Below are 72,089 nucleotides of genomic sequence, written 5' to 3'. Positions count from 1 at the left end.
TCTATGTAGTGATCACTGTCTCTGCTGTGTAGAGATCATATGGAATTGTGTCAATCTCTGTGGAGAATGCCATCAGTGGAGAATGGCAGTGGTGCCAATCTCATACCATGACCTGATAACATGCACAAGGAATCCTAAACTCACATGTGCATTGGCACATTTACCATTATCCTATTGCAGCCAATAAAATTAGCGGAATGTCAATCTATAGGTTCAGTTTGTCTAGATTACCACTAGCGGAGAATGGCAGTGATGCCAATCTCATGATGGCAACTACATAATGACACGGAGTTCATCAAACTCATATGTGGAATGGAATAGGACACCACTCTCCTATGACCATTGGAATACCCCTTCTAGAATGGTAGGGTAAACATTTGTACAAGTGGAGAATGGCAGTGGTGCCAATCTCTTATTAGGCCCTAAGAAATGGCATTGAGAAGCCTAAACTCACATGTGGAGAGATCGTATGGAATTGTTTCAATCTCTATGGAGAATGCCACCAGTGGAGAATGGCAGTGGTGCCAATCTCATACCATGACCTGAAAACATGTACAAGGAATCCTAAACTCACATGTGCATTCTTCTATGTAGTGATCACTTTCTGCGCTGTGTAGAGATCATATGGAATCCTTAACTCACATGTAGAAGAAGGGGAATTGTGTCAATCTCCGAGATCATCAAACTCACATGTGGATTGCAATCGGACACCACTCTCCTATGATCACTGGAATACCCCTCCTAGAATAGTAGGATAAACATTTGTACAAGTGGAGAATGGCAGTGGTGCCAATCTCTTATTAAGCCCTAAGAAATGGCATTGAGAAGCATAAACTCACATGTGCAGTGATCATATGGAATTGTGTCAATCTCTATGGAGAATGCCACCAATGGAGAATGGCAGTGGTGCCAATCTCATACCATGGCCTGAAAACATGCACAAGGGATCCTAAACTCACATGTCCATTGGCACTTTTGCCATTATCCTACTGTAGCCAATAAAATTAGTGGAATGTCAATCTATAGGTTCAGTTTGTCTTAATTACCACTAGCGGAGAATGGCAGTGATGCCAATCTCATGATGGCAACTACGTTATGACACTGAGATCATCAAACTCACATGTGGAATGGAATAGGACACCACTCTCCAATGATCACTGGAATACCCCTCCTAGAATAGTAGGGTAAACATTTGTACAAGTGGAGAATGGTAGTGGTGCCAATCTCTTATTAGGCCCTAAGAGATGGCATTGAGAAGCCTAAACTCACATGCGCAGAGATCATATGGAATTGTGTCAATCTCTGTGGAGAATGCCACCAGTGGAGAATGGCAGTGGTGCCAATCTCATACCATGACCTGAAAACATGCACAAGGAATCCTAACCTCACATGTGCATTCTTCTATGTAGTGATCACTGTCTCCACTGTGTAGAGATCATATGGAATCCTAAACTCACATGTAGAAGAAGGGGAATTGTGTCAATCTCTGAGATCATCAAACTCACATGTGGATTGGAATCGGACACCACTCTCCTATGAACACTGGAATACCCCTCCTACAATAGTAGGGTAAACATTTGTACAAGTGGAGAATGACAGTGGTGCCAAGCTCTTATTAGGCCCTAAGAAATGGCATTGAGAAGCCTAGACTCACATGTGCATTCTTCTATGTAGTGATCACTATCTCCGCTGTGTAGAGATCATATGGAATTGTGTCAATCTCTGTGGAGAATGGCACCAGTGGAGAATGGCAGTGGTGCCAATCTCATACCATGACCAAAAAACATGCACAAGGAATCCTAAACTCACATGTGGATTGGCACATTTGCCATTATAGAATGCCACCAGTGGAGAATGGCAGTGGCGCACAAGGAATCCTAAACTCACTATCTCTGCTGTGTAGAGATCATATGGAATTTTGTCAATCTCTGAGATCATCAAAGTTACATTTGGACTGGAATCAGACACCACTCTCCTATGATCACTGGAACCCCTCCGAGAATAGTAGGGTAAACATTTGTACAAGTGGAGAATGGCAATGGTGCCAATCTCTTATTAGGCCCTAAGAAATGGCAATGAGAAGCCTAAACTCACATGTGCAGAGATCATATGGATTTGTGTCAATCTCTGTGGAGGAGACTGGCAGTGGTGCCAATCTCATACCATGACCTGAAAACATGCACAAGGAATCCTAAACTCAAATGTGCATTCGTTGTACATGTTCACTGTCTCCGCTGTATGGAAATCATATTGGAATTGTGTAAATCTCTGTGGAGAATGCCACCAGTGGAGAATGGTAGTGGTGCCAATCTGATACCATGACCTCAAAACATGCACAAGGAATCCTAAACTCACATGTCCATTTGCACTTTTGCCATTATCCTACTGCAACCTATAAAATTAGTGGAATGTCAATCTATAGGTTTAGTTTGTCTAGATTACCACTAGCGGAGAATGGCAGTGATGCCAATCTCATGCTCGCAACTACATAATGTCACTAAGATCATTAAACTCACATGTGGAATAGTACACGACTCTCCTATGATCACTGGAATACCCCTCCTAGAATAGTAGGGTAAACATTTGTACAAGTGGAGAATGGCAGTGGTGCCAATCTCTTATTAGGCCCTAAGAAATGTCATTGAGAAGCCTAAACTCACATGTGCATTCTTTTATGTAGTGATCACTGTCTTTGCTATGTAGAGATCATATGGAATTGTGTCAATGTCTGTGGAGAATGCCACCAGTGGAGAATGGTAGTGGTGCCAATCTCATACCATGACCTGAAAACATGCACAAGGAATCCTAAACTCACATGTGCATTCTTCTATGTAGTGATCACTGTCTCCGCTGTGTAGACATCATATGGAATTGTGTCAATCTCTGAGATCATCAAAATCACATGTGGATTGGAATCAGACACCACTCTCCTATGATCAGTGGAATACCCCTCCTAGAATAGTAGGGTAAACATTTGTACAAGTGGAGAATGGCAGTGGTGCCAATCTCTTATTAGGCCCTAAGAAATGGCATTGAGAAGCCTAAACTCACATGTGCAGAGATCATATGGAATTGTGTCAATCTCTGTGGAGAATGCCACCAGTGGAGAATGGCATTGGTGCCAATCTCATACCATGACCTGAAAACATGCACAAGGAATCCTAAACTCACATGTGCATTCTTCTATGTAGAGATCACTGTCTACGCTATGTAGAGATCATATGGAATTGTGTCAATCTCTGAGTTCATCAAACTCACATGTGGATTGGAATCGGACACCACTCTCCTATGATCACTGGAATACCCCTCCTAGAATAGTAGGCTAAGCATTTGTACAAGTGGAGAATGGCAGTGGTGCATATCTCTTATTAGGCCCTAACAAATGGCATTGAGAAGCCCAAACTCACATGTGCATTCTTCTATGTAGTGATCACTGTCTCCGCTATGTAGAGATCATATGAAATTGTGTCAATCTCTATGGAGAATGGCACCAGTGGAGAATGGCAGTGGTGCCAATCTCATACCATGACCTGAAAACATGCACAAGGGATCCTAAACTCACATGTGCATTGGCACTTTTGCCATTATCCTACTACAGCCAATAAAATTAGTGGAATGTCAATCTTTAGGTTCAGTTTGTCTAGATTACCACTACCGGAGAATGGCAGTGATGCCAATCTCATGATGGCAACTACATAATGACACTGAGATCATCAAACTCACATGTGGAATGGAATAGCACACCACTCTCCTATGATCATTGGAATACCCCTCCTAGAATAGTAGGGTAACTATTTGTACAAGTGGAGAATGGCAGTGGTGCCAATCTCTTGTTAGGCCCTAAGAGATGGCATTGAGAATCCTAAACTCACATGTGTAGAGATCATATGGAATTGTGTCAACCTCTGTGGAGAATGCCACCAGTGGAGAATGGCAGTGGTGCCAATCTCATACCATGACCTGAAAACATGCACAAGGAATCCTAAACTCACATGTGCATTCTATTATGTAGTGATCACTTTCTCCGCTGTGTAGAGATCATATGGAATCCTAAACTCACATGTAGAAGAAGGGGACTTGTGTCAATCTCTGAGATCATCAAACTCACATGTGGATTGGAATCAGACACCACTCTCCTATGATCACTGGAAAACCCCTCCTAGAATAGTAGGGTAAACATTTGTACAAGTGGAGAATGGCAGTGGTGCCAATCCCTTATTAGGCCCTAAGAAATGGCATTGAGAAGCCTAAACTCACATGTGCATTGTTCTATGTAGTGATCAATGTCTCCGTTGTGTAGAGATCATATGGAATTGTGTCAATCTCTATGGAGAATGCCACCAGTGGAGAATGGCAGTGGTGTCAATCTCATACCATAACCTAAAAACATGCACAAGGAATCCTATTCTCACATGTGGATCGGCACTTTTGCCATTATAGAATGCCACCAGTGGAGAATGGTAGTGGTGCACAAGGAATCCTGAACTCACTATCTCCACTGTGTAGAGATCATATGGAATTGTGTCAATCTCTAAGATCATCAAACTCACATGTGGATTGGAATCAGACACCACTCTCCTATGATCACTAGAATACCCCTCCTAGAATAGTAGGGTAAACATTTGTACAAGTGGAGAATGGCAGTGGTGCGAATCTCTTATTAGGCCCTAAGAAATGTCATTGAGAAGCCTAAACTCACATGTGCATTCTTCTATGAAGTGATCACTGTCTCTGCTATGTAAAGATCATATGGAATTATGCCAATCTCTTTGGAGAATGCCACCAGTGGAGAATGGTAGTGGTGCCAATCTCATACCATGACCTAAAAACATGCACAAGGTATCCTAAACTCACATGTGCATTCTTCTATGTAGTGATCACTGTCTCCGCTGTGTAAAGATCATATGGAATCCTAAACTCACATGTAGAAGAAGGGGACTTGTGTCAATCTCCAAGATCATCAAACTCACATGTGGATTGGAATCGGACACCACTATCCTATGATCACTATAATACCCCTCCTAGAATAGTAGGGTAAACATTTGTACAAGCGGAGAATGGCAGTGGTTCCAATCTCTTATTAGGCCCTAAGAAATAGCATTGACAAGCCTAAACTCACATGTGCATTCTTCTATGTAGTGATCACTGTCTCCGCTGTGTAGAGATCATATGGAATTGTGTCAATCTCTTTGGAGATTGCCACCAGTGGAGAATGGAAGTGGTGCCAATCTCATACCATGACCTGAAAACATGCACAAGGAGTCATAAACTCACATGTGGATTGGCACTTTTGCCATTATAGAATGCCACCAGTGGAGAATGGTAGTAATGCACAAGGAATCCTAAACTCTTTGTCTCCGCGGTGTAGAGATCATATGGAATTGTGTCAATCTCTCAGATCATCAAACTCACATGTGGATTGGAATCGGACACCACTCTCCTATGATCATTGGAATACCCCTCCTAGAATAGTAGGGTAAACATTTGTCCAAGTGGAGAATGGCAGTGGTGCCAATCTCTTATTAGGCCCTAAGAAATGTCATTGAGAAGCCTAAACTCACATGTGCATTCTTCTATGTAGTGATCACTGTCTCCGCTATGTAGAGATCATATGGAATTGTGTCAATCTCTTTGGAGAATACCACCAGTGGAGAATGGTAGTGGTGCCAATCTCATACCATGACCTAAAAACATGCACAAGGAATCCTAAACTCACATGTGCATTCTTCTATGTAGAGATAACTGTCTCCACTATGTAGAGAGCATATGGAATTGTGTCAATCTCTGAGTTCATCAAACTCACATGTGGATTGGAATCGGACACCACTCTCCTATGATCACTGGAATACCCCTCCTAGAATAGTAGGGTAAATATTTGTACAAGCGGAGAATGGCAGTGGTGCCAATCTCTTATTAGGCCCTAAGAAATGGCATTGAGAAGCCTAAACTCACATGTGCATTCTTCTATGTAGTAATCACTGTCTCGGTTGTGTAGAGATCATATGGAATTGTGTCAATCCCTTATTAGGCCCTAGAATGTGAATCTATAGGTTTAGTTTGTCTAGACTACCACTAGTGGAGAATGGAAGTGATGCCAAACTCATGTTGGCACCTACATAATGACACTGCGATCATCAAACTCACATGTGGATTGAAATCGGACACCACTCTCCTATGATCACTGGAATACTCCTCCTAGAATAGTAGGGTAAACATTTGTACAAGTGGAGAATGGCAGTGGTGCCAATCTCTTATTAGGCCCTAAGAAATGGCATTGAGAAGCCTAAACTCACACGTGCATTCATCTATGTAGTGATCACTGTCTCCGCTATGTAGAGATCATATGGAATTGTGTCCATCTCTGTGGAGAATGCCACCAGTGGAGAATGGCAAAGGTGCCAACCTCATACCATGACGTGAGAACATGCACAAGGAATCCTAAACTCACATGTGCATTCTTCTATGTAGTGATCACTGTCTCCGCTGTGTAGAGATCATATGGAATCCTAAACTGACATGTAGAAGAAGGGGAATTGTGTCAATCTCTGAGATCATCAAACTTACATGTGGATTGGCACTTTTGCCATTATACAATGCCACCTGTGGAGAATGGTAGTGGTGCACAAGGAATCCTAAACTCACATGTGCATTCTTCTATGTAGTGATCACTGTCTCCGCTATGTAGAGATCATATGGAATTGTGTCAATCTCTAAGATCATCAAACTCACATGTGGATTGGAATCGGACACCACTCTCCTATGATCACTAGAATACCCCTCCTAGAATAGTAGAGTAAACATTTGTACCAGTGGAGAATGGCAGTGGTGCCAATCTCTTATTAGGCCCTAAGAAATGTCGTTGAGAAGCCTAAACTCACATGTGCATTCTTCTATGTAGTGATCACTGTCTCCGCTGTGTAGAGATCATATGGAATTGTGTCAATCTCTGTGGAGAATGCCACCAGTGGAGAATGGTAGTGGTGCTAATCTCATACCATGACCTGAAAACATGCACAAGGAATCCTAAACTCACACATGGATTCTTCTATGTAGTGATCACTGTCTCCACTATGTAGAGATCATATGGAATTGTATCAATCTTTGAGATCATCAAACTCACATGTGGATCGGAATCAGACACCACTCTCCTATGATCACTGGAATACCCCTCCTAGAATCATTGGGTAAGCATTTGTACAAGTGGAGAATGGCAGTGGTGCCAATCTCTTATTAGGCCCTAAGAAATGGCATTGAGAAGCCTAAACTCACATGTGCAGAGATCATATGGAATTGTGTCAATCTCTGTGGAGAATGCCACTAGTGGAGAATGGCAGTGGTGCCAATGTCATACCATGACCTCGAAACATGCACAAGGAATCCTAAATTCACATGTGCATTCTTCTATGTATTGATCACTGTCTCTATTGTGTAGAGATCATATGGAATCCTAAACTCACATGTAGAAGGAGGGGAATTGTGTCAATCTCTGAGACCATCAAACTCACATGTGGATTGCAATCGGACACAACTCTCCTATGATCACTGGAATACCCCTCCTGGAATAGTAGGGTAAACATTTGTACAAGTGGAGAATAGCAATGGTGCCAATCTCTTATTAGGCCCTAAGAAATGGCATTGAGAAGCCTAAACTCACATGTGCAGAGATCATATGGAATTGTGTCAATCTCTATGGAGAATGCCATCAGTGGAGACTGGCAGTGGTGCCAATCTCATACCATGGCCTAAAAACATGCACAAGGGATCCTAAACTCACATGTGCATTGGCACTTTTGCAATCATCCTACTGCAGCCAATAAAATTAGTGGAATGTCAATCCATAGGTTCAGTTTGTCTAGATTACCACTAGCGAAGAATGGCAGTGATGCCAATCTCATGATGGTAACTACATAATGACATTGAGATCATCAAACTCACATGTGGAATGGAATAGGACACCACTCTCCTATGATCACTGGAATACCCCACCTAGAATAGTGGGGTAAACATTTGTACATGTGGAGAATGGCAGTGGTCCCAATATCTTATTAGGCTCTAAGAAATGACATTGAGAAGCCTAAACTCACATGTGCAGAGATCATATGGAATTGTGTCAATCTCTGTGGAGAATGCCACCAGTGGAGAATGGCAGTGGTGCCAATCTCATACCATGACGTGAAAACATGCACAAGGAATCCTAAACTCACATGTGCATTCTTCTTTGTTATGATCACTGTCTCCGCTATGTAGAGATCATATGGAATCCTAAACTCACATGTAGAAGAAGGGGAATTGTGTCAATCTCTGAGATCATCAAACTCACATGTAGATTGGAATCGGACACCACTCTCCTATGATCATTGGAATACCCCTCCTAGAATAGTAGGGTAAACATTTGTACAAGTGGAGAATGGCAGTGGTGCCAATCTCTTATTAGGCCCTAAGAAATGGCATTGAGAAGCCTAAACTCACATGTGCATTCTTCTATGTAGTGATCACTATCTCCCCTCTGTAGAGATCATATGGATTTTTGTGAATCTCTGTGGAGAAGGCCACCAGTGGAGAATGGAAGTGGTGCCAATCTCATACCATGACCTGAAAACATGCACAAAGAATCCTAAACTCACATGTGGATTGGCACTTTTGCCATTATAGAATGCCACCAGCGGAGAATGGCAGTGGTGCACAAGGAATCCTAAACTCACATGTGCATTCTTTTATGTAGTGATCACTATCTCCGCTGTGTAGAGATCATATGGAATTGTGTCAATCTCTGAGATGATCAAACTCACATGTGGATTGGAATCCGACACCACTCTCCTATGATCACTGGAATACCCCTCCTAGAATAGTAGGGTAAACATTTGTACAAGTGGAGAATGGCAGTGGTGCCAATCTCTTATTAGGCCCTACGAAATGTCATTGAGAAGCCTAAACTCACTTGTGTATTCTTCTATGTAGTGATCACTGTCTCCGCTGTGTAGAGATCATATGGAATTTTGTTAATCTTTGTGGAGAATTCCACTAGTAGAGAATGGTAGTGGTGCTTATCTTATACCATGACCTGAAAACATGCACAAGGAATCCTAAACTCAGATGTGCATTCTTCTATGTAGTGATCGCTGTCTCCATTGTGTAGAGATCATATGGAATTGTGTCAATCTCTAAGATCATCAAACTCACATGTGGATTGAAATCGGGCACCACTCTCCTATGATCACTGGAATACCCCTCCTAGAATAGTAGGGTAAACATTTGTACAAGTGGAGAATGGCAGTGGTGCCAATCTCTTATTAGGCCCTAATAAATGGCATTGAGAAGCCTAAACTCACATGTGCATTCTTCTATGTAGTGATCACTATCTCCGCTATGTAGAGATCATATGGAATTGTGTCAATCTCTGAGATCATCAAACTCACATGTGCAATGGAATAGGACACCACTATCCTATGATCATCACCAATCTCATACCATGACCTGAAAACATGCACAAGGAATCCTAAACTCACATGTGCATTGGCACTTTTGCCATTATCCTCATGCCATTCTCCGCTAGTGGTAATGTGCATTCTTCTATGTAGTGATCACAGTCTCTGATGTGTAGAGATCATATGGAATTGTGTCAATCTCTGTGGAGAATGCCACCAGTGGAGAATGGCAGTGGTGCCAATCTCATACCATGACCTGAAAACATGCACAAGGAATCCTAAACTCACATGTGCATTCTTCTTTGTTATGATCACTGTCTCCGCTGTGTAGAGATCATATGGAATCCTAAACTCACATGTAGAAGAAGGGGAATTGTGTCAATCTCTGGGATCATCAAACTTACATGTAGATTGGAATCGGACACCACTCTCCTATGATCATTGGAATACCCCTCCTAGAATAGTAGGGTAAACATTTGTACAAGTGGAGAATGGTAGTGGTGCCAATCTCTTATTAGGCCCTAAGAAATGGCATTGAGAAGCCTAAACTCACATGTGCATTCTTCTATGTAGTGATCACTATCTCCGCTGTGTAGAGATCATATGGATTTTTGTAAATCTCTGTGGAGAAGGCCACCAGTGGAGAATGGAAGTGGTGCCAATCTCATACCATGACCTGAAAACATGCACAAAGAATCCTAAACTCACATGTGGATTGGCACTTTTGCCATTATAGAATGCCACCAGCGGAGAATGGCAGTGGTGCACAAGGAATCCTAAACTCACATGTGCATTCTTCTATGTAGTGATCACTATCTCCCCTGTGTAGAGATCATATGGAATTGTGTCAATCTCTGAGATGATCAAACTCACATGTGGATTGGAATTCGACACCACTCTCCTATGATCACTGGAATACCCCTCCTAGAATAGTAGGGTAAACATTTGTACAAGTGGAGAATGGCAGTGGTGCCAATCTCTTATTAGGCCCTACGAAATGTCATTGAGAAGCCTAAACTCACTTGTGTATTCTTCTATGTAGTGATCACTGTCTCCGCTGTGTAGAGATCATATGGAATTGTGTCAATCCTTGTGGAGAATTCCACCAGTACAGAATGGTAGTGGTGCTTATCTTATACCATGACCTAAAATCATGCACAAGGAATCCTAAACTCAGATGTGCATTCTTCTATGTAGTGATCGCTGTCTCCATTGTGTAGAGATCATATGGAATTGTGTCAATCTCTAAGATCATCAAACTCACATGTGGATTGAAATCGGACACCACTCTCCTATGATCACTGGAATACCCCTCCTAGAATAGTAGGGTAAACATTTGTACAAGTGGAGAATGGCAGTGGTGCCAATCTCTTATTAGGCCCTAATAAATGGCATTGAGAAGCCTAAACTCACATGTGCATTCTTCTATGTAGTGATCACTATCTCCGCTGTGTAGAGATCATATGGAATTGTGTCAATCTCTGAGATCATCAAACTCACATGTGCAATGGAATAGGACACCACTATCCTATGATCATCACCAATCTCATACCATGACCTGAAAACATGCACAAGGAATCCTAAACTCACATGTGCATTGGCACTTTTGCCATTATCCTCCTGCCATTCTCCGCTAGTGGTAATGTGCATTCTTCTATATAGTGATCACAGTCTCTGATGTGTAGAGATCATATGGAATTGTGTCAATCTCTGTGGAGAATGCCACCAGTGGAGAATGGCAGTGGTGCCAATCTCATACCATGACCTGAAAACATGCACAAGGAATCCTAAACTCACATGTGCATTCTTCTTTGTTATGATCACTGTCTCTGCTGTGTAGAGATCATATGGAATCCTAAACTCACATGTAGAAGAAGGGGAATTGTGTCAATCTCTGAGATCATCAAACTCACATGTAGATTGGAATCGGACACCACTCTCCTATGATCATTGGAATACCCCTCCTAGAATAGTAGGGTAAACATTTGTACAAGTGGAGAATGGCAGTGGTGCCAATCTCTTATTAGGCCCTAAGAAATGGCGTTGAGAAGCCTAAACTCACATGTGCATTCTTATATGTAGTGATCACTATCTCCGCTGTGTAGAGATCATATGGATTTTTGTGAATCTCTGTGGAGAAGGCCACCAGTGAAGAATGGAAGTGGTGCCAATCTCATACCATGACCTGAAAACATGCACAAAGAATCCTAAACTCACATGTGGATTGGCAATTTTGCCATTATAGAATGCCACCAGCGGAGAATGGCAGTGGTGCACAAGGAATCCTAAACTCACATGTGCATTCTTCTATGTAGTGATCACTATCTCCGCTGTGTAGAGATCATATGGAATTGTGTCAATCTCTGAGATGATCAAACTCACATGTGGATTGGAATCCGACACCACTCTCCTATGATCACTGGAATACCCCTCCTAGAATAGTAGGGTAAACATTTGTACAAGTGGAGAATGGCAGTGGTGCCAATCTATTATTAGGCCCTACGAAATGTCATTGAGAAGCCTAAACTCACTTGTGTATTCTTCTATGTAGTGATCACTGTCTCCGCTGTGTAGAGATCATATGGAATTGTGTCAATCTTTGTGGAGAATTCCACCAGTAGAGAATGGTAGTGGTGCTTATCTTATACCATGACCTGAAAACATGCACAAGGAATCCTAAACTCAGATGTGCATTCTTCTATGTAGTGATCGCTGTCTCCATTGTGTAGAGATCATATGGAATTGTGTCAATCTCTAAGATCATCAAACTCACATGTGGATTGAAATCGGACACCACTCTCCAACGATCACTGGAATACCCCTCCTAGAATAGTAGGGTAAACATTTGTACAAGTGGAGAATGGCAGTGGTGCCAATCTCTTCTTAGGCCCTAATAAATGGCATTGAGAAGCCTAAACTCACATGTGCATTCTTCTATGTAGTGATCACTATCTCCGCTGTGTAGAGATCATATGGAATTGTGTCAATCTCTGAGATCATCAAACTCACATGTGGAATGGAATAGGACACCACTATCCTATGATCATCACCAATCTCATACCATGACCTGAAAACATGCACAAGGAATCCTAAACTCACATGTGCATTGGCACTTTTGCCATTATCCTCCTGCCATTCTCCGCTAGTGGTAATGTGCATTCTTCTATGTAGTGATCACAGTCCCTGATGTGTAGAGATCATATGGAATTGTGTCAATCTCTGTGGAGAATGCCACCAGTGGAGAATGGCAGTGGTGCCAATCTCATACCATGACCTGAAAACATGCACAAGGAATCCTAAACTCACACGTGCATTGGCACTTTTGCCATTATCCTACTCCAGCCAAGAAATTAGTGGAATGTCAATCTATAGGTTTAATTTGTCTAGATTACCACTAGCGGAGAATGGCAGTGATTGCCAATCTCATGCTTGCCCTAAGAAATGGCATTGAGAATTCTAAGCTCACATGTGCATTCTTCTATGTAGTGATCATTGTCTCCGCTATGTAGAGATCATATGGAATTGTGTCAATCTCTTATTAGGGCAATCTCTTATTAGGAGAAAGGCAGTGGTGCCAATCTAATACCATGACCTGAAAACATGCACAAGGAATCCTAAACTCACATGTGCATTGGCACTTTTGCCATTATCCTACTGCCATTCTCCACTAGTGGTAATGTGCATTCTTCTATGTAGTTATCACTGTCTCTACTATGTAGAGATCATATCGATTTGTGTCAATCTTTGTGGAGAATGCAACCAGTGGAGAATGGCAGTGGTGCCAATCTCATACTATGACCTGAAAACATGCACAAGGAATCCTAAACTCACATGTGCATTGGCACTTTTGCCATTATCCTACTGCCATTCTCCGCTAGTGGTAATGTGCATTCTTCTATGTAGTGATCATAGTCTCCGATGTGTAGATGTCATATGGAATTGTGTCAATCTCTGTGGAGAATGGCAGTGGTGCCAATCTCATACCATGTCCTCAAAACATGCACAAGGAATCCTAAACTCACATGTGCATTGGCACTTTTGCCATTATCCTACTGCAATTCTCCACTAGTGGTAATGTGCATTCTTCTATGTAGTGATCATAGTCTCTGGTGTGTAGAGATCATATGGAATTGTGTCAATCTCTGTGGAGAATGCCACCAGTGGAGAATGGCAGTGGCGCCAATCTCATACCATGATCTGAAAACATGCACAAGGAATCCTAAACTCACATGTGCATTGGCACTTTTGCCATTATCCTACTGCAACCAATAAAATTAATGGAATTTGAATCTATAGGTTCACTTTGTCTAGATTACCACTATCGGAGAATGGAAGTGATGCCAATCTCATGCTGTCTAGACTACCACTAGTGTGGAATGGAATCGGACACCACTCTCCTATGATCACTGGAAGACCCCTCCTAGAATAGTAGGGTAAACATTTGTACAAGTGGAGAATGGCAATGGTGCCAATCTCTTATTAGGCCCTAAGAAATGGCATTGAGAAGCCTAAACTCACATGTGCATTCTTCTATGTAGTGATCATTGCCTCCGTTGTGTAGAGAACATATGGAATATAGGCCATCCATTGTATTTGATCTCGAGTAGGCTAAATATCATGTAGGTATGCTTGATATGCAAAATAAAAACATTTAGGAAATCAAAAGCAAATGATAAGATAATCGAAGAAAATCTAACCTTCAAAACAATACAAAATATTTTGAAAGCTCCTTTGAATCAATCAGCTCATGCTGAAAGTAAACCTTGATATAGAATATTTGGCAAGTCTCTTTAATCGAGATTTATGGAAACTTGAAGCTGTAGCTAAACTTGCTAGCAAAACATAATAATACATGTACTATCATTGTGAATAAAGCACCAAGCATATGAATGTAGTGGAATACAAATAACATAACCTTTCAAGTAGAATATCAAGAACAAGGCATTGTACTAAACTATGATGATATTATGGTTCCCAATCATGTACAACATTCAAGAAAGTTGGTTTATCTTTATACCAACAGGCAAAGAAAAGCTCCAACACATAGATGTATGTCATAGTGATTGCTGAAAAACAATAAAGTTTTGTGAACCACCCAAGTATAGATATTGACAGAGCTCTTTAGTTAAAGGACGCTCTACAAATGTTGAGTAGCAAAGCACTTACACAAAGACTTAGCAAGCGATGAACTAAATAAGAAACTAGTCAGTAAAGGAAGCACTAAATAAAAACTAGATTAATATATGTGAAGCATCATTGGCTTTTACTTTTGCAAAAGCAGCATGAAACCACAAGTGATGAAGCACTAAACTCTTGTTTTCACTGATGACTTAAGAGAAATCAAAAATTGCTTTCATATGATAGATAACCTTTTGTCCAAGTGATTTTCTCGATCAACTTTCTAGTCTGTTGAACGTATATAATTATCACTACAAAAGCATGTAGATTGGGCTACCTTACTCTTAATGACAAGATTGAGACTCTACTTGGCATCGATTAGATAATATCTTGATCCCTAAAGATTGAGTACACTTACAACAATGACCGTGGATTGAGACTCTACTTGGCACCGATTAGATAAGATCTTGATCCCTAAAGATTAACTACGCTTACAACAACGACCCTGTGCTCTTGGTTTTTATGGATATGACCAATGGGTGTTGGGTCTCCTCTTTATCTAAATTTTATGGAGTCCTATAACTAAAGAAGTTTGCTTTATGTGATTGAGCATCTTATTTCTTCATGTGGGAATGTAAAAGCATGATATGCTAGTGTGTTAAATCCAAGGGAACACAACTATTGAGTATAAGATGGTGTGATCAATTGGTGGAGACTAAAAGCAGGAGGGTGACACCGTATCAGAAAGCTTCTTATCATTAAGTATATATATATATATATATACATATTAATTGCTTTTGCTTTTGCTTCAAATATTGTTGATTCTATGAAAGTATGAACCTTTTCCATCCTCATGTCCTAGATCAATTCTTCTCTATTATGAATTTTCATCTTCCTGTCCAAACACTCTTCTACAAGTTTATTAATAGCAAGTAGCAAAAAGAAATAATCACAACTTTCTTACCTAAAATTGGAATATAGTGATCCAACCAATCAAAATAACTGGTGCATACAGTTCGAACAAGCGAACACGGGCTGTTTTCATCAATCATGACCATAACGCTTATTTGCAATGTATCTTTGATAACTTTTGCATATCAACTCAAAACCTAGCGATCAAGTAGTCGAAACGATCATAAAGAACGTTTTGTGAATGATTGTGTTGTTAGATTGACAAAAAACATATCGCTTTCTCCTCATAGTCACGCTAGAGCGTAGCCAGACTGTGATACCATGTTGAGAGGAAGAGAAAGAGGAGAGAGACGGACACAAGAGTTGTGTTGAGAGGAAGAGAAGGAGGAGAGAGACCGACACAAGAGTTGCTCCCAAGAAAGTGATTCTATTCATAGATCATAGGCATATATATAATTGAGGACTAGGCTGAGTTAGGGCAAGCTATATATAGCTCTAACATATAAGTAGTAGGGTCTTCATGAGAAACCACCATTTCATGATCAATGATGCCAAAGTCATCAACACAATCATGAGGAGAACCATGTTCAAAATCAATAGGCAGATCAACATAAATATCAACACTATCATCAGAAGCCTATGTGTGTAGGAGACAAATCAAGATTGTCAACACATTGCTCTGCAAATGTAGTAGTGATGCCATAATATGAAGGAATAATAATGACATCAAAAGTACGATCATTATCAAATAGAAAAGGAAAGGCAATAATCAAGGACTCAGTATCCTCTACATCCTCGGTAGACCATGCCCCTCCCATTAACTACTCATTGAATATGGCATCATGACTGATTATCACTTTCTTAGAACAGGTATCATAGAATTTATAACCTTTAGAATCAGGAGAATATCAAATGAATATGACCTTCAAGCCAGGAGGGTCTAGGATTTTTTGTGTCTCTTTTGGTACATGAATATAAGCAATGTAGCCAAAAGTTCAAAAATGTGATACAGAAGGAGTCTGCCCTATCCAAGCTATGATTGGTATCTGACCAGAAGGTGCAGTTGTAGGAATATGATTTTGCATAAAGATGGCTGTCAGACTTGCTTCTACCCAAAAGCTCCGTGATAATCTAGAATGAAGGAGCATACATTGCATAGCATCATGAGAAATGTGATTCTTACGCTCTATAGCACCATTTTGTTGAGAAGAGTATGGAACAATATATTCATGATGAAAACCACGCTTAATGCAATAATCATAAAAAATATTAGAAATATATTCTCCACCAAAGCTCGCAACAATGAATGAGAACACAATTTTCACTCGAACAATATAGAAGTCAAGATACACCCAAAAAGGATAAGACGTGTGATGGGAGTATGCTAGAAATAGCATACGTGCAGAGAAAAGCACTATGAGATTGTTGATCATGAAACCAAGATATTTTTGGAGAAAAGCACTATAAGCATGCCGATCACGAAACTAAGAAGTTCATCATGAAACCAAGATATTCTTGGAGAAAAGCACTATGAGTGTGCCGATCATGAAACCAAGACAAGAGTAGTCGGCACAAAAAATGACGTTACTTTTCGCTTTGAAGTGTGATCGGGGCGTGTAATACTCAAAACGAAGAGCACGATGAGAGATACGATCTGCAAATCGATCTCAAATCCATTTTCCACCGATAACTTTCTCAAATTTGCACCTGAAGACTTCCAAAAAACCACATCAAGTTAGAGATGCCAAAATCGACAAGAGAAAATAAGTGATGAGATACTGAAAGAGCTATGTAATGAAAACAACAAGTAATACTTCTTGTATCTCTTTGTTAGAGTGAGCATACAATAGCAAGACCATTGTTGCTCTAATACCATATTGAGAGAGAAGAAGAAGAGATGATAGACACACCAAATAGACTCCCAAAGATTGATTCATATTGATCACACATTACACATATACAGGTGAGACCTAGTTCAAGTTAGAGTGAGATATATATAGCTTTAACAGGATCTCTTAAGGCAAAATAGTCTCCCCTCTCTGGAGTTAAGGGTTCTATGGAAGAGAAAGCACCCAAAGAAAAAAAGGCCTCATGAAGCCAGTTCCCTAAAGCCTCCTTCAAGGGAAAGCAATAGAATAGGATGGAGAGGAAGAAGAAACCGATCTACAATAGATTCCAAAGCATTTCAAGGCTTTCACAGTACAAGACTATAAGATACTCCTAGAACAGGACAAAAGATCGATCGAGCAAGGTGACTATTATAGGTATGATGGGCCCATGAAGGTCAAGGAGATGCATGTTGCTAAGGAAGGTGAAGATGCTAGAAGCCAATCTACATAGCTAATTATTTGATCGCCTAGAGCAAGAACATTTCTTGCTTGCGTTATTGTAGGAGTTTTAAAATTCCATGCTAGCTTAGCATGGAATTATATGGATATGAAGGGTGTTCCAGTCGAGGTTGTACAATATGCCATCGCTATGATGGATGACATCAGAACAACACAGCAATGACCCTATCTGATGAACCCAAAATATGCAATGATTGTTCGAGAAGAGATATAGAAACAAATCAATGCAAGATTCATTTATGAGATTATGTGTCCCCCATTGTCATAGTGCTAAAAAAGAATGGCAAGGTTAGAGTATGTGTTGATCTCAATAAAGTAAATGCACTAACTTCTAAGGATCATTATCGGTTGCCCTTCATGGAGCACATTTTGAAAAGAGTCGAAGAAAAGAAGCATACAGGTTCTTAGATGGGTTCTCAAGATACAATCAGGTGTCCATACCACCACAAGATCAGCATAGAACTACATTTGCCATGGAATGAGGAGTCTATGCATCAGAAGTAATGATTTATGGACTTATTAATGCTCCTACAACATTCCAAAGGTTGATAATAACAGCCTTCAAAGAATACCTGAGAGACTTTCTAGAAGTTTTTTTGGATGACTTGTGTGTCCATTCCAAGTAGAAGGATCATCTCAAGTATTTGAGACTGGTACTTGAGAGATGTCATCTCTACTCAATTTTCCTCAACCATTTGAAGTGCTACTTGTGGGTGAAACACGGGGTTATTTTCGGGCACATAGTGTCTAAAAAATGCAATTTCCATGGACTTTAACAAGACCAAACTTATATTGGAATTACCCCCACTCATGAATGCAAAGGGTGTACAACGATTCACTGAGCATACGAGCTACTACCATAGATTTCTTTACAATTATGCCAAAATTTCCTACCCCGTGTAGAAGTTATCAATCGTATTCCATTGGGCAGAAGAGTGCCAATTATCCTATGCGAACCTTAACTTAGTCTTGGCATCAGCCTTGATTTCCGTCACCAATTGGGATTCAGTCTTTCATATCCACATTGATGCTCCTAAATTCACGATAGGGTGCATATTGGCATAGTCAGGTGAGTTTAACTTGGACTATCCAATATACTTTGCTAGTCCGCCAGTTGAATATGCTGAGATGAACTACACCACAAATGACAGTGAAGGACTCGCCATGGTGTATGTGGTTAAAAAGTTCAGACATTACTTGTTAGCCAACAAGTTTGTATTCTTTGTAGATCACTAGGCTCTACTTTACTTAGTCAACAAGCCATGCATTACTGGTTGCATCACGTGGTGGATGCTCATCCAGTTAGGATGTGATTTCATGGTGGTGGTCAGGAAGGGACGCATGCATTTCATGGCTGATCATTTGTCCCGAATTCCCAATGACGAAACCACAATAGAGTGGAAGATGATCTTCTAGATTCCCTATTATTCTTGATTGACCTGATTCCAAATGGGCACAAGAAATCAAACACTTATTGGTGGCTAATGGATTTCCTCAAGATAAGACACTCATCAAAGATGGGGCTAGAAAATTGATTAAGGATGCAGCCCCATATCAATTAATAGTCGAACAACTCTACCGTATGGAAAAGATGGCATTATGCATCATTGTGTCTTTGAAGATGAGTTTGAAGAAGTTCTAAAGGAAGCTCATTTGGGCAATGTTGGAGGCCACTTTGCAGGAGAGCTTATTGTTCCTAAAGTATTACAAGATGGATTATGGTGGCCAATGCTCTTCACAGATGCAGTCAAATTCATCAAACACTATGATCCCTACCAATGTGTCTCCATACCTCATAGCCAGGACTACATGCCTTTGATTGGAGTTGTCACACTGACCAACCTTTTGAAAAATGGGGGATAAATTTTGTAGGTTTGATTAGTCCATCTGCTAAGGGGACTCAATCCTATTACATTATAGTGACTAGAGACAATTTCACCAAGTGGGTAGAGGCTAGAGATCCATAAGGAAATTGGATGCGAGGGAAACCACTAAGTTCCTATACAAAAATGTAATATCCATTCTAGCATTCCTTGTAACAAAGGAGGCCGGCAAGTAGCCTATGATCCCATTGGTCCAAACGATGACTCCCCTATCTACTACAACCACTACTTCGATTTTGATTGCAACCATACTGACATAAAAGGATGGGCCTACCACAATTGCACTAAACAAACATAAAAACAACAACTTTTAATGGGTCTCGAAGGTTATAGTCGTTGCTTCTACCTCTCAGGTCATGCCAAAGGCAGGTAAGAATGTAGTTCTGCCTCTCTAATCATCTGATTCTCCATCCACAAATGGTCAAGCTAAACCACAGAGAAAGACCAATTCCTAAAGATGCAAGCCAACTAAAAGCCAAAGATGGTAGCATTCCTATTGTATACCCAAACAGTCACTAGAATTTCAAGGATTCTACTAAGGTAACACTTGCATATGGGTGCCCTAAATGTGCAAGTCTCAACAAGATTGTACCATGCAACACCTTACAACATCCGCTACGAAGACCATAGTAGTACCACAAGAACTTGCCTCAAAAAAAGAGGTAGATACACAAGAACCTACTATTGGAAGCTCACAAGTGAATAAGACAAATATACGACCAGGGGACTCTCCCTTGTACTCTCACATGATCATGCTATGGGAATCAATGAGACACGAGAAGTTATAGGAGTTACATAAGAACCTACCCTAAAAAGGGGACAATCACACAAGAACTTTCCCGCTATGTTCTAAAGTGTGCCCCCTCAATTTCATCCTTACCCTCTACTTCGACAACAACACCAAACACACTAGACCCACAAGCATCTCTCGTACAAACGTGACAGACACACAAGAACCTACCATTGTCCCTGCGCTGTAACCACTAGACAAAAATGCCAACTCCCTCGAAATAATTTTTGGCTCTTGATGGATTCTGAATTTTTATACCAAGCTTCAGGTAGAGCGGCAATCAGTTGAAGAAGAAACCAACGAACATGCGACACCCCTTCTATAGGCTTCTCGAATGCTCCGCTAAAATTAAATCCGATCTTGCTACCATATTAATGCCACCTGTTGCTTTATTGATAAGCCCCCCACCTCTAACACAGCACCATGCCATCCCCCTAACACCAATCACTTCTTTAATAAATATAACAACTACTATAATAGTTCTTAATTGTTATTAATGTTGATTTGCTGCTATATTCCCTTGCTAATGCCATTCACTATTTATTAACACCAATGACTGTGCTATTGCTAAAGCTAACCCGTTGCTTTAACAAGTCCCCTATATAAATAGCTAGGTAGGCTCATTCTACGCGACCTCACTTGTTCTCACACTAAGAAGTCTGCTAGAATTTTGGTTGAATTCCCACAACTTTCAAAAGCCATAAAATCCTTCCCGCCTACCATCACACTACATGTCCACCTCCTCCTTGCTTTCCATCAGCATTGTCTTGGGGGGTTCACCTAAAACATTTTAGTGTACCATATGCATTTAAAACAAGGGGTATTTTAATAAAACTTTTGGAAAAATTTTAACAGGATTAAAATAACGAGAGGGGTTTTTTAATTCAACTTTTGAAAATAATCCATAAGTTCATAAGAAAAGAGGGGTGGTTTTATTAGGAGAAAAATTTTAGTTCAGGGGTTTTTAAAATACCCCTTGAATGCATGTGATACATAGGGTTTCATAGTAGTGCACCCCCCAAAAGCATTGTCCACGACCTATTTTCCACTAAAGAACTCACCGGTGAAGTATCATCTTCCTTCCCCCACTATACAACCCCTTTATCCTCACATACTATCTATGCATTACTATAAGACAAAATGCAGCAGGAGCATTTTACTCAGTAGTCTTTCCAAGAGACCGAGTGCTCCATACAGCACTTGACCACTCTTACCATCCAAAAATGTCATATCCTACACATTGTTGATGTACAAAGCTTTTTCGAGAATGTATTCCAGGTTTCCTAATTTTCATCTCTTGGGCAAGACTTGCTTGAATGACTACAGTGACTATCAATCCACTCACAATTCAAATGTGATGCCAAAGACTACCAACTCTACTATCAGAATGCTACACCCTGGCCAAGCGCTCTAGGACTAGGAAGTGGTACCCTACATCCATTCAATGGAACTGCAGAGGGTTGCTGACCAATTTCACTGCACCTCAATTGTTTCCACGCAGTATAATTCATTGATTGATACAATCATGAGACATGGACCACCAGCTGGCTCCACGCTGATGGCGATTATCATTACTACTAGCTCATAGTAGAAACGGTTCAGTGTGCCTTCGATCTCTCAGGACACCCTCTCCCATTTGCTAAGATGTGGCTCTTGGCCACAGTGGTTATTTACCATTCCAAAATCTACAGGGGGGAGTCCCCATCAATCTTATCAAGGATGGAGCATTGGCTCGGGAAGCTTGCACCATTACATTTTAGGCACAAGTCTAATTGACAGAGCATCATAGTGTTCTACCTTGCCTCCACAAGCATGACGAAGCCACAAATTGGGCTGACTTCTCATATGTTCAAATCGTTCATATCTACACGCATGGTGAAAAGATTGGCAATCCAATGTTCCTTATGCCAATCATACATCACCTATTTGACGATGCAATTTTGGAAGGTTATGGTGATGCAAATAGAGACATGGGTATACTTGCAACTCCCTTGATTAGGGCCATACCAACAAAGACATCGCAAAAAAGAAAGGGAATAGCAATCCAAAAGGCAAAAAGTGGCTGCAAAAAGAAAGTAGGACAAAGAGGCCAACCCTCGGGGGGTGCACTGCTAAGAAATCCTACGTATCACGTGCATTCAAGGGGTATTTACAAAACCCGTCAACTAAAATTTCCCCCCTAATAAAACCACCCCTCTTTACTTACGAACTAATGGATTTTTTTCTAAAGTTGAATTTAAAAATGCCTCTTGTTATTGTAATTATGTTAAAGTTTCCCAAAAGTGGGATTAAAATACCCCTCCTTTTAAATGCACGTGGTACACTAAATATTTCGGAGGTGAAATCCCCTAAGGGACAACCACAAACTTCAAGAGGAAGAGGACGTTGAAAGACACAGGGAGGTAGCCAAGAAACAATGCCAAGGCCTTCTCTAGTAGTAACAAGACATTGAACAGCTTCAGGCAAAGGAAGAACTGAAGAAAGCTACATATATAGCTGAGCGTATGCCCCGAGAGCATAGGCTAAAGAGGCCCATTGGCCAAGGAGAGGACATAATGGGTCTCACAAAGATTCTCAAGAGCCACCCACCTCAACCACCTACCTCTACTCCAAGCCAACAACCTCTCAAACCCCCATCCCTCCCAAATGTCTATTAGTAGGAAATGTAGTTCTGTACCTCCAGTGCCTACCTTCATAAGAGGGATACAAAAAAATGCTAATGGAAGACAATGAGGATGCAAGCAAGGAGATGGCTTTCATGGAATCCATCACGGTCCTAACATTAACCAACCAAAATATTCTTGTATAGCAACAAGAGATTTTCCTACAGCACAACTTATTGTAGACCCATATGAGGCTTTATCAGATCAAAGCAGCTCTCCAAAAGGAGAAAGCAAAGTGCCTAATGGTAGAGTGTGATGGGCTCCAAGTATTTAAGGTAAAAAAGAAATTGGAACTAGACCTACATCATACCCAAGAAGCCTTCACTATAGAGAGATCCTACATAGATACCCTCCATGCCGACTTCGAGGCCTTGAAGTGATGATAGGCCATGCTACATCAATAGCAGCATGCCTGGGTCACAGAGGAAAAAAGATCCCCGAAACTCCAAGTGTAGCCACAGGCAACACTAATTGCCCAATTGCATGCAGCCACCTAGCAACGTGAGCTAGAAATTCTTACACTATAGGTAGACCTACATGCAGCTTGCATCGAGCCCTCCACAACAAGAGCCAGGTCTGATCCATGAGAGGTTGCTGGAAGCATCGGCCTGTGCCTCCACACTTTGTTTCACCTCATGCACCATTCATGACACCTTCACCTATTTTTTGCACACAATAGCCTTTGGCATTCTCCCACACAATATGTTTTTTGACAACGCTTTTACACTGCATGACCTTGAAGAGGTTCAGCGCTAGACCACCACCACCCCAAGCCCATCCAATCATTGCTAGGGCATAGTTCCATGAGCTCATAGTTTTGGATATTGATATACTAACACTCTTTTACCACCCCATTGTATATAATTTCATGGCATGGAGTAGAGTGTTGCAGAACTTTGTAAACTTCACCTTGGCTATGCCTCTCCTAGAGCTTGTCACAAGCCCTCAACTTTAGAAGACCAACCCTACAATTCAAAAATACTCCAAAGAAGTCTTGAATGCATGCAAGGCCTTGTATGGTCGACATAATGCCGAGTTTATATTCCATTGCCTATTCAAGGAAGCCAGTGAAAGTACTGACATCATTGTCATGTATAATAATATAATCCAAGCCCTTTAAAACATGATTCAAACAAGAATAAACTAGTTTGATCGTTCATCTATGGTATACCCTACTGAGGTGCAACTTGATGATGATATGGATGTGGCTTGGAACCTTTTCTCTTCTACCCCACAACCACCACCGCCCTCACATCCCAACACACTACTTGGCATAGGTCCCAACTCTACCATGTTGGAGACCGCATAGGCATGGGCCCCACATCATAGCCCTCATCACAGCATGGCACAACGGACATGCGCTAGCAACCTCTCGACCAGGACGGACCAAAAGACATGGGGACCAAACACTGGTACAACATTTTGAAACCCATTCTCTTCTCCAACTTGGAGGAGCCTTATGAAGACGAGGCTCAAGAAGAAGTGGATCCCAATGAGAAAGCTCAACAACTGCCACAGGATGTCCACCACTCCCAACCATGATACCTAGTATGATGCCATCACTTCATTGAGAATGGTTGAGGATGTGGTAGATGTCAATAGATATTAGATGGAAATGAAAACTGGAGAGTTTCCACCTCACCCAAAAGGACATCATGGAGGTGCAAGCTCTCACTAAGCTTATTCAATGCAGCTTCCAAAAATGGCAGTGGGAGACTGACAAAAATACATGAGGTGGCTACAGCGAACTACATACAAGTACCCGCACTGATGCAAATTCCAATCTGCAACCTAAGTGGCGGATCCCATTTTTGAAGCACACAACATTTTTGCAAACCTACTCCAACGTAGGGCTTGGACATAGAATTGACCCAACCTACATGCCACTACACTGATGATGGAGCTGGCTCAATTATGAAACGATGTAGGCCGCGGATCTAAATATAGAATACAACTTCCCCCGATTTCACTTTTGGGAAGTTAGCTCTTCATTAGAATTGGCTGTGCGATGGAGGAATTTAACAATACACTAGCCTCAGTCATAGATCTAGCAATGGTGGTTGACTGCTAATCATTTTGTTAAAGTCCTCCCTACACTTTCCCTACCAGCCAAAGATCATCATTACTGGTGGTGGCTACATACCGAAATTGTTTTCAACTTGAATGAGGGTCCCTTACTTCCTTAGGTAATGCGGCTCTATGTACGTGTCGGCATCTTCATGGTCATCACATCCATACCTTTGAAGATATGTTTGAGAGACACTTTGGGAAGTTACTCCATCCATTTTGCCGCATCTTCCATAGAACATTCGATCGGTATAGCATCATGAATAATGCCCTCAAAACCGACATCATGCACACGACATAATCCCAAGATGGATTGTGAATAGGAAGGGGGCCTAGTTAACCGTCGCCATGGTTAACAATTTAGGTACCATGTAAAGTAATTGGAGACGTAGAAAAGAGCATGAGGATTAAAATAAGATATCTTCCTTGGAGTCAAATGGCCCCAAGTGGTTGTAAAATGAGAATGATAGAGGTACATGAGAGTACAAGGATTAGCCCTCCCTTCAAAAGGTGGATATGTATAAAAGGCCAAAAGTTTGACTTTGGTCTTCATTGTGTACTTGCAAGTTTTGGAATAGAAGCTCTCTCTTTCTCTTCATTCTCTTTTATTGAGTCTTCTTGCTTCCTATTCCAAGTTGTCTTGTGATTGCCACTTGTTGTAGGTATTATGGATTCAGCCTTGGTAGTGCCGTGGTAAGTTGGAGCAAGAAAAAGAAACCCACAATGGCAAATGAGTAAACTTCTCTTTACTAAATGACTTGGTAAAGATATCTACTACTTGGTATTTGGTCTGCACATGGACCAAATCAATCTTCTTTGTCAACACCATCTCTTTGATGAAATGGTAGTGTACCTAAATATGCTTTGTTCCTGCATGATAAACTAGATTTTTTTGCCAACTATACAATACTCATGTTATCACAAAAGAGTCTGACTGGCTTATCCATATGCAATTCAAAATCCTATGGAGCCAGCAATCTCACATGCAGCCAATGTTGTTCCTCTATAATCAGCTTTTGTACTAGACATAATATTTTGTGTTAAGAAATGAAATATTGATGCATTGAACAATTGTTAAGAACGTCGTAGCCAAGAAGCACCTCCAGTTTCTTCTTTATGTGTAGTTAATATTTGGCACATTTTACTCGTATATTTTTCTACAAAACATTTATATGATCTCAAAAAGTCTTGCAACGTAATATGAAAATGTTACAATTCTTGTGAAAAATGAGTGTTGAAAATTTTATCCACTCTTGCCATCCCATATAGTATATTTTTTGGGTAATTTTCAAGTACATGGTATGTATGATACGATGAAAGATATTTTCCTTATCTTGTTTCTAATAAATGCATACACGGATCTTACAAGAAAAAATGCATTTAGGTAAGTTTCTAGCACTAAATTCATAATATAAAGATATCCTCAAGTAGTCTACTCAATATCAACTTGATAAAACTATTATCATGGGAAAGGCACACAAGGGATATGAGATGCATGGCAAAGTATGCAAAATGCTACTTGATTAGGAAAGGGAAATGGTGAGGATTTGAGAGAGAAGACTTTCTGCATGCATTATATTATCCATGTGGCTCCAAAACATCCAATGTTTCAAAAATGGAGCAAATCTCAAAGTGAGTTCCATTGAATTAAGACAATATTTCATAGATGGAGTCTTAAAGTGAGTTGGATTAAATTTTTCATAGCTAAAGCATTGTGTTGTGTTGTGTTCTACAATGTAAAAGTATAGGAGGGTGAGAGAGAACATGGTCTAGGAAGTAGAAAAGAAGATTAAAATGGGGGCAAAGCTCCCCAATGTGCTACTCCTAGCGCTCTTAAAGTTATGGATGTCAGAACTCATCAGTTGTATTTCAAGGTAGTGGAGCACTAGCATAATGTCTTGGAAGTATATTTCAAATGTCTTAAACATGCTTAAGTAGTCCAGCTATAAGGTTTGAAAGAAAGTACTTAAATTGATCAAAGAATCAAAGCCTAGGCATGGAAATAGTGATGCAAAGGGTACTATTAATAGAAGATCATATCTTCCATTGGTAGCATGCGTGCACGCACAGGTACACGCACACACACACACACATACACACACACACACACACACACATAGAGAGAGAGAGAGAGAGAAGGGGGGGGATGTATTTATTTTATAATAGTTGAAAAGTAAACAACTTTGTATGAAATAGCAATGTTAGTTTTTTTTAAAAGGGAATCCAAGTTAAAGAGTCAACCACAATTGACAATTTAACCCTTCTCCCTTCAAATCCACCATGACACCCTACTCAATTGTTTAATTTCAATGTTCAGTATTGGCATGGCCTAGGATCCTTATAGGTTGCTTGAGTATCTTTTATGTGTTCTGTAGCTTGGTTATGATATTCGTATGCTTGCCTTTTCAATATGAAAGCTAGTGGACTCATTTTAATTTGAAAACTGGGCTCATTCTGGTTTGAAAAATAAGATATTTTGCAAGTCATTTTTCGATCGCACACGCGGCTTAGTGACTGCGATGCATTCTATACATACATAGGGAATTTACATGATTTTTGGGCTAATAAACAACTTGATCTTCCTGTATGATCGAATGAGTTTGACGAGTTCTATATATGCATAGGAAATACATATAATTTCAAGGCCAGAGAGGGCCTTGTTGAATTTTTGTCTCTTTGAGATGATTTTGGTGCCAATTGAGAGGCTGATTTGTGATCTTTGTGATCGAACGACTTTGACTAGCTCTATATATACATGGGGAATATAAAAGATATGAAGGCCAAGAGAGGGCCTTGCCGAATTTTTGTCCCTTGGAGGAAGAAAAGAATTTGAATATGGAAGGGGAAGGGAGGTGGGAGGGATAAGGCCACTTGACCTAAGAAGGGAGAGGTGAAGGAGGGCTGACTTTGGAGAGGTGTGGCTGCTGGGCATCTGGGAAATATGTCAACGCTGGGGTGACGGCGGAGGTTGCTTTGTCTTGCTCGCACGACTTGTGTTGGGCTGGCTTCGCTGGCCAGTGCCTCCCTTTTGGTTTGCCAGATGTGGTCTCGACACTCATCTTCTTCCACGAATCAGTCGCTCCATATAGCTCATGACCCGTCCCTGGAGAGACGTAATGCTGCGGATGATCCAGGATCGAAGACGTAGTACACACTTACTCGCAAGTTGAGCATCTGTCCCTGGAGGGAAATACTGCCGCTAATGATACAGAATGCACGACGAAGCGCACAGTTCTCCGCTCCATCTTAATCTTTCCTCTCAATCCTTCGTTCATGATCCGTCCCTGGAATGAAATAATGCTGCTGATTATACAGAATCGAAGACGAAGGCTTAGCGCACAGTTGTCCTTTCCATCTCAATCTTTCATTTCATTCCTTCGTTGCTGTCGCATCCGATCTTCTCCACAATTCCTTCCCCGCACTCTTTCCGTGCTCACCCAATGACGGGAGATGATGATGAGGGGGCCCGGTCTCAGTGTGCCAACTGCGACCGGCCAACTTCTCCTCCAGGCGCGGCGACTTTGACGACAGAAGAGCCTGCGAGCGATTAACTGCTCCCTACAAAATCAACCGTGGCTTGACTTGGAAGCAAGCATCCACACCCCTATTACGGCACTTGCGATGGAGATTCCACACAGACCTTGTAGACGAACGTATGGTGCTCCATCTATTCCCTGCAATTTAGCAACGCGTTTTGAAAATATTACTGTGAAACCCTAATGCGTCATTGGTGTTAAATCCGGACAAGAATCCTTGATTGTGTGGCTAGTGAACGGATCGGTGGAGCGTTTACTTTTTAATTGCTTGAGTATGATATGATGCAATCAATGGTGACCCAAATCAACGTGTAATGCGTGCATTTTTATGAAGTGTATGCCTTGTCTTCCACAACACAACTCAATAAACTTTTCAATCATGGGTACATGATGGGTTTTTGAAATTTAAAATTTCATAACATCTAATCTGATTGTTGTTGCATTGAGAAGCTCATTTTCCAAAAAAAAAAATTTCTTTATTAAAAAAACTTCTAAATCTTAAAATTTATGATAGATATTATGCAAGGACACGGGAAGCATGGGAGGTGGCAATTGAGGGGGGAAGGGAGGGGCAAAGGTAGGGTAGAGGATCATCACAGGGAGGGGGTGGGTCAAGGATTGGTGGTGGCAAATGAAGAGAGCCACCGTTGGTGTTCAGTACCAAGGCACGAGAGGGCGGATAGCCATGATAGGGGGACACAAGGGTGGGAACCACAAAACAATTGCAAATGGTATTGTCTTGCATGCTCTTTAGCCTACAAATCAAAAAATCTATTATGCAAAGATTCTTGTTATTCTTGAAATATGTATAGTTTTTTATTTTTAAACATTAAATCAAATACATGTGACTTTTATATTAAAAACTATGTATGCAATGCCAAAATTTTCACTTTGTTCTCACAATCCTACGTATAGTTATGAATTTTCTAGTATAAAAAACCCATTTGTGAGTTCTAATGATAAAAGAGTAAGATTGTAATCAAAAGAAAAGGTCTATATCCTTCTAAGCATTACCAAAGGCTTACACAACAAAAGGCAAACACTATCTCTCCACTCTTAACCAAAATTTATAAGGAGAGTCTCCTTCTCTACATTTGCAAAGACCCGTCGCATAAGGGTAGCATGAAAGAGAATGGGTCTTGATAAGGAGAGAGCATAAGGAAGTCAAAAGTTATGGTTTCCACGGCATGGCGATTTTTTATTAGTTGCATAGTCTAGAGTAGTGGGCCCAAATGCGATTTCCATTGCATTTGATGTATGAGAAAAGACAAAAAACAAAAGAGCATGTCTCTAATGAAAAGATAGGTACAAAATTACTACCAAGAAAAATAAATAAATTGAACATCTAATCATTGTTGGCTCCCTTTTGGCCATTGTAGCTCCAAAAGGGGTAAAAAGAAGGTGAAATGATGCAAGAATTCGATCAAAAACTCCCTTATGTTAATTGAAGTTGTTTGATTACAACAAAGGCATAAAACTTTGTTGATCCCATGCCCATCCTTACAATCTTTAATGAGATCTCATTGCAATATATGCATGACCCTTTTTAAATGCATATTTATCCCCATTCTTAAACGTTTGAATAGATTGCCTATTGAATCAATAGTGCCAACCTTGTGGAAGGCATGCTATATTCTCTTGAGTTTGCTAGGTTGGTGATGGTTGTCATCATAATTAGTTTTATGATGCAAAGAAAGGCTAATTATTGGGACCCATCCCATTCGATGTAGCTATTGTAATAGAAAGAGTAGGGTGTTAATATGTACCATATAGTAGAGAAGGATTCAAAAGTCTACAATTCTTTTACTTCTAGTTCAAAGTAAGCTAGAAAAAGCCAAACCATGTGAGGGTTAAGAGTTCATTTTTTTCTCTCTCACACACACAAGGCCATCTACGTGGGGCACAATTGCCCAAGGTGTACACTGACAAAGTAGTAGAGGTCTTCTTGGGAAAGGGAATCAAATGCAGGCAACCAATGTAGGTGGGCACATGCCCAAATTGTCAGGGATGCTGGTGTACGATGTCATTATATAGTGTATATTGAGGCCATTATACATAGTGCTAAGTGGACCTATAAGTTCTATTGAGGCCATTATACATAGTGCTAAGTGGACCTATAAGCTCTAGGGGAGGTGTGAGTTTCCCTTAGGGGAGGTGTGAGTGCAAGGACATGAGGTTGGGATATTTATGGTGACAAAAGCCAAGGTGCATCGGAATGACGGGATCATCTCCCCAGTTTGATGAAATAGCATTTATGCTAATGTATTTTCATTGTATGGGGTTAGTTTAGAAAGAAACCCAAGCTAATTAAGCAATGGTTGAGTAAGGTGAAGTCAACGAATAATACAACGTGCATGAGTGGGAATGGCTGATTAGCATGGCACAACCGTGCCAAGCATCACCACCTTCCTCTTCTTCATCTTCTTCTTTTCTTCTTCTTCTTTGTCCTGTAAAACCTCGCTCTTGAAGGAGATCCGATTACGTGCTTGACCTTTCCCACCATTGCCATCTCTTCCTTGCCTCTTGCCTGGTCTCTCGCCACCCTTTCATCGCCTGCACATCCTCCCCTTCCCCTCTTGTACGCTTCCTTCCTCCCCTCCCTCGCTCTCTCCTCATCGCCTTCCCCAGCTCCCATCCAACCATGATTTCTCCTCTCCCCACCATCGTCACCGCGCATGACACCCATCTCACTGATTACCTCTCTGGCGACACCAGCTTCCCAGCCTCACAATCCATTGCCCCTCCCGACGACAATACTACACCCCCGAAGCAAGATCCCGCTCGTGGCTCTCAAAAGATGGAGGAGATTGAAAGCGCAATCACCCCTCCAGGCTTACAATCCCAGATCACGGCCGTAATGATGAGATTCCCGGATACGGATTTGAAACTCTCTAGCAATAATCCGTCGCCCATTCATCAGGTTTCTTTTGTGCCATTCGATCTTCATCCGATTTTATAGTGTGCGCTCCAACCCAGAGTTGCACGGGATGCTTTGATGCATGCAACGGAGAAATCACAGGTTTCATTCAATTGCTTACCTAATAGCTCCTTCTAGTGGAGATCAGAAAAGCCTTCGAAGTATCATAATACCTTCACAAGCCGTCTTCTCCTGTCTAGATTCATCCATCTACTCCTTTTCATCGTTTCAAAAATACAGCTAATTTTTTTTCAATAGCAGGGAAAGAAATGAACACGATCCATGTGCATCCAATTGCGTTGATCATAGTCCTAGTCAACCTACATGAAAATAATAGGATGCACGAATAGGTATCTGTGCTTGACGAAATCGAGCATTTAAGAGAGAGTTATTATTGCAGTGTACCGAGGAATTATGTGTCTTCTTGCTTTTCTGAAGAAGCTTTCAAACTTTGCAGAAACAAGGGATGTCGGTGGCTTCCAACTATGGAAGCGGAAGGAGCAATTTTGACGTTGGTAGACCGTTATCGGTGTCTCCCCCACACGAACAACAGATTGATGCTTCCAATTTCAGCATTGATAGTCAGGTATCCATTACGTTTTCTAACAACCGCTTGAATTATGCAGAATACAGAAGCCGGCGAAGATATTAACTCTTGATAGTGTTGTGCCGAATCCAGCAGCTGTCCATCCTACAGACGGAGATGAGCCAGGTTAAGCAAGAAAACGAAAGGCTTAGGAATATCCTGTCACAGATAATGAACGAGTATCAAAAATTGCAGCTACATGTTGGGTTGCTCACAGAGCAACATCAGTCGAATATTAACCGCCGCGTGCGACAATCTCCGGTCGGTGTGCTACAATTTTCTCACGAACATCCAGTGTGTATCAGTGTGTGCCTGATTAGGTAACCGTATCTTAGAGCGTGCTTTTGCGATTTTGGCATACTGCTCAGCGAAATTATTAATGAGAGTTATTTTACGTTCTGCGTTGTATTCAGAGTCTTTCATCATTGCATGATCGCACTACTGTAGCCCTATCACTGAACAGCTCCCAAAAGCACGACCCAGCACAACGTCAAGAAAGAAATCAGAACGACGAGAGCACAATCTCGAACGAAAGCCTATCGGATCCTTTCCCCTTCGGATCCACAATGCAGTCCGAGAAAAAGAGCTGGCCAATAAATGAGGCAAAGCGAATTGATGTAGAGGACGTTTGCGGCGTGAATACCAGGTCACCCAACGATATATACAATTATCACAAGCAGAGGACAGACAGATTGACGTCTATGGAGAAAGATGCAGAACTAGAACAGGTTTTACGCGTGCAGGCACCGTACGGCAGTTCTAGCTGCTTGCCAGGATACTCGACATCTGCTCCAAGTGCTTTGATGTCTTCTTCTTCACCAAAAGAAGAAGTCCAGCCCCGAGGAAGTGTGCATGTACAAGCTGCAACTACTCCTGATCCCCTAGTTCGGAAATCCCGAGTTTCCGTCCGTGCAAGATGCGATGCCCCCATGGTAAGTTTCCACACACACCGAAGGCATATCTATGAGCATTTCTGATCAACTTTTCGGGACGAGAATTGCTCACCAATGTTTCGGATTGAGTATTGCTGATCAGGAGCGCTTGTATTCTGAAGGGTTTTGGCATTTGGAACTTAATAAAATGACATGATATGCACCGTGATGGAATCCCCGATTAGGGTTCTTGCTCTGTGCACCCGGCAGTTTGTAATGTATGTGGATGTGTATCTTTAACTCGAGCTTTTTCAGATGAACGATGGATGCCACTGGAGAAAATATGGACAGAAGATTGCAAAGGGTAATCCCTGTCCTCGGGCATACTACCGTTGCACGATGGCTCCTGCTTGTCCTGTGCGCAAACAGGTAAATTAAGTCAGTGTTGCTGTGTATGGCTAATAAATAGATTGTATTATGAAATCTAATGTACTGCAAGCTTCCAATAACTAGAAATGGCAGCCCGCACTATAGCTCCTGCACAGGTGATGGTTTACCCAATTATCCTATACCTGCATGGCAGGATGAGTAGCACTTGGTTCTTTCACATTTCTTCCTTCTCAATAGATTATTTACTTCTTCAACAGCATTTAGGTTCAAGCTGTGTGTATGCAATTCAATTGCAGGTGCAAAGATGCGCCGAAGACATGTCCATCCTGATCACTACTTACGAAGGTACACACAACCACCCATTGCCGCTCATGGCTGCGGCTCTGGCCTCCACAAATTCCACAGCTTCATCCTCCCTCATCAGTGGTTCCATGTACAGTCGCAATGCTGCTCCCTGGGAACCCGATTTCTACATCAACAAAGGACCTGCTCTTACCAACTCATCTGGAATGGGCACCCCAGCTAGCTTAGCTGACGAGGTCTTCCCGGATATGGTCACTCTCGATTTGACAAGCAAGCCTGCTACACAGCTGAGTTTACGGCTCGGATCTGAAACGTCAGCAGCTCCTGCTCAATCAGGTTTGGCTTCTCTTTCAGCTGGCTTCACTCCTTCCACATACTATACCTCCATGATGACACGGCCTGAGGTCGCCTCCCCATCGATTTTTCTAAGGAACAATACAAAGTCGAACGTCTCTGAGGATCAGCATCCTGGTCAATATGCCGAAATGTTCCAATTATCCAAATTCGAGTCTCCACAATCCTTAATACCACCCTGTCCTTTGGATTCACAGCTTACTACTGCACTAGCTACAGCCCTCAAGTCCGTCGTTGGGCAAGCTAACAACGACATCACGGCCTTATCTCCCAGTTCTTGGAGTGATCTCCTTGCTCTTCAGCATGCTACTTCTTTGAGCATGATGAATCCACCTCCCCGGTTTCCATTTTCTACAAATGGATCAAGTGAAGATATAAATACTTCTGATGCAAAAGCCACCAAGCCGGCAGTGGCTTGCCATCAGGCCTTCAAACTGTAGCGAACTGTAACTCAAATATGAATACATTTGAAATCTGAATGTAGCTAGGAATGCATGCATATGATATAGTTTGACAGGTGGGCTAAGATGTATATTTGACCGCGCTTTTTCCACAGGAGAAGGCTCTGTAAGACTACAGAATTTTACGGTGTGTAAAGAAGCACAATCGGTATATTACAAAAGAGCTCTTCAGGTCGATCACTTTTGGACCTGGCTTGATGTTTGAAAAGATTATTAATGCATAGTTAACGGTTCATTCCGGTACGCCGTTTTATTAGGACTATCTCTAGTACTTGGAAATAATGTCCTTTTAAAGCCCTTCTTTGTTTCATCCAGTTCTCCTAGCTTCTCTCAACCCTTCCTCGATGGCCATGCCTTTCGTAGCTTTATTAGCACCCCTCCCTAGACTAAAGTTGTTTTTTGGGGAAAATCTTGGTTAGTGTACTCTCTCTCTCTCTCTCTCTCTCTCTCTCATCTCTCTCTCTCTCTCTCTCTCATTACCGATTGCCCCTATAGAGTTTTTCTCTCTCTCCCTCTCCCCCCCTGATTTTAGAGCTTACTGATCGACCCTATAGAGTTTCTGTTGCTAAAAAGTGAAATAGCATCCACTTTCATCATGCTCTTTTATAAAAAGGAAAAAGTTATAGCTTTCAACAATGCTGTATTGAATTTTTTTTCTTCTTATCTTTAAGTTACTATTGTCAAGATACACAAACAAAAAGCTAACACAATAGTGGTTGGGATTGGACTATTACCTTTGGTTTGCATGAGACTTCATAGCGTTGAAGGACACTGGGTTACATTAGAGGTCATTTACTAAATGGATATTTGTGCCAATCATAACGTTTATAGATTCTTTAAAAAATGGCTTTATAAATCACCATAGATTCATGCATTTCGGCACATATATACACCCAGCTTTGCTGGTAGCCCAGCCTAGCATAGGTGATCATATACATCATCATCTAGCCATGATGTGTGATTAGATGGTTACCATGGGAGAATTTCTCGGGCATCAAAAAATTCTAACAGTCTGGTATGTTCTTACAGTCTATCTCTAGCTTAATGATAATCCAAGCGTGCGAGTTAGATGGTCCCTCATGAAAAATCATTGTTATTACAGTCTGATTTTGACTCAATGCTAATCTAGGTGGCCTGTGAACTAGATGGCCCCTCATGCAAGGTCATTGTTATTACAGTCAACTGAAGAAAATAAAGATCAAAACAAGACATTAGATTAGCATTGAGTAGGTTCATCAGGCTGTAATAACAATAGTTCTCATTCTAAACTATTGTTATTACAACCTGATAAACCGATTGAATGCTAATCTAAGCTTGTGAACTCGATGGTCCCCCATGCAAAGTCATTGTTATTACAGTCTGATTTTTGCTCAATGCTAATCTGAGCCTGTGAATTAGATGGTCCCACATGCACAATAATGGTTATTACAGTCTGATTTCGATTGAATGCTAATTTGAACCTATGAATTAGTCGGTCCCTCATGCATGGTCATTGTCACTAAAACAAGCTTAGTGGCTGTTTGGGATTAGTATACTGTTTGGGATTTATATTTTCCCTTGTTTGGGATTTACTGAAACAAGTGTGGTGGTTGTTTGGGATTTACTAAAGATTATATTTTGTGGGGGTTAGAGTTAATCCTAAACCAACAAAAATGCATTTTGTTACCAGTGCCTACCTCCTCTAGCCTTAACTATCATACAACTAACCTATCATATTCATCAATATAATGTGTGGGTTGGGATTTTTTTAGTACTTTTTTTTTAAAAAAAGAAAGTGTTTTTCGAATTAAAAATGCATGTGGACATTCAAAATGCAAAAAAAAAGTTTTTTACAACCAGTCAATGTGCACCAGCTGACTGGCTATATACCAACTGGTAAATCCCAACACTGACCGGTATTTTCTCAAAAATACCGACCGGTTTTGGGATTTTCTCGAAAATACCGACCGGTGTTGGGATTTACCGGTCGGTGAATCACCACACCGATCGGTATACAACAAACCAGATAGTGAATCACCACACTGACTGGTATACTAGGGAAAATACGGGTTGGTGTAGTGTGATACCAATCGGTGTGCACAGACCAAATACGTGACATGCATGCATTCACAATAAGACAAAGCACCCATAGACACGCACACAGACGCGTTTACTGAACTAAATAAAAAACTTACGGGTGCGTCTATTTGCGCGTCTATTTTCGTGTCTAGAGACCCGCATCTGCCAGTGTGTCTATATATCAGACACACGCGCGTATAGATACGCACGTAGACGCCTAAATAGATGCGCTTATAAACACGTTTATAGATGCAAAAATAGACGCTTGTCAAACAGACAGACGCATTTATAGACGCACTGATAGATGCGCTTTTTTTAAATATATAATTACAGAATGTTGTGTATGTTGTGTATGCTATATAGTTACAAGAATCCCATATCCACATTGTGTAATTCAATTCTTATAGCCAACCACATTTTAATTACAATTCCAAATAAAACATTACAACTCCAAAACACAATAAAATTGAAAGCTCAAAAAGTGCTTATATATACATATAGCACGAAGCTAAGCCACGTCATGTGGCTTCAAGTACAAAAAATAAGGAAGCTAAGCCACATCATATGGCTTCAAGTACAAAAAATAAGAGGAGTGTATATACAAGAGGCACGAAGCCAAGCCAATGGCTTTAAGTACAAAAAAGAGTAGCTAGCACTACTTCTACGACTAATCCTCGCTGCCTTCCACGCTCCCTTCTGCACTCCCTTCTGCGCCCCCTTCCTCGTCTTCCTCATCGTCTTGTGCACGGGCCTGTAAACAAGGGACAACATATATCAATGTATGAAAAATCAAATCTTTACTTATAATTTTGGCATTATTTAATAACTCTCAAATACCTCGGGGGCCGCTCCAGTAGCCTGGGTATACTGCTCCTCAGTAATTAACCCGTCATCATAGAAGTGCCTCCATGTATCTCCTCTGCGATGGTGGTGGTGGTAGGCTATCTCCACAAGAGTAGGGTATCTGCCCACGATCTCAAGCTGCAAGACTACACACTTTGCGGAGGGATTAGTACAAAGAAACAACCTCCTAATAAACTATATAAGCAATATAATTTGAGATCGATACTTACAAATTGGGCCTCCCATGATTCAACACCCCCTGCTCCAAAATGCGTGCTTCCATATTCCTCCATCTGGATCCTTCGTGCCTCCACGTGCTGCACACTGGGGTCCTCCCTCGCTGACTTCATTGCTTTCTTCTACTCATGCTTGTGAGCGGTGTCAGGCGGGCCCCTTGGTGGTTGACCTCCCTCAAGCCTGGCAAGCTCCGCTAGTGCCTACCTCTTAAGCGAAGATCTTTTATTGCCAAGTATCGTAACAATCTTTGACTTGGCCCATTTATCTGTGAACTGGCGATTGGGGGGGTTAGGATACCTAGAGCGAACAGCAGCGAGGGTCTCATCAGCCAACCTCTTTGGCTGGTCTTTGAAGTGGATAAAGCAATCTCTGTAATTGTTAGCAATTATAGAGCGCATGAAGGCCATGATGTCCTTCCCCCGCGCATCCATCAAGATGCCTCCTGTCTGACTGATGTCATAGAATATCATACCATCATCCTGAGACACGTCTAAATCATCTGAATCATCATCGTCCCCACCGCCACATGGCCCAAAGCACTGTGCCATGCATCCCCCACTGCTCTCCCTGCTACTACGCCTGCTACCGTGTCGTGTCGAGCTCGTATGCTGGCCACTTGTAGCTGGAGACTGCACGGGACTACACTGACCACTCGTAGCTGGAGAACCGAGTCTCGATGGCACAAGAGTACGTCGACGGCTCTGCGAGACAGAAGGACCTCCTGACGGCATGGGGGAAGGGGCATAAGACAGGATGGCAGAAGGGGCATAAGACGGCATGGGGGAAGGGGCATAAGACGGCTGTGCTGACTCCGCTAGGGTGATCTCAGGCGGTGTGGGGTGGTTTGGAGTCTGTAGTGTCGACTCCTGGGGAGTGTTTAGAGTACCCGTCATATACCCGTATAACTCCGCAGGACTAGGAGGGTGCCCTAAAAGGTTATATAAGTCCTGTCAAATAGAATCCCGGGGATCAGGTGAGCTGGAAGCGCTTCCTGGCCACATGTTGAACTGGAAAAAAGAAAAAAAATCTATTACTGATGATCTGAGAAGAAAGGGGAAGGGAAGAGAGGATTACTGTCAGAGTGCGTCTATAGACGCGTCTGATTAGTGCGTCTATTTTTGCATATATCAGCGCGTCTATAGACGCGTCTGTCTGTGTCTGCAAACAGGCTAGACACGTGTTTAGATGCGCCTGTAGACGCAGTTTTAGACGCGCTCTGAGACGTGCCTATAGATGCGCTCCTATAGACGGGATTTCTAAAAAGTAGAAAAGGACATTGCGCTCGACACACAAACGTGACACTGCTACCCAGATCATGCGTTTCTTGGATACGAGAAAGTACAAATCTAAAGAGAGCAAACTTCCAAAAAAGATCAACTTCAAAAAGACTTACCTTGGATAGAGGTATGGAAGGTTCTTCTTCTTTTTCAAAGTTGCTTCTCCTCCTTGTTCGTCCTCCTCTCCTTTAAGCTTGGAAGTAAGTGTGAGTGCCTTCCTCTTAAGTGTAAGCTTGGAAGTAAGTATGGGAGCCTTCCTCTTAAGCATCGAAACTGTGGATCTGCTAATAAGGAAGGAAGCCAGCCGCACGAAGTATAAGCATCGACTCCACTATTTGAGGGGTGCACATTCTCTGTTCTACGTGCCTCCCTTGAGTTACTAAACTTGCAAACCATCTATGGATGGAGCAATGCAAGTTTGAATGCATTACTCAAGTAAGCTTTAAAGTCTATTTTGCAAACATGGTGAATTATGCTAGTGGGTCAATTACTCGAATGCTTTTCCTCATTTATGGTCTTCACGTGCAGGCTATTGTGTAAAATGCTTCCAAGGGACAATAAACTACTGACCTCAAGAGATATGGCGCGGCAATATGTAACCTCTCTTGGAGGATTAGATGACAAGCGCATCCATGCATGTGTCAACAATTGCGTTTTGTTTCGTGGACTACATAAGGATGCAAGAGAGTGTCCTACTTGTGGAGAGGCAAGATATAGAGCAGATCTCAAAACCTTGGACGTGCCTCGTAAGGTTCTGTGACATTTTCCCATAATCCCTCGCATCCAACATATGTTCAAGTGCAAATCTATTGCAGAGCTCATGTCATGGCATTCCTCCCATCGATCAACCGATGGCAAGTGGAGAACTCCCGCGGACTCTCCTGCATGGAAGCATATTGAAGACACATGGCCAAGCTTCAAGGAAGAACCTAGGAGCTTGAGACTTGGATTGGGTATGGACGGTGTGAACCCATTTGGTCTCAAAAGCACCTCTTACAGTGTATGGCCAATGATATTGGTGAATTATAATCTTCCACCCTCTATGGCTATTAAGAAAGGACATGTTATGCTGTCCCTTCTAATTCTAGGGAAACATAAAGTCAAAAACCCTGATGTTTATTTGGATCCTTTGATTGACAAGCTAGAGATACTTTGGAGAGGTATCGAGGTACATGATGTGAGCAGGCCTCCCTCGTCACGAGACTTCAACGGCAAAGCAGTCTTGATGTGGACGATGCATGACTTTTCAGGCTATGGCAAGTGTTCAGGTAAGCATTGTACTTCTAATTATGAATAGGCAAAGGATGTGACACCCTAAACCCACCTTCAACTCTTAATTGCGTCTATTGTTTAGGTCTCACTACATCGGGTTACCATGCATGTCCTGTTTGTGGTCCTTCGCTAGTTGCCTCACGGGCAGACGCATTGAATAAGGTCATCTATGAGAATCACCATCGATTTCTCCCACCTGATCATCTTAGATATGTTGCCCCTTGGAATGAAGTCCTCCCATAATCACTCACCGCGGGAGATTGGATGAGAATTTGGGACGGTTCCACGACTCCTCCACCACTTGGCATGAGCCGGTAAGGGTTTGCAACTATTGTGTGCTATATTGGCTGGAAGTAAATATTGCCCGCTAACACTTTATTTTGTTTAGATACTCCATCTTTTATCGTTTACCATATTGGTCCCACCTCAAGATCAATCACCTGCTTGATCCCATGCATATCTTCAAGAATGTGGCATCCACCATTTGGGAGCATTTGAATGGGACACGAGATTCCGCAGGCATAAGGGAGGATCCACAGGGAGGATGCGTGAAGCTTGGCCTCAAGAGAGACCAAATGGGCGTGTCTTTTTACCTCGTGCACCGTGGATGTTATCAAAGCTAGAGATGGCGACGGTGAAGCACGCTATTACTACAATTCATACTCCCACTAGATGCATGAGGTGTTTGAAGGGAGCCTTTACAAAGAGCAAGAAAAGAGGTGTAGAGCAATTATATGGCTTGAAATCTCATGATTGGCACAAGATGCTCCAAGTAACTATTTTATGTGCATAATATCTTTTTTTTTTTCAAATTTGTGAGTGAATAGTTATAAGCAACTAATCAACCACCTCCTCGTGGGTTCAGTTCATACTACCTACTAGCATTTCACGTAGTGCATCGAAGGACGTGAAAGATTGTATTTACAAGATGGGCGAGCTTGTGAGGTACTTTACATGATACAAAATATGATGCGTATCAATGCTCCATGGAAGTTTGAATGCATATTGCTAATATGCCATACTTTTTCATTTCTAGGTATGTGAGCTCAAAGGAAATAGATCCCACCATGCTTGAGAATGCTCGAGTTATGTCAGTGGAGGCGGTTTGTTTAGTGGAGGAGACATTTCCACGTTCTATTCTCACAAGCCAACTACATCTTATAGTGCATTTGGTGGATGAGATTGCTATATGCGGTACTATACATGCACGATGGTTGTTCTTCCTCGAGCGCTTCATGAAGACCTTGAAGGGCTTCGTGAGACAAAATGCAAGACCCGAATGTAGCATGGCCGAGGGTTGGTTGGTACAAGAGTCACTTGTATATATTTCTGAGTTTCTTGTTGATGTGGATAGCTCTCTCCCACGACTATGGAGAGATGATGAAGACCTAAGGATGACCTCTATTGTGCCTCAAGGAAAAGGACACAACAAAGTAATAGACACGGAGTTGCATAATAGTATCAACCTCTTTTGCGTGCTTAATAGTGATGTGATGAAAAGATGGGTGACAAGATACGAGGATGCAAAGGCAAGAAGACAAGAAGAAAGGGCCCTCTTTCATACACACCACGGATCTCGTGTGCCATACCCTCAGTATCTAAGAGCACTTCAAAAGGATATTCATGTGGATTGGCTACTTGATGAAATGGAGAAAGCAGAGAAAGACGAGGGGATGCATATCACAATGGAAGAATGGGAGTATGCTAGGGGATGCATGAGCAAGGTCGGTATATAGAATCTTATGCATAAGTTAGGAGCTTTCAATAATTTAGATTGCTTATTTAATTGATTTTTTCTTGGTGTAGTGCACTATGTTCAATGCTATATGGTGTGAGGGCAAGCATTTTCGAACACAACGGATTGATGATAAGAGAAACACACAAGACTATGGCGTCATTGCTAGCTTTGAGGGAGCTAATGGAGCCATGGATGATTATTGTGGCATAATCCAAGATATTATTATGCTTGACTTTCGACGCTTCTTTGTGTATGTTTTGGATGTAAAGTGGTTTAAGGACGTGTTGGAAAGAGGCCCTAATGCAACAATCAAACGCCATGCAAGTGGCTTTGTAACTATTGACTCCACAAAGTTTTGGCAAAGTAGGAAGGACACACTAGTACCACCGCAACAATGTGAACAAGTACTGTGCACAGATATAAAAATACTCACTTTTAAATATTTGATGCAAGAAAAATAACATGATTGTATTTGTGTTTGAATTAGGTTGTCTATCAACCAATGGTGGATAATAATAGATGGTGGCATGTCATACCTATTATGCCACATTCCAAAGTGATGTATAGTACATTTACTAATATGGAGCGTATGGAGAATGATCATGGCCATGGACGTGATGATGACCGTGATACGAGAGAGGAGGATGACCATGAGATAGGAGATACAGATATTGAGGCCATTACCCGTGAGGACGAGCCTACCATTCGAGATGCTGATTTCGATGAGCACATGAGTGGCACAAGTAGTAGTGGGTTGAATGTATTTGTAGATCTAAACACTTGTTTGGATTTTGAAGTAGATAGTTTGGCAAGGGTTGATCTCATTGAGGATGAGATTGAACCGTAGCCCCATAATTGATATTGGCAAAACTATTTTACATATTGTCTCATTCTCCTCATCTCACTTAATTCTTGTATATGTGGGCTTGCAAAAAATTATGTGCTTTGGTAATCATGGGCAATGTTTGGAAAGCAATGATGTACACCAAAATCTCACTTTCTCTATTCTCTGGTTTGCGTCTATCTACGCGTCTAAATGCGCGTCTGATTCTCAATGTAAATGCGCAAATAAATGCGCTAATACACGCGCAAATAGACGCATTGATAAATGTGATGTTAGACGGGCCCGTATTTTCTCAGTTTAGATGCGCAAGTAGACATGTTAATACACGCGCAAATAGACGAGTTGTTAGACAGGCTTTTAGACGCGCCCGTAATTCCCCTACTAAAGCAACGCCTATAGATGCGCCCGCTATTTTGCGCATCTACCAAGCGCGTCTATAGTTGCTTTGTGTTGTTGTGATTGGCTACAAAAACCGATCGGTGTGTCGACATACCGGCTGGTATGTTGAATTGGATTCTATAAAAGGCCCCCTTCGCATCATTTTTTTCTATAGTTTACCAAAACTCACTAGAATTTTCTACAGTTTTCCACATCTTTGCTGTTTTTTACTCTCCTACAAGCTTTTGGTGACATTTTAACCTCGCTATTGTTCTCAGTTAGGGCCGGGTGATGGCTTGCTTCGGCCAGTTGGATTCACCTCGCCTTAATTGAGAGAAAAGAGAGAGAAATATGTCATATGATTGTGCTTGCTTGCTTTATGTGTGTGATTGCATGATGTGTTTCACTCAGGGCCGGATGATGACTCACTTGTTGGATTCATCTCGCCTCAAGTGATGTTCTAGTAGTGTTAGGATTAAGGCCAGGCAATGGCTCACTTTGGCCGGCTGGATTCACCTCATCCCAATTGAGAGAGGAATAGAGAGAGAGGAATATTTATGATGCTTATTTATGCATGCTTATATGTGTTTGAATGTGTGATGTTTATCACTTGGGGCCAGATGATGACTCGCTTCGGTCGGTTGGATTCATCTCGCCTCGAGTGACATTCTATCAGGTAGTATTATGATCAAGCTCGGGTGCAGATGGCTCGCTTCAGCCGACTGGATTCACCTCGCTTTGGTCTACTATCATATATTCATATATATTGTACATAGGTGTCAATAGAGCTGGTTATTGTCTAGATGATGGCTCATTTTGGCCGGATGGATTCATCTCGATGACGACCTTCCCAACCAGCTCAAGATGTGTGATCACATAGTGTTGATCTAGATCATCTTGGTTCATTACACAGTGATTGCTATTATATGTTTTCATGTTCGTCTTTCATAGCCTATCCTTCTTCAATAGGCTAATAGGATTTGTTGGAGTAATTTGTATGAGGCGTGCTATTGCTTTTAGGGTCCACGTTATAATTATCTATTAAAAATTCATGTTATCATGTGTGTAGATCTTAATTTTATTTCTTGATTTTTTCGCATTTGTTTTTGTAATGCAGACTGTTGAGTGTTGACGTAATGCATTATGATTGGGCCTAGATGTCTTGATTACTTAAATCATATTCGTTGGTTTTTGCATGTACACATGGTGACTCATCATGGTAGTAGGACCTCACGAGTGCTTACATAATGATTATTGTGTGAATTAGATCAATACATCTGCCTTTCTCATGGCAGCCACCCCTTCAAAGAGAGAGAGAGAGACACTTGGAGAATTTAGTTGCAACAACTTGTTCGTAGGGTGTGCATTTGACATATTATAACATTGAGTGAGGATCAAATAAGAGACAATCCGCATACCAAGTCTAAGTTGGATGAAATGCATCAGTGCATACTTGCTCAATTTGATTGTAGCTAGACGAGAGAGAGGTGGAGCGGACAGAGGAGAAAGAGGCTGCACTAAGTTTCCTACCTAGAGTGCTGGGTGATATAGTTGCACAATGGGGAAACAGTAAAGCGGTTAGAGCCCTTGATAGATGCATCAAGGTCAAAGTTGGATAGGTGGCTCGTAGAATGGAAGGAATCCTGCTCTGCCATTCATAGGAAAAATCAAAAGGAAAAAGGTGCGGCCAGTAGACTATCGAATGTCGCCAAGCAATATTATACCCAAGTTGCAAGTGGCTCATTAGAAAAATAAACACAAGAAGTCAAGACGGCAAGGCACAAATAGACTTGTGCACGAACTTTGCTGACATGTGCTCTACAATGGTACACTTCCCACTACTTGCATTGACAATTCTTGAGGAATTAGGCAGGGGGTGGAAGGAAAAGTGTATAACACCTATTTCATTAATTTTGGACTAGTGCACTATCCAAATTCGTTTTGTGAGATAATTTTGGATAAAGCATTTCAAAAAAAGAGGCTCTTATAAAACAAAACTTTGAGTCAAAAAGTCAAATTAGAAAAATTGACATGACATGTTATTAAAACTAGAGTACATTAAAAAAAGAGGACTTCATGTTGTTAAAAGAGACAAAAAGTAAGATTTTAAAAATTCAAATTAGAAAAAAAACTAGAGTACATTTAAAAAACTACAGTACATTTAAAAAAAAGCATGACACATTTGTACAAGAAGTAGATCATATAACTCAAAGCCATATGGTGTTAAAAAACACCTTCCATTAGCTCAGCCTAGAAGATGTCACCTTTGTCTCTTACAGTTACTTTAGAAAACACATAAGTCTATGGAATTAAATTTCACAGTTACTTTAAATTTCTATGGAATTAAATTTCCATCACTTGACTATTAAGTCATTAGAGAGAGCATATGTCCTCGAAAGTGCCTACTATGGCATTGGCTTCATGAAAACAAGCAGACTTTAAACTTGTAGGCCATGCGTAACCAGGGCTGGCATCGCAAATCTCCTCACAGACTCTCCTCACAACTTGTTTCGAATCTTCCGCTGACTTGTAAGCATTCAACAACTCTTCTTTTCTCTCTTGGCTTTCCTCATCTTCACCATTTTTTTCAATACAGCTTCTAGCCACCGCCATATCCTGTACGAAAATTTAACTCGTTTGCATAAGAAGTATGTGATTAAAAGACTTAGCAAAAAAGAAAGCTAAGGATATTCACCTCTTCTGCTGAGTTCAAATCAAGCAGCCATGTGCATAACATATCCTCCTCGAATGATTTTTCCTTCATTGGTCCATACAAAAGAGATCTAAGACAGAATTTGAGTTCAGTAAATGAAGTCGAATAGTAAGTAGTCATTGTCTTAGAGGGAAAGTGGGAGAAGGAGAGTGAGGGAGCAATAGCGAGGGATGCACAGTGAGCTGCCCCTCCTTCAAGAGTGGTAGAAAGTGAGGGAAGACGTAAAGTGAAAGATGAATACAAGTTAATCAGAAGGACTAGGATGTAAGAAATAAGAGAGTGTTTGTGGAAGGACTACGATGGAAGATTACAAGTGCACTAAGGCACGATGTGTTCGCTATGATAAGGATAAGGGTTGGAATAAAGTGAGAGAAGCATTGGAAATGCTCTACTTTAAGTGAGTGGAGACTATCCAACTGAATAAAATTTTGCAGAGCATTGGGAATGATGTACTTTAAGTGAGTGGAGCATTGGGAATTGATACTTTGCCATGAAATATATTACAAATATTACATCATCACATATTCATATCAAAATTCTCATCACAGAAGGTTATATTTCCTAATAATCACATCATCACACATTCATATCATAAAATTGTGTGCATGAAATAAATATATAAATATCATGACTAAATGCCACTTAAGTAATAAGTCAGAAATTGGTGTATAATCAACAAAAACTCCATCATGATTCATACATTGCAACAAATAAATGTCAACCATAATATTCATGGGGTAAACAACATCATGAGAATATGCTCCTAATGCATATATACAAACACAACATCATACATGCATCACAACTCTTCTGATGCTTCTAGTGAAGACTGTGGCAACTCTTCTGATGCTTCCAATGGAGGCTGTGGTGCTCTAGATGTACACTTAGTCTCTACTTCTTCTGTAATATGTAGTGCTTTCAGAGTAGACTCAGTATCCTCTTCCTTAAATGCAAAGCGGAGGCTGTGGCAACTCTTCTGATGCTTCCAGTGGAGGCTGTGGTGCTGTAGGTGTACACTGGGTCTCTACTTCTTCTGTAGTGTGCAGTGCTTTCACAGTAGACTCAGTCTCCTCTTCTTTAAATGCAAGCTCTGATATTGCTTTAGTTGCACGTTGTATTCTAATGGCAGCAATTAGGTCTCGAATGATTTCAGCCCTAAACAATTGTATATCCTCCTCTGAATATTTGAGCTCCAAAGAGTCTTCCGATGAGATTTGTGGCTTAAGTGAGAAAATTTCTTTGAAAATCAACATGCAGTTGTAGGCAACTCTCCACCCACAACTATGCCCATCTTCCTGCTCTACTACTAAATGCTTTTGGAAGTCTACCGAGTCTTTGTACTGTCCTGTTTCTCTGATAGCAGATACCAACTTCTCAATCGACCTGCTCATCACGACATATTTAAAGAACTTAGTGTGTCTATTACATAAGGTACATAATATAGAAGTAACAACAGATTAATAGAATACTTACGTTTGCACTGAGCCATGAAAGCCTGCAATCGAGTTAACAAACCAACAATAGTTGTCTTCAAGGTCCCAAACCACCAGACTCCAATGTTCCCTACATGAATAATTAAGAACCATTATTATTTAACACAATGTTGCCAGTATAAGATGAAAATAAAGGTTGCCATGATACTTACATCTCGTGATATGCCATAAATAGGACTCGCACACCATGTAAATGTAAAGGCTGTAACCATTTACAAACATCGGTTATTGTCTTTCTGCTATCACTAAGTATAGGAGAAAGGAGGGAATCCAACATATACACATGGTTTTGTACGGCTCTACCAAATCGTGAGATAACTATACTGCACCAACAAATAAATGAATATTAGCTTATTAGATTTAATCAAAATATTGAATTATCAAGCAGAGAAAAAGTTTGTATCAAACCTAATAATGGCCATCATAACGTTGTTATTGACCTCATTTGAAGCTATAGAGAGGATTGAAATCTCCTCTCCCCCAAATTCAAGATACTGAGGTCTATGTTGAATCATAACCCTAACATTAAAAGAGCTTCCCAATTCTTCCAATGAAGCCATGTTTATAGAGTTGAGGTCTTCTATCCCCGTTGACTCTTTGACGGCATTCATTTTGCACTCCTCTGAGCCATTATCTATTTGCCTTGTGGGAGGGTCCATAATGTCACCCTTAATGATTGCTCGAATGGTACATGTTATAAATGCATAGAGATGCAAATCCATATATGTTGACAGTGTGGTGTCATTTTGTATCTCAAAAATTTGACCAAGTACCAAAAAGCAATTGTAGCCCACCCTCCATCCACAATTATAGATGTGGCTATTCTCTTGATGTGATACCTGACATGTTATATACTCTATTTGTTGTGCCAAGTCACATTGCCACATTATTGTGTCGATAGCACCTACTAACTTTTGAGCTGATTTGCACATCAAAACATATAACAACAGTGAATATGTGCATTGCATATCAATCTACATGTCAAGAAGTGACAACAAGTGTAGTCTATACTTACTCTAACACAGTGCCATGGACGGATGTCATTGAGTTGGCAAAGAAGCACTTCTTCGCAAGGATGTCCACGACTACCAGACTCCAATGTGAGCTGCATTATCAATAAAGAATAATTACTATGTTTGAGACAATTCTAGCAATGCAATAGAAAAAACAAGTAGGGTTTGATGCTTACTTCTCATAATATGTTGTAAAAATAACTCGTGCGTCATTCATAGGAACGTGCTTCAACCACTTGCAAACATCCTCTATGGTTTCTTCTTTGTTGCTAAGCACTTCCGAAATACGAGGATCGAGCATATATGAAACGCTTTGTATATTTTGCGGAAAATTTGCTATAACATTACTATATTTTTAAAAAAAAGTATTAGCTTCTTGGGTTTAATCAAAATAAGCAAAGTATAAAGCCAAGGAAAAGGCTACATCAAACCTGAGGATGGTTGTAATGACTTTGACATTAACCTCTTTCTTAGGATTCAAGAGGATTGAAATCTCTTCTTCACCAAATTCAAAAAAATGAGGTTGTTGTCGAATTAACAACATAGCAATGAATGAACTTCCAATCTGCTCCAATAGATTCATATTTTCATGACTCATCTTATTGAGAGAGTAGTCTACATCGTATTCTTCTTCACTTGCTATGTCTTCTACATCCTCCTTCTGCTATAAAAATATAAAAAAGTTATGCGATGTACACATCCCAAATAAAGGCTTAAACAAGCAGATAAGGTTTCATACATGCTTTCATTAGAGTGAGTCTCTCCTCCGCTTGGAGCAAAAATTTAAAAAGTAAGGTTTCATACATGCTTTTATTAGAGTGAGTCTCTCCTCCTCTTGGAGGAAAAATTTAAAAAGTTATGAGATTTACACATCCCAAATAAAAATAAAGGTTTAAATAATCATAGAAGTATAAAGATAGCATGCTTTCATTAGACTCAGTCTCTTCTCCTCTTGGAGGAAAATATAAAAAAGTTATGAGATTTACACATCCCAATTAAAGGCTTGAACAAGCATACAAGTATAAAGATAAGGTTTTATACATGCTGCAATGTAGTCATATTTTGAGGTTGTTTCCCAATGGTAGTAATTAGACGCTGAATACTCTCAGCCTGAAATGCTAGCAGATCGGCTTCTGTATATGATTCCATTTTGACTGGTAACTCCAAATCAAAAATCTCTCTAAGAAACAACATGCAGTTGTAGGCAACCCTCCACCCACAGCTGTGCCCATCTTTTTGCTCCACTGGCAGACGTCTTTTGAATTCTACTTGATCTTGTTGCTCCGTGGTTGTTCTGACAGTAGATACTAGCCGATATGCAGCACTGTCCATCATGACATATTAAATATATTAATATGTCATGATCATAAGATACAAAATAAGAAAGTATCAAAAATATTAAGAGAATAATTACCTTGGGGAGTTGGCATGATAGCCTTTCATTGAATTCACAAACCACAAATGGTTGAGTTCAAGGTCCCAGAAGATCAGACTCCAATGTGAGCTACACGACCAGAATAAAAATGATTATTGTTTTACACAAACTTGCCAAAGAAATAGTAAAAATAAGGTTAGAGTTGATACTTACGCCTCATGATAAGGCATTAAGATGACTCGCACCCCATCTAAATTCAAAGGGCTTAACCAGGTACAAACATCTGCTATAGTCTTTTGAGGAGAGCTAAGAATAGAAGAAAGGAGAGCATTGAGCATGTAGACACGATGCTGCACTTCACTAGGAAGCTGAGAAATAACTACACTGCACCAAGAAATAAACAAACGTTAGCTCATAGAATTGATTTGCATTTTGCACTAGGAAACTGATATATAACTACACTGTGAATAAATAAACAAATGTTAGCTCATTGAAGTAGCAATAAATAAACACCAAGAAATAAACAACGTTAGCTCATAGAATTGATTTGCATTCTGCACTAGGAAACTGATATATAACTACACTGTGAATAAATAAACAAATGTTAGCTCATTGAAGTAGTAGCAAATAAACAAACATTACCTAAGAATGGCCAAGATAACATTGTCATTAACCTCTTTTAAAGGATTGGAGAGGATTGAAACCTCCTCTCTACCAAAGCTCAAATACTGAGGTTCTCGTTTCAAAACGATCCTAACTTCAAATAAGCTCTCCATTTTATCCAATGCAGCTAAATTTGATTCTTCAATCAAATTTAGAGGTGGTTGCATTGTTGAAGTAGAAGGGAGTGCCTCCGTATTGACTTCATCCATTTCTTCTCCCTCTATTCCCTATAAACAAATATGAGAGATTAGATTCATTATCTTTAAATTTAAATCTTATTTAAAAAATTATATTTAGTTGAGAAATAGAGAGTTCATATCGCTAAGTATTGTCGTAGTGGCCTTTTTTCATAACCCTGTGAGCCATAATTATCAAAGAAGGCATCATCGTGTATGTCTTCATCCACCAACCTCTCTCTGAATGGGTCATGTAAGTCCATCTTTTCATCATCATCAACTGGGACATTATGATCTTCAAGGTAATCATCCATGTCATCGGTGTCCTTGTGGTTTATCTCTTTTTCATAGCCTGTGGTTAGATCTGCTTGAAGCTGAAAATAAGCCATGAAATGCTTATTTTCAATAATATTTGTGGAGTTGCCTTTTCTGAGGAGATCCTCAAATAATATCCCATCCTACACAAGGTGACCTCCCAACCTGCCGATAGCAAATTCTCCATCATGGTAAGCAAGAGACTCCCACTTTTTGCAAGACTTCCATAGTTGTTTTTTTGATAATGTATGGACCTGGGAATATCTTGCTCTTCTAGCATCAATCTCAAATTATTTGAATTCCCTCATGTTCTTTTGTAAGGACTGATCAGGGTTGGGACTCCGCATACACAAAAAGAATGATTCAAGAGATTGACTCGCTATGCCACATTCTCTCTTGCCTCTCTTTGCTGCATAAACACCACTATAGATCTTCAAATCTGATGAATATGCTCACTCTAGAGTAACCTGCATGGCGTCTTTGTCTTTTTTATCAACAAAAATGACAATGTTGCAAATTTCCACTTTGCTAATGGTGGTATATACTATTCTATCAATGAAGTTATGGATATCATCGTTAGAAACTTCATTGATAAACAATAGTTGTGGCTTATCCCATGCTAACTCATTCTTGAAGAAGTCATCTTCTGAGACTCCCCTGAAGTTCACAAGCTTTCCAGACTCTGCCATAACCTCTACATTGAATTGAAAGCTTTGGTGCATATCTATCGGCATCCTTATCTCGCTGATTAATCTTTCCACATATGCAACCACCTGTTGTGGGATTTCTTTTCTCATATAAAAGGTTACTATTTCTGATCCATCTTCATCCTTTTTAATCCACCTGTTTGCCCATAGCTTTACCTTGGGTGTTGACAAAGAAGCTATATGCTTCACCACATTATAGTCAATGTTACAATGAGTAAGTGGAATTTGTTTCTCTAACAGCAAATACTTAACGGCACTATGCACTGCATCACGCCTCACCTGTACATTGATGCATTCTTCCATGCAGTGGTCTTTGTCTTTTTTTCCAAAAAACCATTCTTTCTTTAAAATTTTTTGTGCTGCCATGGATGCATACTTGTCAGGTAAGTACTTTATAGGTCTCCACATCCTTGCCGTCAACTCCTTCTTATCCATTACCTTTGACTTTCCGGAGATAAACAAAGGAGCTTCATAGGTCAACTGTCCATGCTCAGAAGCAATGCACATTTCAAGCATCTCATTGAACACTTCAACAGGATAAAATATGATAGAAGTGTAGTCGGCATATCTGTCCCTCACCACCTTGAGGCTTGTCATACTTTCTTCTCGCTCTTGAGTTCCCCTAGGCACAACTGCACTCAAAGAAGTATAGAAGTTTGTGAGTGTGTTGGCATCTGCTTTTGTGACCTTTCGCTTCAAATCAGGATTTGGAGAACCAAATGTTGTCCATATAACCCTTGCCTTCTGTAAGACCTCTGATGTTGAGGATATCTTACACTTTCCATGGACATAATGATTAAGTCTTTCGGACTCAATCAAATACTTGATCTCATGCTTGAACATACAGATTGTTACAGGATAATAATGGAATGAACTTATCTTTGCAAATTGTTCTGGAGTGAGTCTTTTGCCCTCCTTTGCTTCCTTTGCGATCTGATTACAAGCATAAGCCCAATGTTGACCATCAATGGGCTGGAATTTGCAATGAAGGAGGAATTCATTCTTTACTTCCTTTAGCATATTCTCACCTTATGCCTCTTCACCTTGTTCATGTGGAATATTTTTAAGAGTGTCTTTAAAGAATCGACTGAAGGTTTCCTCGAAATGTGTAGGCATTGTAAATGTTATTTGATCCAGAAAACTATTTTTGGTTGGACAAAACATTATTGGGCGCAAGACCACATTGCTTGCCACAGGTTTCTTACCATCTCTCAAAGCCTCGTATATTTGCATTGCATAGGATATATCAAGGCTTCGGCTATTAGTAAAGAGAGCTGCAGCTTCCACATCTTTGGCATTCACAAACCACGTCCTTTGACCCCAGATATATCCCACATCATCATCTGTAACTGCTTCATTAAGACGCAGATTAAGATTTTTGATTGATGTGAGTTCATCCTGATCATCTTCAGCCTCGGGTTCTGAGTCTTCTTCATCTTTCTCTTCTTTTAACCGTTTTTAATCCACATTATCTCTCTAGTCTACAATGGGACGATGTCTTTTTTTACTGCTTGGAACTGTGGCTCTTGTAGTACTAGCCTTTTGCATTTCACGTCGTGGTTTGCTAGCAAGAGCTTCTAGCATAACTGCAGTGGATTGACCTTGATCTTCTTCAATTTTTTTTAATTCCCGTGCACTCAAGGCTTGTTTTTCATCATCCTTAGTTACATCCACCATTTCTTGCTCTAGAAGTTTGCAGTCATGTTCTACACGTTTGTGACAGTGTGCCTGTTCTTCTTGTCCCTGCATCAAAGTCTAAGCATTTTGATCTCCTCCATGTGAAGATCCTTGAATATGAGGAGCATATTCTACATCCTGAAAGTACTCAAACATTATCTTTGCATGCATCCTTTTTGCCACCACACTAGGAAATTGCTCCCAAGTATATGAAAGAGTCTCCAATGCACTTTGCAGCTCTGGAAACTTTGATGGTTGAGGAGGAGGCATCACAAAGGCCTTTGAGTCTCTCCTTGACACAAAAATATGAATACCGCCAACTTCAGGATCTGAACTCTTTGTAAAAATATCCACAAAGCTCTCTTTTGGCTCTATCATTATGCCTACCATAAGGCTTGAAGTCATATCTTTTTTGAAGAAAGTAGCATCCCATGGATCTTCAACACCATTGAACTCCCTTTTTGACATAAGTAGAAAGAGTCTCTTTTCCTTTTGATGAAGAAACCAAGCTCTTCTGCCCATGTGATATCAAGTCCACCTACAAAAGCCATTGGGGCTATATTCCTTTCCTTTGAAATTCAAAGTGACATCAGAAACCCATTCTCTGATCTCAGAGTCATTTAGGATAGCCACCACATTAGTTGATTGCTCCATAATCCTACAAGAAAAGATAATGAAGAATTTAGATACATACAAGTAAAGTACAATATACAACCCTTGATACAATAAATGTGGGAAATAGCCTAAAAGGCTTTACAAGGCTTCATATGGCAATAAATGTGGGAAATAGCCTAGAAGGCTTTACAAGGCTTAAATATTTATACAAATGTAAAAAAATTAGCCAATAAAGCTTTACAGTAATATAAAATGTCGTCTAGTAATAAAGCTTCAATCTTCGTGAAGACATGTAATCTGTCCATCCATTGATTTGCCCTCTAGTCATAAAGCTTCAATCTTCGTGATGACATGTAATCTGTCCATCCATTGATATCTGTGCACTGATACCCAACTGATGCAATCTACCCACTAAAAATTGTTCCACTGATATCCACTTATGCAGCCCACATGATATCCACTTATGCATCCCACTGATACTCGTTAAATAGTGAATGGTCGGGATGGTCAGGTTTATTACAAGGCGCTTCATATGACAATAAATGTAAAAAATAGCATAGAAGGCTTTACAAGGGTTTTTATGACAATAAAGGAGCTTAAATATTTATACAAATGCAATAAAAATAACCAATAATCATCAAGCTCCAATATGTCCCATGACATGTAATCTGTCCACTGATATATGTAATCTGTCCACTGATATCTGCTCATGCAATCTGCCCACTGATAAACTTCTTGGTAAATGGTAAATGGTAAAAGGTCTTATTTAATAGCATGTTATGAGTGTTAAACCGCATGTGAGCAAAGGGACTGACAACGATTAGGAACTAGTTAGAAAAATTTGAGAGAGGAGACAAAGGTCTCCTCTCTCTCTCTCCTCTTCTCTCTCTCTCCCTCTCTCTCTCTCTTACCCTCTCTACCTCCCTACCTCTATCCTCTTGGCCGCTAGGATTTTTCATTCTTTCCCTCTCTATGTCTCTCTCTGTCTCTCTTAATCTCTCTCAGCCTTCCTCCCTCCCTCCCTCCCTCCCTTGGTGGCCACGGCCGTGAGAAGTCTCTCTCTCTCTCTCTCTCTCTCTCTCTCTCTCTCTACCTCCCTCTCTTGGCGGCCACGGCCCCTAGAAGTTTCATTCTCTCTCCCTCTCTCTTTATCTCTCTCTCCCTAAGTCTCTCTCCTCTCTTCTCTCTCTCTCTCTCTCTCTCTCTCTCTCTTTCTCTCTCCCTCTCTCCCTCTCTCTCTTTCTCTCTCCCTAAGTCTTTCTCCTCTCTTCTCTCTCTCTCTCTCCCTCTCCCTCCCTACTTTCTCCCTCCCTCTAGCACAGAAGTTTCATTCCTCCCTCTCTCTCCCCCCCTCTCTCTCTCTCTCTCTCTCTCTCTCTCTCTCCCTCTCTCTCTTTCTCTCTCCCTAAGTCTCCCTCTTCTCTTCTCTCTCTCTCTCTCTCCCTCTCCCTCCCTCTCTTTCTTTCCCTCCCTACTTTTCTAGTAAAGAAGTTTCATTCCCTCTCTCTCCCTCTCTCTCTCTCTCTCTCTCTCTCTCTCTCTCTCTCTCTCTCCCCCTCTCTCTCTTTCTCTCTCCCTAAGTCTCCCTCTTCTCTTCTCTCTCTCTCTCTCCCTCTCCCTCCCTCTCTTTCTTTCCCTCCCTACTCTTCTCTCTCATTGCTGCGAGGAGACTCTCTTCTCTCTCTCCCTCTCTCAGCTCTCTCTTTCTTTCCCTCCCTACTCTTCTCTCTCATTTAAGGAGCCCCTCTTCTCTCTCTTAATCTCTTGTCTCTCTCCCTCTCTCTTTCTCTCCCTCCCTACTCTTCTCTCTCATTTCTCATTCTCTGTCTCCCTCTCTCTCTTTCTCTCCCTCCCTCCTCTTCTCTCTCTTAATCTCTTGTCTCTCTCGCTCCCTACTCTTCTCTCTCATTTCTCATTCTCCCTCTCTTAATTTCTCTCTTTCCCTCTCTCCTCTTGCCACGTTTCATTCTGATAAACATCTCTCTCTCTCCCTCTCTCTCCCTCTCTCTCTTTCTCCTTACAGTCTCTTAACTTCAATTCCCAGCAAGGAAAGGTATCCAACATGGGCTCCTATACAAGAATTCAATGAGAGGTCTAACTGTGAAATAGAAGGATTAAAAGCATTTATTACATACAAAGAGGAAATGCTCCGGAGATATCCTGATTCGAAGCCTACTTGGAGAGAACACACTACCACTATAATTAACAAGACACGAAATTTTATAAAGGACCTTGAGAGAATGCGAGGCTCAAAGGATGTCAAGGAAGAATGCAATATGTTTTGGCCAAATGTTCATAACGATTTGCACCCAGCTCCAGTCTTTGAAAATGAATTTGTATCATTACTCCCACATCCATATTGTGGACCGAAGAAGAAAGAGTTTATGCCACAAGTAGATATAGAGGTCGATTGTTTTGTCGTGGTTTGGCCATCGGATGATGAATATGAGAATGTGAAGTTTTGGGTTGCAAAAGTAGTTGATGTGCAAAGAGATGACCAAGGGAGAGCTACAACATTTACAACGGTATGGTATGAGCCAAAGGGCAAGAAGGAGAATATGGATAACAACACATTGTATACTAATTGTATAATGAAGTAGTGGGTCCCAAATGATGAAGCAGTCTCTCAAGTTTTGACGGAGACGATCATAGTGTCTTGGCATTCAAGGGCAAAGAAATCAAAGAAGCGCATGGGATATGAGGTAGAAGGAAAAATAAAAATACCACAGCAAATTATTTTGCATATACACGAATTTTTAAGGATGCTCGCCATGGAGGACGTAGAAGGAGACAGCGCAAATGAAGAATGTCCATGATTAAAGCTTTGTATTGAAGTCCATTGAAGGATTTTATTTGGGTACTAGGCAAGAAGCCAATCCAAGATAATTATAATCATAGTCATCACCTCCTATGTCAAATGAGAGTCAAAATATGCACTGGATGTCACCCAAGGGTCAAGGCTTGCCAAGACAATAGGGAGTTAATGCAGATGGCACCTGGCAAGGGACTATCACATTGAGCAATAAGACAATGGGGAGTCAATGCACCTAAGGGGCAAGGCTTGGCAAGATAACTTGTGGGAGTTAATGCAGATGGTTGCACTCGATGTCACCCAAGGGTCAAGGTTTGGCAAGACAATAGGGAGTTAATGCAGATGGCACATGGCAAGGGACTATCGCATTGAGCAATAAGACAATGGGGAGTCAATGCACCCAAGGGTCAAGGCTTGGCAAGACAAGTGGGGGTCAAATTATGCAGATGGCATCTGGCAAGGGACTGTCATGACATTGAGCAATAAGACAATGGGGAGTCAAATTATGCAGATGGCATGAATTGAGGCTCTTTAAAAGAAACAATTTAAATTGTAAACATATGTTCAATCTATATCATTTTGGATATAAAGACTCTAACTGAGAGCTGACAAAGTGAGGGGTCAAGGAGGATCGTAACACCATGAGAGAGACATAGGATAGGAAACAATTGATCCATTGAAATCTCTATATTCAACAATACATAATAGGCTTCTTATATAGAGAGAGCCTTCAGAATAGTCAAACCATGTGGGATCCTCTCATCCACATCTCTTCTTGTGGATATCCTCAATCCACATCTCCACATCATGTAGTCCACATCCTAGGGTGGCTACTTTAATTCTTTCCTATACCATACCTTAGCCTTTTAATCTATGTGCTCATGGCACCATATCTCAACACCTCCCCTTGGTGCCATAATCCTTTGGCTACTGCAAGGTGGTCAGATGTGAGTTACATTCCATCACCTCCCCTTAGTGCATGCATTGCTACTTAAGGTGGTCAAGTGTGGCTTCTACATGTCAATACCTCCCCTGGGTGCTTTCATAGCTACTCTCAGGTGGTCAAGTTTGATTTACAAAATATAGGCAAGGTTGGCAAGGGTTTTTGTTTCTCAATACATTTCATTGATGTCACCTTTTGGCTCATGGCTTGATGATGATTCCACGTAGTTGACTTGTTGATTCTTCAATCTGCAATCTTCTTCCTTGTGTCCGAGCTTCTTGCAATGGTGACACTTTGGTTTGTTCTTCAATCTGCAGTCACTTTGATAGTGACCCATCCTTCCGCAATGGTAGCATCTCACTGATGTTTTACTGAATAGTGCTTGTTCTTCATTATAGCTGTTGAGTGTTGATGTCGATGTTGATGTCGATGCCTTCAACTCTCTTTCTTTTTCAAGAAGAGAGGATACACATTCTTCAAACTTTGGATCTGGCAAATTCTTCAAAGTGGTTGTCAATGCACTATACTCTGCAGGCATGCTTTTAAGGAGAATTGCAAGTGCATCTTTCTCTCCTACTTTTGCATTTATGCCCTCTAGTTGAGTCATAATGCTTTTGATTTTGTTGACAAATTGTGCCATGGATTCATTGAAGCCCATGTGCATACCATAGAATTCAATCTTAAGATGGATTTCTTGGTTTTTGGCTTTTGCACCAAACACTGTGTTCAACTCATCCCATGCATCCTTGGCATGATCCTTAGAGTCTATATGATGAATTATGTTTGGACCCAAGTGCAATCCAATGAGTGATAGTGCTGCTTCATCTTTTTCCTTCCAAGCATCATTTTGTGTAGTGGGTATGTCTTCTTTTACAGTCTTCCAAAGCTTTTGGTGCATCAGGAGATATCTCATTTGTGTAGACCATGTGTGAAATCCTTCCCCGGTGAACTTTTCAACAGTTGGGGTGCGGATTGCCATTGCAAAGGTCTTACCAGTTGATGATACTTTCAAATCTGGCAGTGTCTAATTGCATACAGAAAATCTGAGTTGACAAGCACATAGAGCTCAAAAAGACGATCACTTTTCCTTTTTGGAGCGTGTCTAAATTCTTTCTGGATTGAGAGTTACGCTTAGTCAAAGATTTTGTGGAGAAGAGATGGCCTTTGCTAATGTGGCACAGGGATTCACATGCAGAATTTCATATTGTGCTTAGCAAGGTTGTTGTGCTTAGGTGGCATTGTGGTGGCCTATTACCCCAGCTTAGTTAACCCAAGGTTACTCAAACTGTATCATGGCTCAACTGACCCAACAGTTAACTTAACCAAAGTTAAAGGTTACCACCTTATCTGCCACGTGGCAAGGTGTGAACCAAACTTGGGCTATGAAGGTTTTGGAGAAGAAAAACAGAGGCGCGTCGATGAAGAATCCTGAGGAGTCAACAACTATCACGAACTAGAGATTGGAGACTGCAGTAAAGGATTTTAGAGCCTTTCGGATGCAGTGAAATAGACAGATTCCAAAACCGTAGCCTCTAGCTATGGTTTCCAACACACGGCTAGCTTGACCAATCTCTGTTGCTCACAATTCGTTTGTTGAGGTCTTCTTATGAGATGCCGTTTGCCTTGCTTTGGAGCCGGGAGCCATATGCTGGCCCATGAACTATAGGAGTAGTCAATGGGCACTAGGAGCTAGCGGTTCAGGCTGGTTGCAGAGGCTCGAAGAAGCCATGCTTGATGGAGGCGCTGAAGTGTCATTGGCTACGCTGTAGAGCCTTCGATGGAGGTTTCTCACATGCACGAGTTTTGGCAGCGACTATGCGGTGACTACGCGAATGGAAAAGCTATCTTTGAGAAGCAGGAGTTGATTCTTCGTCTTGTACTAAACAAGGCCTTAGCCAACACGCTGATCCTCGGCTTTAGGTAGGACGGGCGGTGATTCATACACTGTGGCACTTTAAAAGGAAGATGATAAAGGTCGTGGGAGTCGATGCTGAGTCGCATTGTAGATGCGTCATTGGAGACGCCTGTAGGTATCCGCCATCACCACCTTCATCACCTGCAATTCCACACAAGCTTCCATTCTATCATCGCCATCGCTAGCTTCGATCTTTGCTTCACAACCTTTAGATGCAGAGACGACCTAACTGCATCGACGCCGGGAACAGGATTCTACCCCTCTTGGATGTTTAAGCTTAGGCTTTAGAAGGCTGTAGAGGCTAGTTGAAGGTGGGCATAGGTGGCTGCTGTAGAGGTCCGTCGGCTTGTAATAAGGATAGGACTTTGAAGATAGTCTACCTCTCTCTCTCTAAGAATACTCTCATAAGACAGCATGCACGGAATGAAGAGCTCAAGTGAAGATCACTCTTTCTCAGTCTAAAATCTAACAACTAATCTAGGAGAGCTAGACCTAAGCTCTGATACCATGACAAAGTGAGGGGTCAAGGAGGATCGTAACACCATGAGAGAGACATAGGATAGGAAACAATTGATCTATTGAAATCTCTATATTCAACAATACATAATAGGCTTCTTATACAGAGAGAGCCTTTAGAATAGTCAAACCATGTGGGATCCTCTCATCCACATCTCTTCTTGTGGATATCCTCAATCCACATCTCCACATCATGTAGTCCACATCCTAGGGTGGCTACTTTAATTCTTTCCTATACCATACCTTAGCCTTTTAATCTATGTGCTCATGGCACCATATCTCAACACCTCCCCTTGGTGCCATAATCCTTTGGCTACTGCAAGGTGGTCAGATGTGAGTTACATTCCATCAAGAGCAACGTCTCTCAATGTAATCATATAATAATAGCTATAATTGCTATTATACCTCTTCGGTTCAATACAAAACTTGGGTCTTATGGCATCATGTCTTTTTTCTATTTATTAAAAGTTTTAAAAATTTTGTGCATATTGTCCATGACAATGTTATTTTCATGAAATATTTAAGTCTCCTTTCATGGATTTATAAATTTATCACGTCAAGGAAAAATATTAAAAATAATTAAATTAACAAATAACTTAGATATAGCTAGAATTTCTAATATAGGATTATTTCAAATTCTTGCATGTTGGTACAAAAGTATAGATTGAAAAAACAATATTTTTATGTGAATATGATAGTGCCACAAAGTGAACTTTTGATTTGGGAAGAATATTTTCAGAAAGTAAAATTTTGATTTGGGAAGGATATTTTCACAAAGTAAAGTTTTCATTTGGGAAGGATTTTTGGGCTTCGTCCAAAAACAACACAAAAAGTCCAAAATTAATGAATAGGTGTTGTATCGGGTTAAATAGAGGGTGTGCCAGGTTCAAGCCAACCCTATCTTATGCTGACAAGAAGTTGAGGCACGATACTGCACATGCACATAGATCATTAAAGACAGAGCTGGCAATGACTGTAATGCATAGGGCCATGTGTTGCACAATTGGTTACACACACGTTAGCGATCTTTGGTCAATCAGTCCATACTTCAATGGAGGTAGTATTCATGACATGCTCATGAGCCTACCTTCCATGTATCATGAATATTTGAACTGGGCAAGGCAAGGCAACCCCCGCGAGCAACCCCGCAATGCATGGCATGATACATGGAGTCAGATGCAAGCACGCCTATTCTGTAAGAATGCTCTTGCTATTTGCCTAGCTATTGCTAGTGCAATGAATGCAGTGCACGAGAGGGGGTTCAGACACATTGATTTGAATACCGAAAACTATGTGCTGGATTTCACACCAGATGGAAAATCTGTGCAGGTGAGCATTATTGATTGGGGAAGGTGTCTCCACAGAATTGAGAGCAAGCCTGAGCAGGTTCAGGCGCATGGTCCAAAGTTAATATTTCCTTGGTTTGCACTAGATCTTTACGCAAGAAATGATGCTTTTCCTCAATCAAATGGCGCATGGTCAGACATGTCAGATTGCTATGTTGTTTGTTGGTTACTTGGTGAAATAGCCAACTTCCTTGTGTGGTGCAGGTCCGCACTGTCAGATGATGAACTATACTCGAGGCATGTAATCAAGCTATTATGGGATTGTAAACTCCACTTGTGCTACCTGTAGTTTTTAAATATTCCTGAAATAAAATTTGCACTATTTTGAAATGGATTTATGTTTTTTCATTAGTTGTTTAGGATTTATGTTTTGAAATTTCGAGAAAACAATCTTCTACAATAGGATGAGAAGCAAATGTGTTTGAATGTATGTATGTATCATGTCCTGAACTCATATATTTGCTATTATGTTTAGGGTTTAGCACTTCACCAAAACAATGGCATCGTCATCAAGAACACCCTCTCGACCATCCACACAGGCCGAGTACAAAGCCCAAGACAAATGCACTCGCAGTAGTCAAGCGATGTAGTTCATGATGGACATGGCTAATGCTACCACGCATCTGTCACTAAAAAAGCAAACAAAGGTAATTGCCCAAGCTAATATTTTCCACAACCCTAATGGCATTAAGTACGTAGCCATACATCTCCTCGTCTGGGAACAGTAGCTAGCATCACTTACACAAGTACTTATAAATAATTTTACTACTACTTTCTAAGCTATGAGAAATTGTTTTACTAATACTTTCTAAGCTAGGAGAAATTGTTAACCTAATATCCTCAGTCCTCAATATTGTTTTTTTCTATGTATATTGTACTATAGGGTTTCAATTCTAATAAAATCTACAAATTAAAATGGATGTAATATATTCATACCTGATTTGTTTCACCTAATAATCTATAAAACATAAGGATAGTGAACTTATGTATATCACTATCTTTCCACACATATGCAACATAATTTTGCGAGTTGCTATGGGCCGGCAATTGCGAGCTCCACAACTAGCTAGACTTCGAGCGAGATGCAAAAGGCTGACATAAGTGAGCCCGCAATCGACTCAAAGTCAAATATTTCCCCATCACTCTTAAATACTAGTTTGTAGAGTTTCAGTAATATATAGTATGAATTTTAACCATATACAAGATGTTCTAGGTTGGCCTAAGCGAACCTCCATCCAGCACGTGGTATAATATTATTCATCAATGAACGAATTGTTACGGGTTGGCTTAAGCGAACCTCCAACCGGCCCCTTGACTTTTTCTTTACGTATAGTTACATGCTTATAAATAAATACATATGCTAAAAGTAAGAAAATCATACACACAAACATAAACTATTCCAAAAGTAAATCATTTCATTCACTAATGTCTACTCTACCATTTTCCTAAATTTTGCTAGTATCTATGTACTATATTTCATGCATATAGAATGAAATCATAGGTTATGAAACAAAACTAAAACTCCAAGCCATGCAACTACCTAGTCCTATGTGATAAGTCATGCCAAAGAGTTTACAATCTAGACAAGTAACACTTCTATACTTCATGTATAAAATCAAAATCGCCTATTTTTCAAAGCTAAGTACAATGTCACATGCAATTACCTTACTCTTCATCTATAAGTTATGAAACTAAACTAAAATCTCCATAGTATCCTAGGAATCTCGGATTTTGTGAATAGTACAAGCGTGGCACAAGTATATATAACATTAACGACACCGGCCGGTGTCTCTAAACATCGGCCTGTGTTGCTAATTATACCAGTCGGTGTCGAGAAACATCAATCGGTGTAGATGTATATCGGTCGATAAAATTGTATACCGATCAGTATATTCTAAACCAATCGATATGGTATGAAGATACCAACCAGCGTATAGGTATACTGGCTGGAGTCAATTATGGATAAAAATCGCTACTGGGGCATTTTAAAATGCCCTAGAGCAACTTTAAAAACGTTTTAAACATTTTTATACAGCATTCTAAAACTAACGTTCTAATACCGCCGCAAATCCCTATGTGTGGGAATCTATCGGTACACGGGTCTTCAAAGATGGCAAAGATCTCACTAGATTACATCATTGAGCATGTCAAGACGACTTGATTTGATAGATTAGAATATGTGAACAATTACATCTTCGATAGCAGGAGAGCAAACGTCTCGAGTGAAGAAACAATGGAGGAATAGAGATGGAAAGCCACAAAGGCAATGACATTTTTCCTGCCGCTTGTCTTGAGCTTGATGAAGCCATTTTGCAAGGGGTCCCTCGACAACCTAAGATTGTCGTAGATGAGATTGATTGCTTGGAGGAGGAACGTAGAGTTCCCAAGAGTGTCATTCACAAGATGGTCATATTGCATGAGGAATTGTGGGAAGGCCTTCAATACTATAAGAACCCACAGTTTGCAAAGTATGGGCACACCACCAACTAGGCTACATGCAAGTGTGGGAAGGCATCCCTTGACTGACCACACTGAGGGAAGATAGAGCATTTCCTGGGGCAACCCACTCTCGGGTTGTGGGGCCCGTTTGAAGCCTCAAATGATCCTAGATGGCTCTGGGCCGAACGGAGACCGTAGGTGAGTAGCATGGGTGGTTGAGGAGGATTTTGGGGGACATGGGTGCAGTGCAGAACAAGCCTACACAGTTATCATGTGACAATCAGAGTTGCATGGCGATCGCAAAGAACCCGATGTTCCACGCTCACACAAAACACATTGAGATTCAATATCACTTTGTACGTGAGCTCATCATGGATGGAGAGGTCGACTTGGTGTACTGTCTGACTACAGAGAATGCTGCGGAATCTTCACAAAGGCTCTTGGAAGAGACTTGCTGGAGAGGCATCTTCATCGTCTTGGCATTAGGCCAAAAAAGTAAGTTCACTTGCAGGTGGACATTGAGGGGGGGTGTTAGATATCAATGCTCCACTCTCATGTAACTACGCGGGAACCAGCTAACTCTACTTGTAAGCCCCCCATATGAGGAGAAGGCATTTGAGTAGCTCGGTTATCCTGTAGGTCCTGGTTTGGACACCAGATGGGGGCCATGTGTGGCCTGATGGCTGGACGGCTTCAGATAGAGTTGGCACACCACCACTAGGCTACATGCAAGTGCGAGAAGGCATCCCTTGACTGACCGCACTAAGGGTAGACAGAGCATTTCCCAGGGCAGCCCACTCTCGGGTTGCGAGGCCCATTTGGAGCCTCAGATGATCCCGGATGTGGCTCTGGGCTGAACGGTGACCATAGGTCAGTTGCTCTGTTTTGTGCACCGGTTCTATCATATGGTCGGTGGCCTATTTTGGGACTGAACCCCAGTCGACCATTTTGGGTAGACTGGGTCGGTCACCCAATTGAGCCTAACCGACTACGACTGGTGGCTATATAAGAGCAAGCCTGTGAAGCCCATTTTATCACTGGGAGATCACTGGCTACACCAACCTTGATTCCTTAGCATCCAACCTCCATCTTCTACTATTTCCAGCATGCCATCGAAGCTTCTTTCACAGGAGTGCACGGTTGGGAGGCAGTGCCACTTGTTGTATCAGTTCTACAGTAATCAAATTTTTGATTCTCCATACTATCTTTTTTTCTCTCTTGCGTACAAGATCCTGTTATTTGTTGAGCACAGACGTATTATTTTCTTACATGTCACTCTATGAAGTTTAGAGTGCAGGCTAAAGCTTGTGAAGACTCGAGAATGGTATTTACCTGAATGGCGTGATGTTGCTTCCTCAAATGCTATCAACAATCATGAAATCATGGCTCATTTTCTTCTCTCTGATGGCAATGATCGAATGCATGCATCTGCAACAACTGCTTCTTGCTACTGCTCTACAAGGGGTCTTCAATTCCTTGTGCCCTGACTAATATTTTCAGCTTTTCTATCTCGCAACCTCTATTTGCTTCTCTTGTAAGCCATGGTGACAATCAATGAAAGATGACAAAACAAATATTGGTAAAGGATAAATGGCTAATTAGGCCCCTTACTCCAACAAGATTGGTTTTAAACCAATCTTGCTGAAGGATGAAAGGACAAAGAAAATGAAATCCTTAGGCATTCATCCTCCACTAAGATTGGTTTTGAAACCAATCTTGATGAAGATGGGGAATCAAATGAGAGTCTTAGTCTTTCATTTCATTCCTGGATTCCATCAAGATCAATTTTGAATCGAATCTCGATTCCCCATCTTGATGAAGAGGGGGAAGCAAATGAAAGGCTAAGTCTTTCATTTAATTCTTAATTCCATCAAGATCGGTTTTAAATCCAATCTTTGTGGAGGATGAATGGCTAAGGCTTCCATCCACCATGGCCTTTCATGCTCCAACAAGAAAAGTTCTAAAACCAATCTTGATGGAGGATGAAAGGCTATGGAGGTGAAATCCTTAGCCATTCATCCTCCACCACTAAGATCGGCCTTCAAATCGATCTTGATGGAGCTGGGAAATGAGATGAAAGGCTAAGCCTTTTATTTTATTCCCTAGCTCCATAAAACTGGTATTTGTAGGATGATTGGCTAAGGCTTTCATCCACCATGGCGTTCCATCCTGCAACATGATCGGTTCTAAAACCAATCTTCTTGGAGGATGACATGCCATGGTGGATGAAGGGGGCCTTAGCCATTCATTATCCAACAAGCCTAGATTTAAAATCCATCTTGTTGTACGATGAAAGTGGCCTTAGCCATTCATTATCCAACAAGACTGGTTTTAAATTCCATCTTGTTGTATGATGAAAGGGCATTCATCCTCCAATAAGATCAGTTTTAATTCTTTCATTTAATTCCCTAGTTCCATCAAGCTCGATTTTAAAACCAACCTTTGTAAAGGATGAATGGATAAGGATTTCATCCTCCAACAAGATCAGTTCTAAAACCAATCTTGTTGGAGGATGAATGGCTGATGAGGATGACATTCATCCTCCACCAAGCTTGATTTTGAAACAAATCTTGATGGAGTATAGGAATGAAATGAAAGTCTAAGTCTTTTATTTCATTCCCTGATTCCATCGAGCTAGATTTTGGAATCGATCTTTGTGGAGGATGAATGGCTAAGGCTTTTAACGACCATATCCTTTCATCCTCCAACGAGATCAGTTTAAAAAACAATCCTATTGGAAGCTGAAGGGCCATGGTGGATTAAGGCGCCCTAGCCCTTTGTCCTCCAAAATATCAGTTTTAAAACTTATCTTTTTGGAGGATGAATGGCCATGGTGGATGAAGGGGCATTAGCCATTCATTCTCCACCAAGATCGGTTTTGAAATTGGTCTTAATGGAGTTGGGGGCTGAAATGGAAGGCTTATAATTGATGTAAGTGGATCATGAGGACCAATCTTTCATTCTCTAGTTCCTCCAAGATTAGCTTTAAAATTGGTCTTAGTAGAGGATGAGTTTGTAGATCCCCTTCATCCACCATAGATTACTCAATTCATTTCCCATCGAAGTTAGGTCGTGAACAGTCTTAGCCATAAAATCTTGTAGCTTGATCTTTGTATATGTTTCTATTCTTGAGACATGTTCAAAATTTTCATTGAGGAACAACATGAAGTTGTAGGCAACTCTCCACACACTGCTAAACCTGTCTTTCTGCTCCACTGTGATACGTGGCTAGAAATTTGGTTGGTCTTGATCATGGGGGATTCACTAGTAGTAATAAGGAGACGTCACCTGCGTGCAATAAATATATAAAAATTCCCCTTATCTACCCCCTATTTACGGGACCTTACCTTATAAAATGTACCTTCCTTCCCTTATCTAACCCCCCTCTCTTACACTCACGTGGCACCATATGATAAACCCTAGTGGACCACCCAGGGTCTTGATGCTACTTAATTTTTCTAATCATAGTTACTAACTTGTTTGTAGACTTGTCCATCATGACATATGAAAAAGTAAATTTTTGTAGTAAATAGTAAGATGCATGTTCATAATAATATGTTAAAAGAACACTTACTTGAACACCAAGCCGTAAAAGCCTATAAATGAATTGACAAACCAACAATAGTTGTCATTAAGATCCCATACTATTAGGCTCCAATGTAAGCTACATGACCAATAAAGAACAAAAGATTTATTGACACAATATTAAGTATTAATTGACACAATATTACAAATAAAAGAGTAAAAGAAAGGTTAAGATGATACTTCTCATAATATGCATAAAGATGACTAGCATGCCATCCAAGTCTAAAGGTTGTAACCATGTACAAACATCATCTATCGTCTTCTTGGTATCATTAAGTACAGCTAAAAGGCGAGAATCGAGCATACACACATGATTCTGTACTAATCTGGGAAAGTGAGATATAACCATACTACAGCAATAAATAAACAAATGTTAGTAGCAGATTAAATCAAAAGATTGAAGTATCAAGCCAAGAGAAGTTCATATCAAACCTGAGGATGGATAACCCTGACATCAAAAGATATACCCATCTCATCCAATATGTTACATTAGGACAACTTATGGGTATAGCAGTCAATGTTTCCTATGGTGGACACTCCACAATGTTATCAATAAATTCCTTAATGGTAGATGACATAAATGCATGTAGATGCAAGTCTATATATGTTGATAATGAGGTTTCACTGCCAATCAAATTAAAATTTGATCAAGGAGCAATAAGCAGTTATATCTGACTCTCCACCCACAACTGTGTCCATAATTTTTCGTCACTATCAGGCATGTTACATACTCTGTTTAATCTTCTAAGTCACCTTCCAATTGCACAACTGCATCTATAGCACCTACCAACTTCCGAGCCTATCTACACATCATAATAGATAACATAAATGAATGTGCGCATTGCATATGATGCATCTCATGGAAGTAATTGTGACACAGGTAGGTTATACTTACTCTGACACACTACCATGGACAAATGCTATTGAATTGACAAAGAAACATTGCTTGGCTAGGATGTCCACAGTCACCAAGCTCTAATGCGAGCTGCATTATCAATTAAGAATAATTATTACTTGACATAATCATCCACAATGTAAGAGATAAGCTAAGTAAGGATTGATACTCACTCCTCACAATATGCAGTAAAGATAACTCGTGCCTCAATCAAATCAACATATTGCAACCACTTGCAAACATCGTCTATGGTCTTTTGCTTATTGCTAAAGTACATTAGAAACAAGAGGATCGACCATGTATGCACGTCTTTGTATATATAGAGGAAGCTATTCTAAAACCATATTGCAATAAAAAGAAAAGAATATTAGTTCATGCGATCCAATGGAAATACAAAAATATAAAATCAAGAAAAAGTTTGTGTCAAACCTGAGGATGGTTATTATGACTTTGTCATTAACCTCTTTCTTGGAGTTTAAGAGGATTGAAATGTCATCTTCATTGAATAGAAAAGTAAGAGGTTGTTGTCAAACTTGAAACCTAACTTGAAATGACTTCCCCATCCACCGCAAGGTATGATTATTTTCTAGAATTATCCAATGGATAGCAAGAGCAACTTTTTTTTCTTGAGATGAGCTTCCTATATTCTCTACTCTAGCTATGTCCTCCTCAAATGTCCTCCTCCTTTTCCTCCCCCTATCAAAAGATAAAACAATTATGAGATTCAAAAATTTTAATTAATTATAATTTAAAAAATTCTTTTTAAATAAATGAAGAAAATTAAGGATAGTTTTCATAACTTTAGATATCTTCGTGGTCTTTTTATGTAACCTTTTGAGGCAAGGTCAGTGTCATATTCATCTCCTTTAGCTTCCTCACTATCGTTGGTGTCATCACTATCATATCCATCACTTTCAGCATTTTCACCCTCTTTCTTGCTCTCATCAAACATAGCCATCTCTATGTCAGCATCCTCTTCATGTGAGATCAGACCTTTTTTATCATACTTCATTGTGAAAGAAGCCATGGTATCAAGGTATTCCAAGCAAGAAGGTCTCTCAATAATATTTACAGGGTGTCCTTTTCTGATAAGATCTTCAAACAAATGTCCCATTCGACACAACGTGACTTCCCATCCGCTACACTCTTTCCAGGCTCTCAAATTATCTCATGTATGAAAAAAAAAACCTTGTTCAAAGTTTTTACTTTTCTGAGTGTGCTCCTTGACGATTTATTGTGCATATGCATGCACATTTTCTAGAATTGCATTCACCATAGAAGGAGTAATTTTAGACCCATCCTCTTCTACCTTTACCCATTTGTGCACCCAAGCCTTCTGTTTAGCTGAGGGTAAAGCTGATGCCATCTGCTTCACAATACTATGATCAACTTTACTTTTTTGTGGCAATACTTGTGTATTTGTCTAGCAAGTTTCTTATAAGCCTCCACATCTGAGCCGTCATTTCTTTTTTCTCATTCTTCTTTGCCTTGTCTTTAATAAACGAGGGATCCTCATATGTGACATCTCCCTTCTCACATGCAAGACATAATTTTGTTATCTAATCGAAAACATCACTGTGGAAAACTATGCCTGTGTAGTCTTGATGCGTGCCTAGGATTCGAGGGTGGGGGCACGGGTTTGTAACTCTGGTTTCTAGTCTTGGAGCAGGAGGCTTGAAGTCAGGTGGTGTGACTTGGTTATTATGAACTTTAATAGTGCTCCGGCAGGATCGCTTCTTGAAATAGGTCTCTTATAAACAACCATGGGAGGGGGAACCGTAGAAGATGGTGTAGCATACGGTGTGTGGATAAAAATGAAAAAATATTTTTCACTTGTTGCATGTTGATGGGTGAGTGCATAGCTATGTATATAGCTAGTTGGTTGTGGAAATGAGCTCTGGGTAGCCTCATGATGGACTCCACACTGATGACATATTGTCTTGAGATGGAAGACGCTTCTACAGGGACTCTGGGAGATAATGAAGTGCAGTGTGGTTGCAACAGGCAATCCAAAGCAGTGTGACGGGGTTTTGTTGTGGGATGACATGTACTCTTCATAGTTGTGTGATAGTCTGTGGGGAACTGAGTATTACATGCTGGTTAGCAGGATATGTGCATTGGTGCCTAAGGTAGGAGTATAGGCACTAATTGCCTTGGTAAAGTTTGAAGGAAGGGTGGAAGAGTGGTAAAAAGCAAAGGTGACGTGGCTATAATCAAAAAAGGTATCCATGCAGGTGGCTACGTGAGGACGAGGCGAGGAGGTTCTGGATGGCGAGGTGGCGACTGCAAGAAGCATGCCAGAGGAAGGATATCGGGGTCCTGGGAGAGGAGCGAGAGTCTAGGAGCTACGTGAGGAGGGGCTCCTCTGGATAGAAGGGAGGAGCAGGAGAGGCTCGTGTGGAGGAGAGGACACGTGAGCTGAGGAGGGGCTGTTGCTTGTCGAGGGGATTGCAACGACTATAAGAGGGAGCCTGTGAGTTCGTGAAGGAGGGTGGACACCCAAAGGATCTCAGACGACAGGGTGAGTACCAGAGGGAGGACACGGGAGCATTGTAAGCTCTGTGGATAGAAGAGAGGAGCTCAAAAGCGACGGGGCTGTTGCTTTGCTGGGAGTTGCAGGATTTGGTTGCGCATGGTTACTGAGCAGAAGGCAGCATCTCGGACGACAGGAGAGTGAGCTCCAGGATCAGGAGTAGCTGTGAAGCTGCTATGCTTACATGAAGGAAAAGGTGACGGGATTTTGGAGGTGGCGTTTCGCTATGGAAGGATTGCTGGCTATTTTCACGTAGGACGGATGAGAACCCCATGTTCAGAGGAGAAGTCGGGAGGCAGTTTCGTCACGAGGTGGTCGATGAGCTTTTGGAGAAGCTTCTTAGTTCTGCAGATGGAGAGATGGGACTATTGCGCTGGTCCAGAGCTGATGAACAGAGGACAGACTATTGTGGCATTGGTCATGAGCTTCTAGCTAGGGGCGGCGTCGACACTATGCTGGGAGGACAATGCGCAATAGAGGGGGATCTGGTGTTTGTTGTGTTAAAGAAGATCGAGAGCAAGGGTTGTACACAGGTGCAGGGAGTCATTGTGTAGAAGCAGCGACAGACCACAGAGGCGACTCCAGGGAGGAGAGGCTCCTGATGTTTTGTTTAAGGTCAGCATCGTGGTGAGATTGATGGGCTGAATCTCGAGAGCATGAACTCTTAATGTACGTAGGCTCCTGGATCGTGGGCAAGCAGCTGTTGTGGGAGCTCACAGTAGTAGGAGTTCCTTCGATAACGATAACTAGGAAGGGGGACCTTAGACGATAGAGGCTCGTAGGAGTGGTGAGAAACCCGTGAGCGATTGAAGGTCTTGGGAAGAAGCTTGTTCGGTGAGCAGGAGGACTATGGAAAGAGAGCTATTTGGAAGGCCAAAGTGACTGTACCGATTGAAGAAGTGGGCTGAGAGAATAGGATGGACAATCGTGTATAGAAGCTGAAGTACCTTGGTTTGAGAAAGCATGAGCTGCAACAAGAATGTGGTTGGGCTTGCATGAGATTAAAGAGGCTGAAGTCTTTGCTTGAGGTGTCTTTTGTGTGGGTTTGTATATGGTTGACTATGAGCTATTGCTTAGTAAATGGCA

The 72,089-nt window shown here is 40.9% G+C and overlaps 1 protein-coding gene across 1 annotated transcript; it reads left to right on the top strand.

The window, feature by feature from the left end:
• Positions 1-32,362: 32,362 nt before the first annotated feature.
• Positions 32,363-34,604, top strand: LOC147890825 (uncharacterized). The gene is made up of 5 exons (XM_087389849.1): positions 32,363-32,506; positions 32,659-33,177; positions 33,433-33,546; positions 33,804-34,080; positions 34,132-34,604. Exons 1-5 carry the CDS (start codon positions 32,363-32,365, stop codon positions 34,602-34,604), a joined length of 1,527 nt encoding a protein of 508 aa, XP_087245975.1.
• Positions 34,605-72,089: the final 37,485 nt, after the last annotated feature.

The sequence above is a fragment of the Dipteris shenzhenensis genome, chromosome 18 (assembly GCF_047967505.1).
Source record: "Dipteris shenzhenensis isolate YYH24624 ecotype China chromosome 18, Dip_SZ_1.0, whole genome shotgun sequence".
Classification (NCBI taxonomy): domain Eukaryota; kingdom Viridiplantae; phylum Streptophyta; class Polypodiopsida; order Gleicheniales; family Dipteridaceae; genus Dipteris; species Dipteris shenzhenensis.
This window is presented reverse-complemented; position numbering and strand designations above follow the sequence as displayed.

Excerpts from the sequence above, each read along its gene's own strand:
- LOC147890825 (XM_087389849.1), top strand. The coding sequence starts at position 32,363 with ATGAGCCAGGTTAAGCAAGAAAACGAAAGGCTTAGGAATATCCTGTCA. Across the intron at positions 33,178-33,432 it reads CAAGATGCGATGCCCCCATG|ATGAACGATGGATGCCACTG; the intron begins GTAAGTTTCCAC and ends GAGCTTTTTCAG. Across the intron at positions 33,547-33,803 it reads CTTGTCCTGTGCGCAAACAG|GTGCAAAGATGCGCCGAAGA; the intron begins GTAAATTAAGTC and ends ATTCAATTGCAG.